Source organism: Lactuca sativa, chromosome 5 (genome assembly GCF_002870075.4).
Source record: "Lactuca sativa cultivar Salinas chromosome 5, Lsat_Salinas_v11, whole genome shotgun sequence".
In the NCBI taxonomy this organism is placed as follows: Eukaryota; Viridiplantae; Streptophyta; class Magnoliopsida; order Asterales; family Asteraceae; genus Lactuca; species Lactuca sativa.
In genome coordinates, this window is record NC_056627.2 from 26,700,186 (window position 1) to 26,768,444 (window position 68,259).

The window sequence follows — 68,259 nt, forward strand, 5'->3', positions numbered from 1 at the left end:
TGATTATGGTTATATGAGATTGGTATTTTGTGGGTAGCTCACTAAGCTTTCGGGCTTATAGTTTCAGTTTATTGTTTCAGGTTCAACAGATGGTCATGGGAAGGAGAAAGTGTGACCGTACACTTCCTCGATTGATGATTATGATTTCTGGTAACTCTAATGTTTAATCTATTTTGAAAAAAATGGTAATAACTGAATGGTTTTAAATTATTTAAAAAGTTTTAAATTGGCTCGAATTTTATGGATGTTACAATAATATAGTCAAACTTATTTAAGACGCATTAAAATTTCAAAATATAATTCATTAATCCTCACTTATCAAGAGACGAACGAGCAATCAAATCACCAAAGGCTGTTCACACACCTTTGATCTCCCAGATGCACACAATCTTCCAATCATGCATTGAGTTAGATTGTTGATTAATTTTGTAATTCCTAATAGGATAATTCTACAATTTGTAAACATTATTCACAATTAGTTTAATCTTCTCACTCATAATCCTAATCAGAGGCTTCTCACACCGTTAATCCTAATCAAATATTGTTTGACTTTAAAGTCCTATTCGATGGATTTTTTGACTTTATAATAAAGACTTCTAGGTAAGTTAAGTTTTTTGTTCTTCTTGACTTTGTGATATATTAAGAACTAGATTAAAACCCGCGTTAAACGCGGGAGCATATTTAAAAACATTGAATTGTAAACTTATATTACATCATAGGAAGCATGACAATTAAAAGTAGTTTACCATAGCTATTTTAAATTCATTAACATACATTATAATAGCTATTTTAATTTCATAACAATTAAAACAATAAATAAAAAAAAAGTAATAAATCATAGAATAATATAAAATCTTAAAATAGTTCATTACAATAAAAACAACTATGTTCAAATGCAAATTAAAATATATATAATCAGTAATATCGACCTGGCATAGTCACTGTATCAAAATCAGAACGGATTGAAAAAACTTGTTGAGAATGATGTGCCGGAACCTCATACTCAATTGTATTTCCTCTAAAGAAATATAGGGTATTGTTTCTATAATTCCACCATTCATGTGCACTTTCATTGTAAGTACTATCATCTACTTTAACCCACCAATTGTGAATGAAAATCCAAATAGCCCACGAAGTATCTCCACTTATAGAGAGATATCCTAATTTTCCTTGAAAGTTGATTAGTCTCGATGCATACGGTTTTAATTCATTAATAGTAGAAGGTGAAAATATGAGTATATGTTCTTCTGAATAAATATCAAATCGCAGTATGCTATCATTAGATAATAAGAAGTATAAGGCACCGCCACTTGTAACAGCCTCATCAGAGACAGGATAAACAGATGATGGTAACTAGATATTTTGAAACTCCCTCCATTGCCACGTAGTAGATGAAAACAATTCTATGTTGTAGTAATCATAGTCCACTTTTTCCGTAAGCATATCACTACAAATAAAATAGCATATAAGTAAATCATAAAGTAAATTAGTAACATAAAATGTACTACATATAAACTCTTACGATGGCTTTGTGTATGACAATCGAATGACCTTGAAATGTAACGGGTTCGAACTGATAACTACCAAAGCAAAGTTTGTTGCAGTGTATTCAGAGGTCGGAAACGGTATCCATTTGGCATCTGAAGTCGTTGGTTTGATAACAAATAAAATCTTCGAAACGTATTCATCTGGATCATAGCATTCATAAAGAAGGAGTCCACACAATGATGATGCTAAAATAGTACAAGTATGTGGTAGCCAATCAATGTCATGATTGTTGCTACCAAAAGACGGAAGAAACTGACGCTCTATATTTCTCCATGGTTTTTTTTGTTGAACGATAATTCCACAAACCACATTATTTCTACGGTTGTAGTTATGAAGAACATAGTTGTTGTATGTTAGATTTCCATAATATGTATTTGTACAACGTATGGTAGCAAATGTTTGTAATGATGTTCGTGAAAGAATTTCAATAATTAGTTCAGAGGTCAATAACGATAACTGCAAAAGAAAGAAATTATAATATAATAATATTAGAAAAACTTAAAATTTGTTATTTGATGACATATGATTTTAATTGATAATAAGTATACTGTTTGTAGCATTGAGGGTAAAGAATTTTACCCGATCCATTTTCATTTTTTTTTCCAATACATCAATGATTGTATTGTTAGACGTGATCCTTGAGATAGCATAACCTTCTGTTTTGTTATTCAAATTGTCATATGTAATTTGAATTTTGAACGCCATCTTTTTTTTCCAGTAGTATATTTAGTGCAGATGGATAAATTTAATTATTACCAACCTAAAAAAAAAGAATGTTTATAAAAATACATATACAAAATAATAATTTTGTTTTAAGTAAATGAAGTTAATATGTATAACCTTATGGAACTCATGAACCAACTCTTGTGCGTTTTTTCTGATAAGCTTCTTTACGTCAGAATCATATAAAGTAAGTGACGCTGAACCGGTAATATCTTCAACTTTAATGGTGATTTTAAAACTGAAAGCATTGATGTAAACATATTTAGTAATATAAATTTATATAATTTAACAGAACAATATAATAATATTTATAAAATAAGTTTCAAAACCTGGGAACAACAGAAATGACTTTGTTTATGCAGCTTGAAGTGTTACAATAAAAAACTTCTTTATCTTGAGACTGATCTTGATGTATTAAAATTTGTCTCACGACTTTCTGTTGACATCTAATACAAGTAAAACAGTACCATTCCCCTTCAACACATAGTTGTTTAATCGTACCGACAACAATTAAAGTTTTTTCCTAAAAAATGTTAATGAAAGTTTAAATTTTAGTTTAAAATAATAATAATCAAGGAATAAGATATAAATAATAGAAAAACAATTTCTAAAAAATTATATATTGTAAATGAAAGTGATTTATATATACCTGATGTACTTGTTTGAGATCAGCAATACTTTTAAAATCAAAATTATGAAGGAAATCTTCATTTTCGGAGTAGATGCTCGATGACGAAGAGTTGCTACAATTAGCAATTGTGGTTTGAACCATTTATCTGGACAAAAAACAAATATTGTTTGAAATTATATATATATATATATATATATATATATATATATATATATATATATATATATATATATATATATATATATATATATATATATATATATATATATATATATATAACCCGAATCTAAGATTGCAAAATTACAAAGTTTAATAACACTTTGAAAGACGTCAATTTAAAAAAAATAGAATTCAAAAGACATTGATTAAAAATTTAAAAACAAACTACATATATAAATATTTATATTTAATATGATATTAATGAATTAAACTTAAAAACGAAAATAAGTTGTTTTTCATATTAATACATTATGAACCGTAGATATTTTAGGAACGTTGTTATTTATCACTTAAAAGTTACAATCTGATTGAAAATCAATAATACAGAGAGTATAAATCGAAGACGATGAAGACAGAGTATTGAAAAGAATAAACGTACCTGATCTTGAAGATCTAATTTTGAAGAGAAAAGAAGACGTCGAGAATAACAGAAGAAATTGGCGAAGATGACGGCAACAATAGAAGACGAAGGTTCGGATAGTAGTATGAACGGATGAACGGGTGCCAGTGAGGAACTCAAAGAGTCAACATCAACAACAGGTGCAAGGTTAAGAAGATGGTGAAATCGGATACTTGGGAATATCAACCGAGAGGGATTACTGAGGTATGTTGTAAACAATAAAAATGATGAGTTTTTGTCCCTAATTTCGTAGATATTTTTAACGGATTCGTGATATATTGTTTCCTGATTTTCATAGTTTTTGTGAGATTTCTTTCCAAATTAAAAAAAAATATCGTCCCTAATTTTGTGCCTGATATCAGCATCGTATCTTCATGTCTATGAAGAAAAAATGCCGATTCATACTATTTTCATTTATTTATCTCTATTACATCATTTTAATTTCAGTTTTTTTCTTGTTAAAAAAAAAAACTTAGGTTGAATTTACATTATGTCATGAGGCGTTATGCTGAATTTACAGCTTCACTTATTCAAATTAATGTTGACTATGGTGATGGCCAGGTCATCAGTCAAACAACTGATTATTATTATTATTATTATTAATATATTATATTTAACACTTTGCAAATTGATTTATAGCTTGATCTGAATATGGAAAGACTGAACATGGCTATAGATGACTTGCTTATTAAGCTTGCAAAAACCTTCAGAAAGCCAAAACTGCAGACTGTGTTTCTCTTCAACAACTATGACATGACAATTGCAGTTTTGAAGGTATAATACATTTTATTTTAATAATCACATGATTATTTATAAAAAAACAAATTATTATCGATGTATTTGAATTTGGTTTCCAGGAAGCGGGTCCGAAGGTGTGAAAATTCAGCTCCATTTTGAAGAACTTTTGAAAAATAATACAGCTGTTTATGTGGTAAGTTAAGTTATTTGAGTTTGAGTTTAAGGGGTTGAAGGGCATTTATTTATCTCTATTACATCATTTTAATTTCAGTTTTTTTCTTGTTTAAAAAAAAACTTATGTTGAATTTACATTATGTCATGAGGCGTTATGTTGAATTTACAGCTTCACTTATTCAAATTAATGTTGACTATGGTGATGGCCAGGTCATCAGTCAAACAACTGATTATTATTATTATTAATATATTATATTTAACACTTTGCAAATTGATTTATAGCTTGATCTGAATATGGAAAGACTGAACATGGCTATAGATGACTTGCTTATTAAGCTTGCAAAAACCTTCAGAAAGCCAAAACTGCAGACTGTGTTTCTCTTCAACAACTATGACATGACAATTGTTGTTTTGAAGGTATAATACATTTTATTTTAATAATCACATGATTATTTATAAAAAAAACAAATCAAGAATCGATGTATTTGATTTTGGTTTCCAGGAAGCGGGTCCGAAGGTGTGAAAATTCAGCTCCATTTTGAAGAACTTTTGAAAAATAATATAGCTGTTTATGTGGTAAGTTAAGTTATTTGAGTTTGAGTTTAAGGGGTTGAAGGACATTTTCGTCTTTATGGTATAAGTTGGTTCAGATAACGCTCGAAAGTTATGAATTAGCAGGCTATTTTAAAAATTTTTTGTATTGATTAATGGCAGTATGGAAAAGAACATCTATGGGAAAGTCCATCAGATTGAAGGGTATTTATGTCAACAATGTAAAAATAAGAAAAGTTTTTTATTTCTGGGAGTTGGTATCTCTTTGATTCGCTTTTCATTTGAAGTGGAGTTTTTTTTTTTTTTTTTTTTTTTTTTTTTTTTGTAGATTTCATGGGTTTTTTCTGGGAGTTGGTATCTACACTTACATAGTCAATTTGACATATTTGCCCCTCCGGTTGTATTTTCCATATCTGACCAGCACAGTAAAATTGACATATTTTCCACCTATTGGACATAATTGCCCCTATATAGTGAAATTGACATATTTTCCACCTATTGGAGGTTTTACCCTAAAATAAATTATTTTGTTACTTTTGGTTGTTCTAAGTCTTTGGAACAAATAACATTGTAATTTAGTGAGTCTAATATCTATTTTCTTTTTTTCATTAAAACATAAAAATAAATAGTATTTAATTTTGTAGGGAGGTGATTTTTCCAATTTATATTTCCTGCCACTGAATAATTAATGTATGGACCAATATACCCCTAAACTCATTTATGATATTGAAGAGGGAGAAAGATTAAAATCAAATACTTTTTTATGGGAAAAATCTCACGGTTAATTTATGCTTAAGATTTGAATAAGTTTAAATGAATAAATGATGGAGAGTTAATCAACACATTTTGAATCAAAATCAGTTCAAGTTTAAATTTTGAATCCGAATGAAAGTCAATTCAAGTTTATATTAAAGGTTAACATATAAAAATCAATTAAAGTTTTCATTAACAATCAAATAAACAGTTAAGATAATGAAATCAAATTCATTGTTTACAATTAATTTTACATTTAAGGTTAAAAGTTAACATTAACAATCAAATAAACAGTTAACATAATGAAATCAAATCCATTAATTGAACTTCTGACCAGTAAAACGATGATGTCAGCAAATAATCCAAGGGTTAGAAATTAAGGATTGAAATGTAATGAATGGCCTTGATTTATAACAGCATCGAATTTAAGGTTCTCTTTTAATAATATTTAGAGATTAGAGAAGATTGGAGATTAAGACATTTTATTTAACGGTGTAAAACATATAAAGAAAACACAATCAAGGACCCCGATTATTTAACATGATATCATAAAAAACGAACATAATAAATTTAAGTATGATAAAGTAACAGAAAGACACGTCGTTTTATTGATTATATTGATATGTCTAAATAAATAAAAAGAAATGTATGATTATCTATAATCGTTGAAGGACCTCCTTGTACACAACATTTTTTGTTTTATTGGTTTGACGACCTTCCTCATCACATATGAGTACCTTCAAGGCTTTTTTACTTGTCACGCGAGATACAACTACATATAACTGACCATGAGTAAAGACAGGTCTACGTAAATACAATCCAACAGTTGATAATGACTGCCCTTGACTCTTGTTAATGGTCATGGAAAAACAAACAGCTACGGGAAATTGTCTCCGCTAAAAACGGAAGGGGATTCTTTTATCAGACGGAGTTAACTTCATGCGAGGTATATAAGTAGTCTCATTGAAGAATCTACCAGCTATAATGCGTGCCTCAATGACATGCTTTCCAAGCCTAACTATTTGTAACCTTGTACCATTGCATAGACCTTTGGTTTGGTCAATATTACGAAGCAACATGACCGGAACACCTGTTTTTAATGTGAGTTTATGGTTGGGAATTCCAGATGCCTTAAAAGCATTCAGTACATCCGAAGAGTAAAATGATTCCTCAAAACAATCTGCTGACTCTGTCTCACATAAAGAATCCGAACTCAGATAAGTTTTGCCTTCGTCTTTCATCAATCCTAACATGTAGTCATTGATAGCATCAACTTCTTCATTAGTAGGAACCAAAATAGCCTTATCTTGAAAATATGATGGGTCATCAAGATGGTTTTCAAAAGAAGGATAAATGGTCGATATAATTGAATGAATATGGTCACATGTAGAGCGAATGATAACATCTTCTGGAAATTCAACTTCAGCTTCACCATCATTAGGACCACCAATATTACCTTCACCAATTTTAAGAATCCATTCTGCAATTGCTTTTGTCTCATCCAAATCATTAGTTGGACAACCAACCTGAAGCCTCATGTTTACCGTTAAACGTAACACTGTACATTCACTCCATAATCTTGATGAATGTAACGATGCCTGCACAATATCCGAATGATTACCTCTTTGTATTACTGGAAGAATTTGTCTAAAGTCACCTCCAAATACAATGGTCTTGCCGCCAAACGCTTTATTCCTGTCAAATGAACGGACAATGTCTCTAAGCGTCCTATCAAATGCTTCAAAACAATGACGGTGCATCATCGGAGCTTCATCCCAAATGATAAGTCTTGCTTTGTTAAGTAGTGCAGCAAGATCACTGTCTGGCGCGATAGAACAAAATGAATTCTCAGTTAAGTTAATTGGGATAATAAATCTTGAATGCGCTGTCCTACCACCAGGGAGAAATAGTGCTGCAATTCCACTTGAAGCAACGTTGATAACAATTTCACCTTTGGATCTAATAGCAGCAGACAAGGTTTTCCAAACAAATGTTTTTCTGGTTCCTCCGTAACCATAAAGGAAAAAGACACCACCTTGGTTGTTGTTAACCGCATTCATAACGGTGTGATAAACATTTTTTTGCTCGACATTTAATTTGGAATACAAATCTTGATGCTCAACTTCAATAACACCAGGATCATAGTTAAGCTCATCTTGAATTAACATATTGCATGATTCTTGAATGTATCTATGATCAGGAAACGACATATTTGGTATTTGCTTCAAACTTAATCCACAACTCAATAATGATTTCTCGATGTATGACAAGGTAAGGTTGAAAATTGCATCCTCTTTTAACTTCAAGCCTGAAAATGCAATATACAACGAAATTAAATATGGTTATAGCTATGTAAATGGCTTATGTTAAGACATTTATAACTACTATAAATGATGTAATCGCGAGTTGGTTTTTTGTCAGTTTTACATGCATAATGTATAAATGATGGAAAACGAACAATTTTTTTGTATAAATGGAAAAAAAAATTGTTGATTATGTTTTATGACAAATTTTTTAAAAAAGGTCATTTTTAAGCAATATAGTTCCGTCCAAGGACCATTTGTATATTAACAATAATTGGGTTGTTTTGGAATCAAATTAAAATGTAGGGAAAACGAAATTTTAGGGCAATTAATACAAATGCAATTCCTGACCCTTTAAATATGACCTATTGTTAAATAGTTTTTATCGGTTTTATTTAAAGTTGAAATTAATTGATTTTCTTTTCAAGAAGAAATTTATTAGTTTGAATAAAAAAACTATAAATTAGTTTATTTACCTCTGACGCCGATTTCTTGTTCATGAACGTGAATGACATCATCAGAAAGATATTGATACGTTTCTTCAAAAACATGAGCAGGACTTGACAAACTATCTGATGTAATCAACATAACAAAGAGAGACCGGCAGAAAGATGTTGTGGCCCAATGATGTGTTTCGTTTATTGACGAAATGTACTCTCTATTATCATCTAATAGACCAAGAGCATAGCAAGCATCTTTGTAAGAGTCATGTACAATTCCGTTAATTGTCTTGATATCTTCATAGCTTGTAGGACCCTTGATTTTGTTCAGCAGAATCCGTAGGTAATAAATGTCACCAGCCTTGGGAGAAACGTGGTTTAATCGACCGAGTGCCTTGGACTTGGTTTTTCTTTTTGTCCATATCTTATCTGATTTATTCCAAACATATTTAGTTGGGAATTCAACGTATGACAACTTTCGTGCATCTTCATCATGCTTGTTACATTCCATCCAAGCTAAAAATTGAGAAGCAGCGACAGTCGGTTTAGAAACAACCTGATTAAGATGTTGGTTTGGTTTAAATACAACAGGTTGTTTGTTTTCGAGGTGAAATGACAACCTTTCGACAGGCGGTGTTCGATAATGAATATCATACGCAAAAAGCCTCCAACATGCCTCACATGCGGAAATATAACGACAGTTATAGCACTCACCAATTTCTTCATCGTCGTTATTTTCTATTTGTTGTTTTTTCTTTTTTGTTGGATCAACAATAGATGTTGTTATCCTATCCGGTCCTTTGTTAATATACTTAAAAAGATACTTTATCGATCCAACTTGGCTACACCACTCTACATTCATGTGAGCTTGATATTGTTTCATAAGGATCTTATTATATGGAACAACATTCCTGAAAAATCAAGAAAATTTTCATAAACAACATTAAATGATAATTTGAAGTTAACATAGGAAGAACATAAGAAAACATATATAATGAGTAATATGTTCTTATATATTACATTATCCATTTAAAAATAAAATATTAGTACCATTTTAATTTAAGTTGTTTATTGATATTTATGTATTTAAACATATAATAATATATTTCATAAAAAGAAATTTTTTTTAAGGAATTAAAATTTATTAAATCATTCAAAAGGATTTGTGTATACCTGTTGTCTAAAGAAACACCTTTTTTAAGGACATTATTTCCATCGTTACGTCTCCGGTAAATAGGATAACCATCTTCATCAATATACGTATGATCGGTATATTCCCTTGGAAATCTTTTTGAACATTTGCCTTTTTTCATACACGGCATAAATGGTTGATCGTTGCCACAAGGTCCGTGTATCATGTTATCACAAACAATCTGATACAAATCGAGTTCACTATCCTTGTCTGGCAATTCAGCACATATAACACGCTCTATGTCTTCAGGATTTGGAATTTTAGAATTTTTTTCCAAAAACAGACATACATGACAATGTGGCAGGCCCCTCTTTTGAAACTCAATCGTATATACAACTGTGTGAGCAAAGAAAGCAAGCAGGGTTAAAAGATAAAATTATCAAAAAGTTATAATGTTAATGAGTAAAAAATATATAAGATTGATACCTCCAGCGACTTCACCCAAAGTTTTTTATCCTTCAATTGACTGATTAATGAATCAAGTTTAATTTTGAAAATTCGTGTCAGAATATCTGGCCTGTCTTCTAGTTTAAGATTCTCGGCTTCAACAAATCTAATGACTTCTGGCCATTTAGGATTACATGTAAGGGTTAAAAAAAGATCTGGATAACCAAACCACTTAACCAGAGTCATCGCATCTAAGTAGTTTTGTTGCATGTAACGGCTGCCGCCAGTAAAAGAAGATGGTATAATAATACGATTTTCAATCAAAGAAGCATCTTCAATGCCATCTTCAGCTGCCTGGGCCAAGTTGCGATAAGGTGCCACACGTAAGGTTGGCTGGTTAAAACTAATATAACTAAGTCGTTCATTTTCAACCATTGTATACGAATCAACCAAAAACTGTTGGAATAGTTTTCTTGAACGTAATATCAATGATATTTCATCGGTTCTCTGTTGTATACGATAAGCAAAAAACTCTCGCATGGTCCACCTTATTCGTCCATCAGATTCTGGATCTTCAACACCACGATGTAGTATATCGACTCGAAATCCATCTTCGGCATAAGGGAATAATAAAGGATATTGAAGTGCAAGATACTGAGGATGCAACTCATTAATACGTTGAAGTTGTCGACTTTGCGTTTCCAATACGATATCCCTTGAATCATACCCATCAATGTCACCTATAATGAGGGCAGCTACCTCATTTGTGGTAGGAAGATTATACTGCCTACCATCATTTTCTCTTGACCCAATCAATTTCAACCTAATACGCTCTGTTGGATTTGAACCAAAGCGATCACGTGCCATTCTAAATTGTTTAACCAGTGGATTAATGAAATCCAATAACCCCATCAACTCGTGAATAGTCCAGAACTCAAGAGAAAACGGATTTGCCATGGACTCATTAGATGTGGTCTTTTTCTTCTTATTAGACCTATAATAATATAATCAAAAAAAGAATGGATATAAATTTTTTGTAGTAATATATATATATATATATATATATATATATATATATATATATATATATATATATATATATAAAATGGAGTTATATAATATAGGGTATTCACACACTCGCATGATTTGAATCTGTTTTGAACCTTATGATCTGTATCATATATGTACAATTGACAAAATCTGGGTGATTCACCATCTTGGGGAAGTAAGCTGCCTGCAATATGATAATTTTGGCCATGCATTCGATAAACATAAGGACCACCTCCTGATTTAACGGTGTGATCAATCTTTCCAGCCATAGATGTGAATGCGAACATCATATTGTATCGACGTATATTCTGTATAAAGTTTTGACTTTTTTCCGAAAGACCGCTATATAAATCAATCAACAACTGAGGTGGGTGAATCAGACTGGGTAGTTCAACTTTTCCATTGTAACAACAAATGGAATAACATGTTTTTTTTTAAATCCTTATTTCCTCGAATTGCTTCTCCCTGCCACACCTTAGCTTTACATACTGAGCAAACATATACAACATCTCCAGAATCCAAATAATCTATAAATAAATAAACAAATTTACGAAATTATATCTGTGGTATGCTTTAAATGTAATAGGGGAACGACATTTTATTTGTCATGACAAATAATTTGTGGTGTGGATATAATACCTTTGCTTATTCCGATATATTTAGAATGATTGTTACCGGTTACATCATTCTGAGCATTTAAAGTAGAAGGAATACATATTTGTGTCTTCTTTTTTGTTGAAATCGGTCTGCCTCTTTTTTTCTTTTCTTTATAGTTAATGCTGGTACCAACTGAAAAATGTGTAACTGTATGTATGAATAAAATATATAATAAGACAACTGAATGATGAAGTTGATCATTATTAATAGATAAACGATCAAGTTGAACAATATGGGTACCTGAAGGTTCAACGAAATCTTCATTCAACTCAAATAATGGAATATCTTGTGTATTAAATCGTTTCGGTTTCGTTGTTGTTGAATGAGTTGTGTTGTGCTGAATTGTATCTTTGTTGTTAGAAAAGTTTGGAGGTAATTCGGTAAACTTTTGAGCAACTCGACAATTAGGGGGTACGAAGAAACTATTTTCTGAAAAATGAAAATTTGGATGATAATATAGCAAAATATATAAATAAAATATATTAATTTAATACACATAAACAAATAAAAAAAATACAATACAAAAGAGACATAACATATAAGAAAATGTACCTTTCTGAGAATTTCTTTGTATTGTCTGAGATGATGGTGTTTTCAAAGCATTCGATAAAGAGGGTGAATGAACTAAAGAGGAAAAGTATATATAAAACATAAAATTAAATAAGATAATAAAGGAAAAATGTAGTTACCGAAATTAGATATTATAGACCTATATTTATTAAAAAAGATCGTTATACAAATTAGATATTATAGACATATATGTATTAAAAATTAAATGTTAAAAGTTTATATATTGAGAAGTTAAAATTGATGTTATATGATTTAAGAAGTGTATGTAAATATAATATAAAAGAAATTAAGAATACTTTACCTTGATTTGTTAGGTGTGAAAGTGGCGTTCTTGGGGAAATAAATGTGGATTGAACATTCGGTCGTATGATGTTATGAGACGGGGTAGCCTTAGATAATTCGGAAACGTTTCGAGCAACTCGACAATTAGGTGGTATGAAAAAATTATTTTCTGAAATGAAGATTCGTATCATAAACGGAGGAGAAATATTAAAAAAATATTAATAGTACAATAGATAAACAAATATAAAAACAAAAGTGTAATATAAAAGATGCATAACATATAAAAAAATGTACCTTTGTGGGATATTGATTGTAATGTTGAATGTGATGATGGTTTTAGAGCATTGGATGAAGATGATGCATTCACTAAAGAAACAATGGTATGTATATCAAAAACTCAAATGAAATATAAAGAGAAATGAGTTATACAAATTGAACATTATAAACACTCAAGCACTTCAAATATAAACAGAATGCTTAAATATGAATCTTACCATTTGTGATGTCAGACAGTGGTGTTGTTGGGGAAGTGTTGTTGGGTGACACATTAGTAACAAACCTTGTAGGTTTTTTCTTTCCCGAAGCATTTGAAATGTTAGTCATTTCAATATGTTTGATAATTTTTACGTTCTTAGACATATCTTTGTATCACTATATATATATATATATATATATATATATATATATATATATATATATATATATATATATATATATATATATATATATATATATATATATATATATATATATATAGTGATGATGATGATTTCTAACACTTTAAATAAGGGAACTGGATATTTCAAAAGATTTAAATTTGGTAAAAAATAAATATTGCATATAGTTAAATAAAGTAATGAAATATTAGTTGGGTTTAACTTAGGTAAAAAATAAAGTCTTCATATAATTATGGAGGGAATAAATGCATTATAGAAAAATTGATTTTGTTTACATATTCCATGATTTTATTCTGTTACCATATGAAAACGATGAATATTTATGCAAATAAAGTTTAAATTTGACTTTAACAAATAAAAGTAGGTGAAATATCATATATAATAAAAATATAAATATATATATATATATATATATATATATATATATATATATATATATATATATATATATATATATATATATATTAGGTAACTGAATATCACAAGGATTTAAATTTGGTAAAAAATAAAGCATGAATATAATTATGGTAGGAATAAATAAAATATAGATGATATGTATTTTGAATACTTAGATTATGATTTTATTCTGTTACCATATGTAAACGATGTATATTTATGCAAATAAAATTTAAATTCCATTTAGAATATAAAGTAAGTGCATTAGCATATATAAAGAAATTCTTAATTTTCGTGTGTGTCTATATATATATATATATATATATATATATATATATATATATATATATATATATATATATATATATAATCAAATGATGAATGAAAGAAAAAAGAAAGAAAATACGCATTAAATCAAAAGAGTTCAATAACTTGAAATTGTCATGACCTCTAATTGTATCATTGTGTACACACCAAATAAAAACTCAATACAATTTTAAAACCAACCAAAAGATCAATAAACAGAGAATTAAAAATGCGACACACAAAAGATTAAAAAGAAAATGTGTATAAACATATCGAAGATGATATGTAAAATTTTGATGGGTGGCTTGATATTAGTCCAACTTTTCCAACTTTGGGATCTTCAAGGTATCCCGTACAACACAAGTTTTTGAAGAAGACCACTCCAAAGAGTCATTGTTGGCATCAATCTCAATAGGGCGCTTCCCCGTACTCGATGATGGTGTTACAGCTTCAAGGTCAACAACATCAAGATTGTCATCATGCACAGAATTGGTATTTTCCTGTAGATAACAGAAAATAATAAATATCGATAAAGAAAAATATAAAACAAAACATACCATATTTGCATAAAGTCATGAAAAATGAAAGAAAAAATATTGAAGAGAGGGCACAGGGTTTGACTTTGGAAATATATGAGACAGTTACCAACCTTATTTGGCTTGTTAACAGGAGTACCATTATCATTTATATGATCATGTTGATGATTTGATGACCTTTTTGTCACCTCAGCAAGAACCCTTTCATCATCGGTTGACTTATGCACAGTGTAAGCACGATAGTTGTTCTGCAGATTGAACATGGAAATCTGAACTTTGGAGACAAACTTCTTATTTAGAAGAATTTCGAACTCAGGCCTTGATTCTAATTTACATTATAAAATGATTGGAAAAGTTAAAGAAAAAAAATCATATATGTCAATCATTTAAATAACGGAGATATTTTATGAAACCTTAGCTATTTTGTCCATCAACCATTGGTTTCCACGATGAATAAGATCTTTTACATGACGCTCAAACAATACAAACGAAGAAGAGCCACTTTCATCTTGCACACGAACTACTATCCTAATCCTAAAAATTATAACATAGTACTTATATTTAGCTTGACATACACAATGAAATATATGAAAATTGTAAAATACATGCATAGTCTTCGAGATAATAATTACTTACTTTCCAAATACATCCGAGACAAATCCACAACCATCACAGTGAAAAGGGCCAGCATCAACATCATCATCATTTTTAGTAACTTTTTTAGAACAATCACGGCAATAAAATGAATACCAACCATCATCCATATCAAAACCAATAATAGTAGCGATAATGGTTAAACCAACTTCCTGTTTCATATATAGGAGAAAAAAGTAATCATATTAAAATATTATTTCATATAAATTGTAGATATAAAATCAAAACAATAATAGAATGCGGAAACTGTTATATAAAAATGTTAAGTAAACCTCATTAAAATCAGGAATTTCATCAATGTTTTTTATCTGAAAACGGAGGTAGTAATCCTCTGGATTAGCCACAACGGTATTTGAGTTGAGCTGGGATGTACAGCTAGAAGACTCAACATTTGTATCCAAAGCATTAATTCTACATAAACAAATAGTGAAGTTATTCAACAAAAGTAATGATTTAGTAAGATAAATGTGTTAAAAATGTTAAATAACATACTTTGATTTGAACTCCAAAATCTGAGGCATATCATCATTTATATGCAATCTAGACCCAAACAAACAATTACCAACTTGAGGCTGACCTGCAAGAAAAAAGAAAATTAATATTGTCAGTAATTACTTTGAAGTTGAAATGATAATTTGTTGTAAAAAACACTTACCACCCCAAATTTTGAGTTTGGCCAAATGTAGTAGGATAATAACAGGAGCAATGTCATTATTATGTTGTGAAATGTAAGTATTCAACTTCATTGCAAAACTGCCCCACAAAGCGACTGCAATTCTCGTACCACTAAATATGCATGGTGGTTATTAATGAAAGATAAATATAAACGGGGGAATGTGTAATAATAATACGAATGTGTACCTTAAATCCTGAGCAACCAGATTCATTAACCTTTTCTCTCTTCCATACTCAACAATGACTCGCATGGGATCACTTGACACAACTTCACCTAGAAAATCTATGTGAAAAAATTTAATAAATTAGTAATAATAACCCAAATGTGTATTACATTAAAAATTGAAGTATAGAAATAAGTTAAACTAACAACATAACATACCAAATGCAACACGAGTGTCAAAGTTTATGGCTAGCAAATCTGGGAAAGAGATAAAATGATAAGGATCTACTGTATCAACAAAATCATTGGATACACGAACTTTCGTGGTTTTGTAGAAATTGATTTTATGTTTATGAGGTACAAGCATGTATTCGCTTTCATTGCTAGCCATAGCGAAGTTAATGATCTCCCGGACAGCTCCTTCATCGAATAGGGATTCAAATACTGGAATAAGATTTTTTTTTATTGTAGCTGGAATTCTACTTCCCTGTAGGTGACAATGAAAGATAAAAAAGTGTAAAAAATGTATTAAAAAAAGGAACAATAACATATTTCATTACATAGACTAAACTTTATTATTAAAAATAATAAAGTTGTTTATTAAAATTGTATGAATAGAAGTAAAAAAGTATAACATCTCTCGAATTTCAACTTTTTTTGAATAGAGATAACATAAGAAATTGATAATTTAAAAAACAAATGGTGTAAAAACAGTACCTCCTGGTCGATTAAAATCATGTTCAGGCTTGTGACCATATTAGGATTGTTTACATAGGTCGGCTTCCAAAGCATGACGACTTTAACACGTATGTTCCATGACTCTTTAGATGCGTTGATTTCAGCAACCTTATCAAAGACGACCTGATCTGCATTGTTAGATGCCACGGAATACTATTATCTGCAATGGAAGGGGATAATTGTTTAGAGAGAATTTTGATTTGTAATGAAAAATCGTAGACAGTATATTTATAGGGAAAAAAATTGGTTAATGCTGATATCACATAAACATTTTAGAATGTAATATCACTTCCATACTTAAGATATGTTTTAATTATGGTATGATATCCAAAATGATATCAATATATCATGTCAAATATAAATATAAAAATAATAAAATCATACCATATTTAAGATAATATTTACCATATAAAAAACTGTAAATTTGAAAAGTTTGAAGAATAAGGAAATTATATAATAAATATACAATATTTTCATAAATATGGTATGATATCGAAAATAAACTCAATATAAGATGTTTAATATATTTACAAAATATAGGAAAATATATATTTGGTTAATGCTGATATGAAATAAAGATTATGGAATGTAATATCATTTCCATACTTAAAAGATGTTTTATATACGGTATGATATCCTAAATAATATCAGTATACCATCTCAAATATAAGTAGACAAATAGATAAAATCATAGTATCATTTAAAATAGAATAATTACTATATAAAAAACTGTAAATTTGAAAAGTTTGTAGAATAAGGAAAAAATATAATAAATATATACCATATTTAAGATAATATTTTTACCATATAAAAAACTGTAAATTTGAAAAGGTTGTAGTATAAGGAAATTATATAACAAAATCATACTATCATGTACTATATAATAATTACCATACGAACATCTCTTTGAAAACATTTTAGAAAGAGGCATAGTTAATTAATTACATCATACAAGTTGAGGTTGTAGCCTCCTGCCCTTCTTTATGGTAAGAATCTGTCATCACCTTATAAACATCTCTTTGAATTGCTTTCGACAAATAATTCAGAAAGAAAAACATATTTTATTTAAAGGAACACTCATACTATTATTGATCGGTGTTGCGACAACGAATAGTACTATCATGGTGACATTGAGACTTTGGTTAGGAAAGACCCTTCTTTCCAAAAAAAAAACAACAACACGATAAGATATATGTTTATTTATATAAAATTAATTCACTTGTTTGAGATTGGATGAAACGGGTTAAGTAAACTTAAAACCAAAACTACTATTATTTTGTTTAGCGTTCAAATGTATCATTTGGTAGGTTAAGTACTATTAAAAATTAGTTACATATAACAAACAAAATTTTAAAAAAAATGTAAGGTGACAAAACAACGTATGCCTATATTTCTTGGATAATTACATTTTATGGTTTGAATGTTGAATACAGATGATAGACAAAATCATTAATTTGAAACAAAGTCTTCAATACGCATGCTACAATAACAGATAAAAATATATGTTATGGTCGACTCTTGACAAACCAAATCCTTAGATAAGAAGTACACATGAGTAAGACATACATTAATCCAACAAAAGCAATGTACTATTAAACATGAAACCATAGACAATAGAGCAGTTCTTGATGGAGACTTTGGTCTAAGAAGGTTGATATTACAGAAAAGGTGTGTGTGTGTGTGTAATGTATGTTCTGATATCTTATTTTCTCTCATTGCCAGGTTGCGATCAAGCGCTTGTTCAGTATGCTTGGCCAAGTAGGTTCTGAAGAGGAGGATAAAGCTTCACAATAGATGCCAAGTTTGTCATTATTCCCATGGCTTCCGTTTCCTAAAGCTTCTTAACAGCAAGAAGAATTGCTCGAGCTTCTTCATCGAGGTGGGTCCCAGAACAGCTATCTTCTTCATTTGTTTACTCATACTCCTCCGCCATTGCTGCCGCTGAACTTCCACTTCCACCTCCACCTCCACTACCAACATCTTCTTCTCGATCTCAAGGTTCCTCTCTTCTCTCAAAATATCTGTCCGTTTGACTCTTAAATTTGGTACAGAAAGTGAAATAGCTTGTGTTATTTTATGCTTTAGTTTAAAGCTATTGAGAACATCTTTAAAGGGCCTTGATCTAAACATTTACCATGTATCAGAGAAGCAAAAAGGATGGACAAGATTCCTGCTTTTTGTTCCGGGAGCTATCACTTATGGGTTAGGCTCTTGGCAGAGTTTTAGAAGACAAGAAAAGGTTAAAATGCTGTTATTGTAACAAAAGCAATTTTAAATACACCAAAATATAATCACTTTTTCTGTATAAAATTTGACAACTTATAGAATTGTGAAGCTAACCAGCCAAAATTTTGATGTGCCACCTTCGGTTAATAAAGCTTCTAATTGTAAGGGTGTTAATTGTGCTGAAGAGCCTGAAATTATATAAATTTTGGAGAAATTTGTAAACACAAAACTTTAAATAATAAGAGAATAAGTGAATGTAAAATTAAGTGTTTACCTAGTCCTGTGTAGGGAGGTTGAATTCTGAAGATGTATATAACTATAAATAAATCAATTAAATGAGTTATGTGTCAAGAATTTATTAGAATGAAGGAGAAAAAAAATATTTTTTTTAGAAATGAAACGTACCTAAGAATGCTAACATGAACCAGAGTGTAAGGTGATAATCGAGAACTAATGAAATGCCAACAAGAAATATCTGGAAAATGTAGATAAGATCATATGAATAGCAAGAAAATCTATAATTGTTGATGTTAGTTGAGGGAGATATGAAGATCCATGGTGCATTTTGAAGGGTAAAATAGTTATTTTACCTTAGCAAATACCAGCATATCTGCAACAAAACCATCCCAAGTTTCTTCTTTCACCATCTGCAAAAAGCAGGAAAGTTGATGTAAACTATTTATTAACAAAATAATTCATCATTAATAAAAGTAGAGTAACATTTTCTTCATGAACATTGGTCATCATGTCAGATGCAACCTCACACTATGGATGGATTCGTATTATTTTTGCCTATATGATTGTGATCAGAAAGAAAAAGAACTTAATTTGTTAGTTGAACATTGTTCTCCTACTGTGGTATTAGTACTGTTCAGCTCACATGAAATACAATTATATAACACCTTATGTTAAACCTTTGGATTGTGGTTTGAAATCATTTGGAGGAAAAGACAATATCCAATAGGCAATGATTTTATCTACTGAACATCTTAATTAAAAAAAAAGGTGTTTAAATTGGAGTTTGATGTTTTAATTTAATGTTTTTGTTTTGACCTGCCACAGCATGGAAAGCAATTTTAAATACACCAAAATATAATCACTTTTTCTGTATAAAATTTGACAACTTATAGAATTGTGAAGCTAACCAGCCAAAATTTTGATGTGCCACCTTCGGTTAATAAAGCTTCTAATTGTAAGGGTGTTAATTGTGCTGAAGAGCCTGAAATTATATAAATTTTGGAGAAATTTGTAAACACAAAACTTTAAATAATAAGAGAATAAGTGAATGTAAAATTGAGTGTTTACCTAGTCCTGTGTAGGGAGGTTGAATTCTGAAGATGTATATAACTATAAATAAATCAATTAAATGAGTTATGTGTCAAGAATTTATTAGAATGAAGGAGAAAAAAAATATTTTTTTTAGAAATGAAACGTACCTAAGAATGCTAACATGAACCGGAGTGTAAGGTGATAATCGAGAACTAATGAAATGCCAACAGGAAATATCTGGAAAATGTAGATAAGATCATATGAATAGCAAGAAAATCTATAATTGTTGATGTTAGTTGAGGGAGATATGAAGATCCATGGTGCATTTTGAAGGGTAAAATAGTTATTTTACCTTAGCAAATACCAGCATATCTGCAACAAAACCATCCCAAGTTTCTTCTTTCACCATCTGCAAAAAGCAGGAAAGTTGATGTAAACTATTTATTAACAAAATAATTCATCATTAATAAAAGTAGAGTAACATTTTCTTCATGAACATTGTTCATCATGTCAGATGCAACCTCACACTATGGATGGATTCGTATTATTTTTGCCTATATGATTGTGATCAGAAAGAAAAAGAACTTAATTTGTTAGTTGAACATTGTTCTCCTACTGTGGTATTAGTACTGTTTAGCTCTCATGAAATACAATTCTATAACACCTTATGTTAAAACTTTGGATTTTGGTTTTAAATCATTTGTAGGAAAAGACAATATCCAATAGGCAATGATTTTATCTACTGAACATCTTAATTCAAAAAAAAGGTGTTTAAATTGGAGTTTGATGTTTTAATTCAATGTTTTTGTTTTGACCTGCCACAGCATGGAAAGCATATTGGAGCGATATGAGCTATATGATTGTGATCAGAAAGAAAAATAACTTAATTTGTTAGTTGAACTCTTTCTCCTTTAGCCTTCCCATGATTTCAGAATTCAAAATCTTAAGAAGATTAGGATGTTCCTATAAGAATGTGTCCCTCACTATTCCAATAGAAAGACCTACATTTTGATCTTTGATATCAAAGCTCAGGAATTTGTTGCAGAAGTAATAATAGCATTGGTCTATTCATAGTACACCTAATGGAGTTCAACGAAATTATAAATTGGAAACAAAATTAGGGGCGTATCAATTTAACAAGTTCACGGTAACATTAGATACCTTGACAGCGGTTAGTGTAACAAAAGCAAGAAGCGCTTGAAGTTCCTGTAATCAATGAAAGATATTTGCAGATCGATACATTAATAAACCTATGTAAGTGATAAAGAGAGGCCTGAGAAAAGTCGCTTACACGGCGGAGGAGGTGTCCGGCGAATTCAGGAGAAAATAATTGAGAAGTGGAGAATCTGATGGAGAAATAAGAGAAGAAGGTGAGGAAATGGAGGAGATAATAGGGCTCCGACACCATGGCGAACAGTATGTTCATTGTTATATCGTAATACTGAGTGCAATCAACATCGGATTCACCGTTATTGGTGTCCTTCCCTTTCTTCCCCATGATTCCTAGGGTTTTCAGATAGCCGGAAGTGGGGGTTTCTGCTAAATCCGCCGCTGTAAATCTCTGATTTGATTTGGAAGGTTAATAAGCAGCATCTTTTACCTTTATTTGGCCATGGCTGAGAGATAATTTATAACATAATCACAGATTCGATTGACGCAATCAAGCCTTCAAGAATCGACTATGTTGATGCCTGCACAGATATTCTTGTTGAGAAAATCGATTCCATGTATTAGGAATGAATCGTAAGAAAGTATTTTTATTTGTAGGCTTGTGAATTTATTTTTGGTTGATGATGATGTCAGCAAAATGATCCTAAGGTGGAGATTAAAGGAGGGAAATGCAATCAAGGGTTGATGTTTCTTCATTGAAGAATTTAAGGTTTTGTTTTAGTAATATTTAGAGATGTATTTTTTTTGAATTTTTTTGGCTTTTTTTTATTTACTGTTTTTGACTTGATCATATTGAATATATATGAGTGATTGACCTTTTTTTATCAAGATAACACATAATATGAATGTTTGACTATTTTATTTTATAGTTTTTGATTTAATCGCAGTAAAGGTGTATGAATGTTTGACTTTATTTTAATGTTAATATCAATTATCAATATATGAAATTATTAATGTTAATTATTTTAATGTGTTTTATATTTTTATTGAGTGTTTTTTATTTTGAATATGACTATGTGTTATCTCACTCTGAGTATCAAAGGTACACATTTTATTCAATTACTATAAGCTAGGTTACAAACATTGGCGCCAAGGACTTTTTTGTTTTCTCTTTTTATTTTTTATGCCAATATACTTTTGCCATTATATATATATATATATATATATATATATATATATATATATATATATATATATATATATATTAAACTTATGCGAGCTTAGGAATAGTAAACTGCCTAAGGGTTGGCATAACTGGTCCTCTGTTTATATGTGTATGTTCAAATTCATCTTTAGGTCATTTGATGTCAATATCCTTATTGTCTGTCACACATGTTTGCTTCTGCCTTTCCTTCCAATTTCTTCCTTATTTAAACCTTCTCTTCTCTTTCATCCTTCCATACCTTCTCATCCAAACATTGTCTTCTCTTTCTTTTGTAAGAAATCAACACGCAGACACAATAGGTCGACCCAGAGGGGTTTTTCTCTACACATACATGTGTCGTCTCTGCTAATCGGGTGCTCTACAGTTGATCGTTCACCAACACCGTCTTCTCTCTCTCTCTCTCTCTCTCTCTCTCTCTCTCTATATATATATATATATATATATATATATATATATATATATATATATATATATATATATATATATATATATTCATTATCTGATCCTCTATTTTTCGCTTTTTTCTTCTGGGATGATCTTCTTCCCATTCTCTCTTCTCTTTCTTTTGGAAGAAATCGAGACACAGAGGACACCGGCTACATGTTCGCATCTACTCCCGCAGTCTTCCATGGAAGCATCTCCAAACCTGATCACACTTCCAGGAATTAAAAAAAGATAAAAAAGAACGTGTTCAATGAATGCTACAGCCAGTAGATGTTGGTGATGCATTAATGGATTTTGCAATTCTGCTTTCTTATGTTCTGTAATTGTGTTTCAGGTTGATTTTGGAATTCACCCCCAGTTGGGCACTGTTTCTCACCAGTGGAGAAGAACCTGTCGACAAACCTCCGACGTTGATGGCTGTAAGTTTCTATGTTAATCTCATTTCATTGTGGATTTTACTTACAATTACATGTTAATTTCGTTTCTATGCGTGTCTTCGTATCTACGCCCACTACCTGTTTGAAGAAATGTCTAAACCAAACAACAAAAAAAAACATGTTTTTAATTTTTTTTCTTTTTATAACGTTGCTAACATTAAAAATAGTTACAGTCAATTTCTCGGTTCTGGTGGAGGTAGCTATCGGCCTTTTGCTTAATCTTCTTCATCTGGGATCTATCAAGTTACAACTTGGATTTTTTTAGATTGATTTCGACTTGCTTTATTTGTCTTTGTTTTGTCACTTCATTTGTGCAGGGCTTTCATGTACGAGGGCTTTCTTATGTGATTAGATGATTTCCCTTGTCAGTGACACTTGATTTGTTTTCTACATTCTTATGCAACTTTGATGTGAACATCAACATATGTCAGATTGAAACTAATAAAGCAGATAAAACATGTAAAGTTTGTTACTAATTATTTGTTTTTTTATTTAGTTGATATATGAAAGGATATAGATTTTTGGAATTGTTATTACTCATTACAAGAAGAGATGAGGGAGTAATTGAACTGAATTTGTGTTTTTGGGGGTTGTTATGTGACAGACCAAAACTGAGTTGAAGAAGCCGACAACAACTTTAGGTGCTTACTGTAATACTTCCATTGTAATTTTCCTAAAATATTTACTTATTTTGTTGTTTTGTGTTGGATTTTGTTAGGATCTGTTTACTTTGATAGAGGAATGGAATTATTCTTACTCATTACATTCCATGATATATGGTAAGTTTTCCTTCTTATAGCATCTTACACGCCAAATCACAAAATTTTCTTTTATCGACATAAAGTCATAGTTATGTTCTTCAATTTTAAAATATGTTCGAGAGAAGGAATGTTATTTTTGTAAGCAGTTTGGCTTTGAATTTTACTAGAACTTTCAGTGCTACCATGGTTAGCCATCTGTTGACCGATCAAAATGGGTCTTGGGTTAACCGGAAGATTGTGAATTGATTGGTCAACGGTTTGACAATGGGTGTGCATTTTGCACAAAAAACTTTGATCAGGTTGGTGCCCAATTAAGTGACAACCACTTTTCCTTAGTTTTTTTTTTTTATAAAATATATTATAAAAATCATAATATTGCAGTAATAATATTAGTTATTTTTACTTGGGGTTGTGTAAAGAACCGAAACTAAATCAAAAACAGTAACTAAAAAATAATTGTTTTTTTAATAAAAATCAAATTTTGGTGTTCCACTAGAGAAACTAAGTAATAAAATCTTCTCATGCTAATTGTTATATCACTCAGTGGATTTATAGTGTTGTAGTAATAGGTTTCATCTTGAAAATGTTGTCACGTACCAGAAGAAGCATCAAATTAACACTTTCATCATGTAGATAATGATAACACTTGAATAATCATCTCTTATGCTGACTATTACATGGTAAATCAAATCACTACTTTCATAAACTTCATTCATGTAATACTTCAACATTATTAATCTGCTTTTTCATACAGTTGGCTGCCATTCTTGCCTTTGAGATCATGAAAGGACCAAATATCCTTTCACTTTTGTGCAACAATGATTCATCTGTTGATTTCTAGGTAACTTTGGTAGGTACTGATGACCACGATGGAGGTATTTAATATCGAAGCATAACTCTTCAGCATCAATTCCTATCACAAATTTATTTGACAATTTTGGAAAGAACATACGTGATCATATAACTTGTGATAGGCATAACTCTTCAGCATCAATGCCTATCATTAGTGGGCCATTTATGGTATGTAATTTAAATATAGTATTTTCCTTCGTTAAGAGAAACTCGATGAGTCAGTAGCCCGACTCGTCGAGTAGAGACGGGTTTTGCACGCGTCTTTAGTAGGCAACTCGACGAGTCTGTATCCCGAACTCGGCGAGTCTGCTAGTCTCGATGAAACCCTAAATCCCAGGGTTTGTACTATATTTAAACTTCATTATGGCCTCCCACCCCAACCTCCAGCACCTTTAGAGAATTTTTCTGTAAAACCCTAGTCCCCATTGTTGAGCTTGAGTGTTTTGTGATAGCTTGGGAGTTGTAGCAGGAAAGGAAGGAAAGAAGATCCATAGAAGAGAAAGGGGATCCAAGAGCTAGCTTCCATCTGCTTCATATTCAGGTAATAAAGTTAGTACCTTGCTTATTCTTCCATTAAACCCTCTTTTATGCTTGTTTATGTCTCTTTTGGAGCTTTATATGATTCAAACTTGAGATTTGATCTCTCCTTTGGATGGAGACCATAGATCTGAATGTTATTGAGCTCTAGAAACTCAAGATAACTACCTTTATGCAAATATAGCATTGTTCCAAACCCTAAGTGCTCATAGTTGGATGATTTTGGTGTTTTAGCCCCATTCTCGTGTGCATGCACGTATAGTTGGAAACTTTACGTACAAAACCATCCCTAGAAGCTTAGATCTATGAATTGGATGCACTGAAATCGACTAGAATTGAATGTATAATAATGGCATGCAGGAGACTCGGCGCGTTGGCGACCCAACTCGGCGAGTCCAAGGCAATCTTGATGCCTCAAGAACAGACTCGATGAGTTGTTCATACAACTCGGCGAGTCACAGTCTGGACGAGTTCTTATGATGAAGAACTCTACAAGTTGTTCATACAACTCGGCGAGTCGAATGAAGTTAGATTCGATGTTAGTACGGAAGAAGAACTCATCGAGTTGTTGCCAAACTCGACGAGTTGAAGCGAGTAGAGGATTAGAAAAGGTGTTAGGGACTCGGCGAGTTGGCGGCCCAACTCGGCGAGTCCAATCAACTGAAAGTTGACTTTAATTAGGAGGTTGACTTTGACCAGGTGTAAATTAGTCATTTTACCCTAAGAACAGTTACCAGTATCTGATTTAGTGTTTATGGGATTTGTAGCCGGGGAGTTCCGGAGCAGCAGACAGTCAGTTTCAGATTTAGCATCTCAGCAGCCAACGTTACGAGGTGAGTTTCCTTCCAGTAGGAACGGGTCTACGGCCACAATGCCAGCCCGTTTAGTTACCAGTAGTTCCGGACTTTGGTCTGATGTAGTAGTTCAGTGTGAATGATGTCTTTGTGATTCAAGCCTGTCTCTGTGTTATGTGTTCCAGACTTCGGTCTGATGCAATATGCAGTATATGCGTTTATGCTAGTAGTTATGATTATGCTATGCTATGTTCAGTTAGTTATGGATTTCGGTCTGATGCAGTTTCCAAACTTCGGTTCGATGCAGAGGGCAAGGCCCTGGTTAGTTCCGGACTTCGGTCTGATGCAGTGGGCAAGGCCTGATAGTTGCTTTATATGTTATTGTGTAGTATGTGGTAGTTTTGGGGAGCTCACTAAGTTTCGTGCTTACGGTTTCAGTTTTGGTTTCAGGTACTTCCGCTAGCAAGGGGTAGAGCTCGCGATGATGGCATGGCACACACCCAGTTGCAGTTTTATCCTGAGAGATTGATTTAGATATTTTGATATGATATTGACTTCAGTTTTGATTTGATACATTTACTATGGAATTTTGAGACATCTAATGCATGGTTTTATTTTGACGTTGTGATTTTTAGTAATGTTAAAACAAAAATTTTTGGGTTGTATTTTTGGGACCTTTCAAGTTGGTATCAGAGCCTTGGTTTGAGGGATTCAGGCACACTGTCGGGTGTGACTGGACTCAAACTAAGGAAATGGTTAAAAGAATTTTCCAAAGAAAAATGTTTTCGAAAGAATTTTTGAAAAAGAAAGCTTAAAAAGAAAAGAGTTTTTGAAAAAGAGAAAAAGGGGTGTGGTGCATGCGATCAGCCGAGCTCGAGTAAGTACTCCCAAATTACCCATACAAGTTTATTTTATGATTATCAGTTTTAGTTTCAGTAGAACAACATGCTAGAATAGGACTAAGGATCTAGGAGGATGCCTTATGTGCCTGCTATATAAGTTTCAGATTTATAAGAATTGCATGCTAGTATAGAGTAGACAGTAGTAGGATAGCCTATTTAGGTTATGCCTGATAGTATGAGCTTAGCATTGTATGCTAGTACAATTTCTTGTTATGAGGGTAGAATTGCTTGAGTATTTTCCTGTGTCTGAATGTTGTTTGCTTTGTGCTTTGTGGGACTCTGAGTGATGGGAGTTATCGATTAGGTGAATATGTCAAGTCACATGTGATCAGGGTTGAATAATCTTAGAATGCTGGATTTGGCCCTATTGCGCAGCTCTTGTTTGAGTCTAACCGTTGTACGGACAAGTCTTTTACTCGAAGTATTATCTGAGCCCCGTCACATGTGATGGTATTCAGGTGATGGCTAAGTGGTATTACAAGGAGGCCTTCAGCAACTAAGGACTGGGTTGGGTGGAGTCAGAGATTTCCCTAGGGAAAGGCTAGGATGAGAGAAGCAGAGATCAGTAGTAGTAGAAGTGACTTGGTAGAGTCAAGACAGTTCTTGAGGAAAGTACGGATATATGTGGAAGGTAATAATGGCCCATACTACTGAAAGTAGAGGATCCGTACTTGAACCAAGGAAGGCTGAGATGAGACCAGGGAACTTGTAGGTAGTATCGATCCCTCGAGATATATCAATGTTTCTGACACTTATCATGATGTGATTTCAGAATGGTGGTTTTACGCCCTAGGCCAACAGTCGGTAGTTCAGGAGCCGGCGAGGGAGCAAGATCAGGCTCGGGGGTCGAGCATGTAGATGAGCAGACCAGGGAGTTCCTCTCTTCAGAGGTTACTCGCATCATACTTGAGCAGACTCCTGTGATCTTTGGTTCGATCAAGGAGGGTATTTTAGAGCTGATGGACGAGAGGTTGAGCACATTCCGTGCTGAGGTGGCGGCCATGATGGGGTAGCGCACACTCACCTTCAGGGAGTTCCAGGCTTGTGGAGATCCAGACTACCATGGGGCACGAGATCCTATTGCGAGTACCAGGTGGTTGGCGGATGTCGCCAATGCGTTCCACACCAGCAGATGTCCCGAGGGGGACAAGATCAGACTAGCATCCTGTCTTCTGAAGGACAGCGCATGAAATTAGTGGGAGGAGATCGGGCATGTTATCGGAGATGACGCAACTCTTGATGCGATGAACTGGGCTGATTTCACTACCAGGTTCAGAGCCAAGTTTGCACGGGTTATTGAGGTGCAACAGTTAGCTAGGGAGCTTTAGGATCTCACCCAGACTACAAATACAGTGGCGGAGATTACCACCAAGTTCCGGGAAAGGGCTCTTCTTGTTCCTCAATACGCAGCAGATGAGGAAATGAAGAAGGGCCGTTATCATGAGATGTTGCGGAGCGATATCCGCCAGTTTGTGAGCCGGTCTAGCTGTAAAACGCTGGATGATATGATTGCGAGGGCGAGAGAGAGAGAGAGAGAGAGAGAGAGAGATTTGGAGATGGAGAAGAAGAGGAAGCCAGAGGCGGCATCTGGTACAGGTAGTTCGGGCAAAAAGCCCAAGGTATCGGATCACAGATCTAGAGGACAGCAGAGCCACAGTCGGTGTGGCAAGTGTGGGAGATTACACGATGGGGGCGTGTAAGGTAGGGAGTCCCAGTTGCTACTAGTGCGACCGGACCGGGCATATGAGTAGAGATTGTACAGCTACTCCCACTACTACCGCAACATCTGATCTTATTTGCTTCCATTGCAATTAGAGGGGACATAAAAAGTCCTAGTGTCCGAGTTTGGCAGCAGCAGGGAAGGTGGCAGCACCTGCCCTTGCTACTTTGAGCATTACAGATGGCTGTCAGGGCCGGGGTGAGGCGCTAGTGGCGAATATTAGAGCTTTCCAGATGACAACAGAGGAGGCGCGAGTGATTCCTGATGTGGTGACGGGTATGTATTTTTCCTCTTGTCTCTTATTTGATATTGTTTGTTTCTCATAGTTATATGTTTTCGTATAGGGTCGTTCTTAGTGAATGGCATTTCAACTACAGTATTGTTTGATTCGGGCGCCACCTGATCATTTGTTTCACTTGCGCTTAGCGAGATGTTTAGTAGAGCTCCGGGAGAGCTGGATTGTCCACTCGAGGTTGAGATAGCTGATGACAGGACCATCAGGGTTGCAAGAGTGCATAGGGGTGTTCGCTGCAGTTATTTGATGAGTAGTTTTCAATGGACATGGTTCCTATTCCCCTGAGAGGGAAAAAGGTTATAGTGGGTATGGATTGGCTAAGCCGCAATGGGGCAGTGATTGTTTGTGAGCTGCAGTTAGTGTGGGTTTGCACTCCCAGGGGGGAGAGTTAGTGATTCAGGGCGAGAGGCCACAACGCGTACCAATTCTTTGTTCAGCAGCGAGAGTGAGGCACTATGTTCAACAGGGTTGCATGGGGGTACATCGCCTATGTTATAGATTCCTGGGAGAAGGGTAAGGCGACAGTTGACGATGTACAAGTAGTGCGAGAGTATCCGGATGTATTCCTAGAGGACTTACCTGGGATACCTCCGGAAAGACAGGTTGAGTTTTGGATTGACCTGGTTCCGGGTGCGGCTCCGATAGCCAAAGCACCGTATCGGTTGGCTCCTCCAGAAATGTAGGACTTGTCTATGCTGCTGCAGGAGCTCCTAGACAAGGGTTTCATCAGGTCGAGTAGTTCACCATGGGGAGCCCCGATCCCGTTCGTGAGGAAGAAGGATGGGTCGTACCATATGTATATATATTACCGGGAGCTGAACAAGGTAACGGTGAAGAACCGTTACCCACTCCCGAGGATAGACGATTTGTTTGACCACCTTCAGGGAGCATCTTGGTTCTCCAAGATTGATCTTCGATCAGGATATCACCAGATGCGGGTCAGGGATGAGGATGTGCAGATGACCGCTCTTAGGACCCACTATGGTCATTATGAGTTTGTGGTGATGTCATTCGGGCTCACCAATGCTCCAGACGCATTCATGGATCTCATGAATCGTGTATGCAGACCGATGCTGGATCGGTCAGTGATAGTGTTCATTGATGACATCTTGGTTTATTCCAAGACTCAAGAGCAGCATGAGGAGCACCTGAGAGAGGTGCTAGATACGTTGAGGAGGGAGTGACTTTTCGTGAAGTTCTCCAAGTGCGAGTTTTGGTTGCGCGAGGTGCAGTTCCTTGGACACCTCGTCAACCAGAAGGGTATACTAGTAGATTCGGCCAAGATACAGGCCGTGATGCAATGGGAGGTCCTGAGGTCTCCATCTGAGATTCAGAGCTTCCTAGGATTGGCAGGGTACTATAGAAGATTCATCCAAGATTTATCCAAGATAGCAGTTCCACTCACCCGACTGACCAAGAAGTCGGTGCTGTTTCGTTGGGGGCCTGAGCAGCAGGTAGCTTTTGAGAACCTCAGACAGAGATTGTGCGAGGTGCCTATTCTTACCCTGCCAGAGGGAGTAGAGGATTTTGTAGTTTACTGTGATCCTTCGATCACATGTATGGGAGCAGTGTTGATCCTTCAAGGGCATGTGATAGCTTATGCCTATAGACAGTTGAAGCCTCACGAGGCTAACTATTCGACTCAAGATTTACAGCTGGGGGCAGTGGTGTTCGCCCTCAAGATTTGGAGACATTACCTCTATGGGGTCCGCTGTATCATTTACACGGATCACAAGAGTTTGAGGTACCTCATGGATCAGTCGAATCAGAACATGAGGCAACGCTGATGGTTAGACGTGGTAAAGCATTATGTCTGTGAGATCCTTTATCATCCGGGCAAGGCCAATGTAGCATTATGACTGTGCGGTAGCTGCCCCGATCAGGGATATTTGTCTGAGAATGACAGTGATTACTCTATTTTTGGAGCAGATTAGAGAGGCACAGGTTGAGGGCATGAAGGAGGAGAGGCAGAAGTGTGAGAGGATTGTTGGCCGAGTAGCTTCCTTTGACTATGACAGACGAGGATTGTTGACCCTTGATGGGAGAGTTTACGTACCATACTGGGGATGAGTACGGTAGGTGTTGATGGATGAGGCCCACAAGTCTCGATTCTCCATCCACCCAGGGGCGACGAAGATGTACATAGATCTTCGACCCGATTATTGGTGGCCCTGCATGAAGCGGGATGTAGCTTGGTATGTGGAGAGATACCTGACCTGCAGGAAGGTCAAGGCGAAACATCTAAGGCCCCATGGCAAGTTGCAGCTGTTAGACTTTCCCGTGTGGAAATGGAAGGATATCACTATGGATTTAATCACTAAGCTTCCCAGGACATCACGTGGAGTTGATTCGATTTGGGTCATAGTGGATAGGCTGACCAAGAGTGTAACATCCCGAAATCTCAGGTATTGTTAAATTATGTTTTTGGGGTGATTTAAGAGGGGACTCGGCGAGTTGGAGCCTAGACTCGCCGAGTAGGATCGCAGACTTGGTCGCGGGTTCGCGACTGGACTCGACGAGTCCAGATATGGACTCGGCGAGTCTACGCTGTTTAGCGAAAACCCTAACCGTTCAGGTTTGGGACGTATAAAGGAGACTTATTGGCCGTCATTGTTCATTTTAGCCTTCTGAGAAGAACCCTAAATCGATTGTGTGCATCTGGAGCAAGGATTATAGGCCATTGTTGATTATAGAAGAGTGGTTGTGCAAAGAAGAGAAGGGATTGGCTAAAGGAGCAGCAAGGGAGTCACATTCTGAGGATTGGGGACACAGAGGATACATCATCCAGGTAAGAATTCGAGTATACTCTGCTATGTTGATGTGATTATGGAATTAGGGTTTATGGAACCCTTTTGTGAATAGATTGAATGTTACCCTAGTCCCCATGTCGATTGTAACCCTGTATTGGGACCTTTGGAGGTCCAGAATGTCCCATGTCTGTGCATTTCGGGAATTGATGAAGGTTTTGGATTGGAATCCTTATGCCTTAGGTCAAAATGTAAATTATGAATCATATGGTGTATCATGAGCACTGAAATGAGGACTTTACGTGATGGATCAGCCTAGGAAGGCCAGACCTAGGAATGGTCGAAGCAGTTCTGACCTTAGGATGATGTTTGAGCGGTTGCATGGCATGGACTCGCCGAGTTCGATGAACAGACTCGGCGAGTATCTTGAAGATTAACTGGGACTCGTCGAGTTGTTCTTCAGACTCGGCGAGTTGAGTCGGGGTGGCCCCGCGATTCTTCCAGGAGTAACTCGTCGAGTCAAGGAGGATACTCGACGAGTAGATAGGGAATCTCAGAGAGTTGGAGGACGTCTAGACTCGCCGAGTCGACATGGTACTCGCCGAGTCCGGACGAGTTGACCATTGACCGTTGACCATAGTTGACCTAAGTCTGACTTCTTAGGGATAGTCACACTTAGAAGATATAAGTGTTAATGAGAGATTTGTGATGTTATAGGGAGGTTGTAGCTCGTCGGATTATGCACGAGTGATTTCAGGATTTGCTAGCTTTCAGCATTCACGAGGTGAGTCTTCTCACTATACTGTACCCGGAAGGGTTTGACTGTGTGACCGGAAGGTCAGATATGAAATGTGATATGTATGCTATATGTGGTAATCTGTTTGTTATGTATGTTATGGGCCGGAAGGCGATTATGTTATGGGCCGGAAGGCAATATGTTGTGTGATGGACCGGAAGGTCGACGTGGGTAGGACCGGAAGGTTTACCCAGCAAGGACAGAAGTCCCCTGAGACACATGGACCGATAGGTCAGGGCCTGGAAAGGCGTATGTGCGTAAGTTGTATATTGGGGAACTCACTAAGCATTTATGCTTACAGTTGTTATGTATGTGTTCCAGGTACTAGCGAGGACCGTGGGAAGGCGCTGGCGTGATCGATACACACTGAAGGATGTTTTTATGATCTTGGGATTTAGACTATTTCTATTTGACATAATACTTAAATTATTTATGCCTTGTTTTGAATGGAAATACTTTATTTTTAAAATGAAAAATTTGTTTGAAAATTTGCGTTGTTACAATTGGTATCAGAGCCTTGGTTTGAGGGATTCGGGTGCACCTTCGGGAGTAACTGAACTCAAACCGAGGATTTGAGGAAAACTTTTTAAATAAAGGCATAAACTTTTGTAAATGGTTTTGTGGTAAGCAAGAAAGAAGCAGTGTGTACGATCAGTCAGCGCCCGAACGGTAAAGATCCCCAAAATACCTTACAATATTATGTGATATGAATTGTTATGCATGTTAGAAGACTAGGTATTCATGATAGGACTAGAGTGGCCTAATTTGTGATGCCTTAGTCTAGGGAAGTTTGCCGATATGGGATGCTTTGCTAGTGTGCGGGTAGATAGTGCATAACAGAAGTAGAATACTCACTATCCGGGGTTTGGGGAGGAAGACTTGGGATGAATGCTGATGCGGTGTGGTCGGTAGTATTGGGCCCGTACTACCGAAGACACCGGGTCAGTGGGAGACCCAAGTAAGAATCCCTGGATATCGGAGACTGAGTAGGGTTGCGTTATCGAGTGCGATTAGTCTCGATGGAGTCTCTGATAGTTCTATGTTGTATTTCAGAGACATCATGGTTAGACCACGCCACGGAGCGAGTTCGAGCGGTGTGAGTGACGAGGAGATTCGTCAGATGATTCACGAGGAGGTAGCTGCGGCGATCCGGGCCGAGATCCCGGAGATGTTTGGGTCTATTAAGACCACCCTGATGGAGACGTTTGATGAGCGGTACGCCGCATTGACTGAGGCTGCAACCGCTGCAGCTACCGCAGCTGTGGCCGCTGCTAGGCCACAGGGGGGTGACTCGTTGCTGTTCCGAGAGTTCAGCAACACGAAGCCACCAGAGTTCGATGGGACGCAGGATTCGATTGCTGCGATGAGGTGGATCGCGGATATAGAGGGGTGCTTCTACACTTGTTCATGACCGGAGCACCTGAGGGTATGGTTCGCTTTGAACCAGCTCCGTCTGGGAGCGAAGGACTGGTGGAAGTTCGTGACGGCGAACTTCACTTTGGCAGAGATTACAACAGTGACTTGGGAGGGGTTTACTGCTATGTTCAGGGACGAGTACGTTCCCCCGGTGGAGAGGGAACGATTGGTTCAGGAGTTCTTAACCCTCAAGCAGGGTACTGATTCTGTTGCGGTGATCACGCGGAAGTTTCATGAGAGGGCGATGTTCTGCCCCGAGCTGGTGTCCACTGATCAGGCTCGGATGAGCCGGTACTTGGGAGTGTTGAGGAGGGATATCCGGGAGTTTGTGTCAAACTCCACTTACCATACTTTTGCTGAGCTTCAGGCGAATGCCAGGAAGCGCGAGATCGAGTTGGAGACCCAGGCCAGGGAGGAGGCCGAGTCTCAGCGGGTGGACCGGCGACAGGCTCAGTCCCAGCCGGCAGCCAAGCGGATAAAGTCCGCCGATGCAAGCAAAGGAGGTTCGAAGGGCCGCACTTGCGGGAAGTGCGGCAAGGGTCATGATGGGGCATGTCGATCTGGTGCTTGCTACAAGTGTGGCAAGGAGGGACACATTGCTAGGGAGTGCCCCAAGGGGTTTACGGTTTGCTTTCATTGCAACCAGACAGGCCATCGGAAGGCCGAGTGCACTCAGCTTCTTCAGGGATCTACACCTGCTACCAGAGCTACTGCGACTCGACCGGTGAAGGCCGAGGTCCCGAGGGCTCGGGGGAGAGCCTTTAAGCTGACTGCAGAGGAGGTCCGCGCTGCGCCCGATGTTGTGGTAGGTATGCGGTAATTCATGTATTTATTTTAATGTCGAGACGTTATGCTTATGTTATTATATGCGTAGGTACTTTCCTTGTGAACTCTGTGCCTGCCTTAGTGTTATTTGACTCGGGTGCGAGTAGATCCTTTGTATCTTTAGCCTTTAGTCAACATATCAGCGTTAGTCGTGAGTCGTTGAGTCGGCCTCTGAGAGTTTCTATAGCTGACGAGAGAGTGATTTGTGCCACGGAGGTTCTCCGGGGATGCGTGTTAGAGATTTTCGGGGTCGAATTCCCGATTGACCTGATTCCTATTGCGATGGGTGATGTCTGTGTCATCGTGGGCATGGACTGGTTGAGCCAATTCGGCGCTGTCATCGACTGTGAGCGTCAGCTGGTGACTATATGAGACCATAGTGGGGGAGTTCTTTCGGTGTACGGCGAGGGTACCCGTTTGGGATCAGCTTTTTGTTCGGCCGCTAGGGCGAGGCAGTGTCTACAGCAGGGCTGTAAGGGTTTTGTGGCGTATGTGATGGATACGCGGGAGGGTTCTGAGAGACCGAAGTCAGTTGAGGAGGTCCCTGTGGTACGTGAGTTTCCAGATGTTTTCCCCGAGGAGCTGCCGGGAGTACCTCCTGTGAGGCAAGTAGAGTTTGGTATCGATCTGGTTCCGGGGGCCGCGCCTATTGCTAAGGTGCCTTATCGTCTTGCACCTCCAGAGATGCAAGAGTTGTCCTCGCAGCTCCAGGAGTTGCTGGGGAAGGGATTCATTCGGCCGAGCAGCTCGCCGTGGGGAGCACCTATTCTGTTCGTCAAGAAGAAGGATGGTTCACACCGGATGTGCATTGATTACCGGGAGTTGAACAAAGTGACGGTCAAGAACCGTTACCCGTTATCGAGGATCGATGATTTATTCGATCAGTTGCAGGGAGCATCTTGGTTTTCCAAGATCGATCTGAGGTCAGGGTACCATCAGGTGAGAGTGCGGGATGAGGATGTCCAGAAGACAACGTTTAGGACGCGATATGGGCATTATGAGTTTGTGGTGATGCCTTTCGGGCTCACCAATGCCCCGGCTATGTTCATGGATCTCATGAACAGGGTATGCAGGCCGATGTTGGATCGGTCAGTGATTGTATTTATCGACGACATTCTGGTGTATTCGAGATCTAGAAAGCAGCATGAGGAGCATTTGAGGGAGGTCCTTGAGGTATTGAGGTCGGAGAAGCTTTATGCAAAGTTCTCCAAATGTGACTTCTGGTTAAGGGAGGTCCAATTTCTAGGACATGTTGTTAATCAGAACGGGATATTGGTCGATCCGGCCAAGGTTGAGGCAGTGATGAGTTGGGAGGTGCCGAAGTCACCCTCTGAGATCAGGAGCTTCCTTGGGTTGGCAGGGTATTATCGGAGATTCATTAAGGATTTCTCCAAGATCGCAGTGCCGCTCACCAGATTGACCCGCAAGGGTGTTGCATTCTCATGGGGGCCCGAGCAGCAGACCTCCTTTGAGACACTTCGTCAGAGGTTGTGCGAAGCCCCGGTATTAGCTCTCCCGGAAGGGATGGAAGATTTTGTAGTATATTGCGACGCATCGATTTCGGGATTGGGTGCAGTGTTGATGCAGAGGGGTCATGTGATAGCGTATGCGTCGAGGCAGCTGAAGCCTCATGAGGCGAGATATCCCACGCATGATTTAGAGTTGGGGGCAGTAGTGTTCGCTCTCAAGATTTGGCGTCACTACCTGTATGGGGTTCGATGTACGATATACACGGACCATAAGAGCTTGAAGTATTTGATGGATCAGCCCAACCTAAATATGCGTCAGAGGAGGTGGTTGGATGTGGTCAAGGATTATGACTGTGAGATCCTGTACCACCCAGGCAAGGCTAATGTGGTATCCGATGCATTGAGCCGCAGGGCGGAGAGCACTCCATTGCGAGATGTATGCTTGAGACTGACTGTGATGACTCCAGTATTGGATGCTATTCGTGGGGCACAGGCCGAGGCTGTGCGACCAGAGATGCAGAAGAAAGAGCGGGTTGTGGGGTTAATTTCAGATTTCATTAAGGATGGACGAGGGCTTATGACGTTTCAGGGTCGGATTTGGGTACCGTTCGTGGGCGGTACGCGTATTACTTTGATGGAAGAGGCGCATAGATCGAAATTCTCGATCCATCCCGGTGCTACGAAGATGTATTTGGACTTGAGGAAAGAGTATTGGTGGCCCTGTATGAAAAGGGACGTCGCATGGTTCATTGAGAGGTGCTTGACCTGCCGTAGGGTTAAGGCCGAGCACCAGAGACCGCATGGCAATTTACAGCCATTGGAGATCCCCGAGTGGAAATGGGAACAAATCACTATGGATTTCATCACCAAATTGCCAAAGACTGCCAGGGGAGTCAATGCAATTTGGGTGATTGTGGATAGGTTGACGAAGAGTGCACACTTCCTTGCCATCAGCGAGAGTTCTTCAGCGGAGAACTTGGCGGAGATATATGTGAGAGAAGTGGTATCTCGGCATGGGGTGCCGATCTCGATTGTTTCAGACCGTGATGTACGCTTCACTTCCAGATTCTGGAAGAAATTCCATGAGGAACTGGGTACTAAATTGCATTTTAGTACCGCATATCATCCCCAGACAGACGGCCAGAGCGAGCGGACGATTCAGACGCTGGAGGACATGCTTCGAGTGTGTGTGTTGGACTTCGGGGGTAGTTGGGATGCATATTTACCCTTAGCAGAGTTTTCCTACAACAACAACCATCATTCGAGCATTGGTATGCCACCTTTTGAGCTGTTGTATGGTAGGAGGTGTCGGACCCCCATTTGCTGGGGAGAGGTGGGACAGAGAGTGATGGGCAGCACAGAGATCGTGCTTCAGACGACAGAGCAGATTCAGCAAGTTAGACAGAGGTTATTGACCGCCCAGAGCCGACAGAAGAGTTATGCAGACAAGCGCCGATCCGAGCTTGAGTTTCAAGTCGGCGACTTCGTTCTCCTGAAGGTCTCTCCTTGGAAAGGAGTGATTCGATTCAAGAAGAGGGGCAAGTTGGGGCCCCGGTATATTGGGCCATTTCGTGTGATTGCAAGGATAGGCCGGGTAGCCTATCGGTTGGAGTTGCCAGCGGAGTTGGGGCAGATCCACAACACTTTTCATGTGTCGCAATTGAGGAAGTGCATAGCCAATGAGTCGGCAGTGGTTCCATTGGAGGATATTCAGGTGGATGCGAGCCTGAATTATGCTGAGAGACCAGTGGCCATCAGGGATCGGAAGATCAAGGTTCTGAGGAACAAGGAGGTACCTCTGGTGTTGGTTCAGTGGCAACACCGTAAGGGATAGGAAATGACTTGGGAGCCGGAACGTGAGATGCGGGAGCAGCACCCAGAACTATTTGCAGAGTGAGACTTCGAGGGCGAAGTCTAATCCTAGTGGGGGAGAGTTGTAACAGCCCGAAATATCAGGTATTATTAAATTATGTTTTTGGGGTGATTTAAGAGGGGACTCGGCGAGTTGGAGCCTAGACTCGCCGAGTAGGATCGCAGACTTGGTCGCGGGTTCGCGACTGGACTCGACGAGTCCAGATATGGACTCGGCGAGTCTACGCTGTTTAGCGAAAACCCTAACCGTTCAGGTTTGGGACGTATAAAGGAGACTTATTGGCCATCATTGTTCAATTTAGCCTTCTGAGAAGAACCCTAAATCGATTGTGTGCATCTGGAGCAAGGATTATAGGCCATTGTTGATTATAGAAGAGTGGTTGTGCAAAGAAGAGAAGGGATTGGCTAAAGGAGCAGCAAGGGAGTCACATTCTGAGGATTGGGGACACAGAGGATACATCATCCAGGTAAGAATTCGAGTATACTCTGCTATGTTGATGTGATTATGGAATTAGGGTTTATGGAACCCTTTTGTGAATAGATTGAATGTTACCCTAGTCCCCATGTCGATTGTAACCCTGTATTGGGACCTTTGGAGGTCCAGAATGTCCCATGTCTGTGCATTTCAGGAATTGATGAAGGTTTTGGATTGGAATCCTTATGCCTTAGGTCAAAATGTAAATTATGAATCATATGGTGTATCATGAGCACTGAAATGAGGACTTTACGTGATGGATCAGCCTAGGAAGGCCAGACCTAGGAATGGTCGAAGCAGTTCTGACCTTAGGATGCAGTTTGAGCGGTTGCATGGCATGGACTCGCCGAGTTCGATGAACAGACTCGGCGAGTATCTTGAAGATTAACTGGGACTCGTCGAGTTGTTCTTCAGACTCGGCGAGTTGAGTCGGGGTGGCCCCGCAATTCTTCCAGGAGTAACTCGTCGAGTCAAAGAGGATACTCGACGAGTAGATAGGGAATCTCAGAGAGTTGGAGGACGTCTAGACTCGCCAAGTCGACATGGTACTCGCCGAGTCCGGACGAGTTGACCGTTGACCGTTGACCGTTGACCAGAGTTGACCTAAGTCTGACTTCTTAGGGATAGTCACACTTAGAAGATATAAGTGTTAATGAGAGATTTGTGATGTTATAGGGAGGTGATAATTATTAAATATTTCTTAATTAAATTGCTAGGCTAAGTGTAAATAGAAGGACTAGTTGAGTGGACTCTTAACGAGTGGCCCGAGAAAATTGGGTTGCCTATAATACGTATGCTAGGCATTGCCTTGGTGTACACGGGGTGTAGAGAAGCATTGGATGTGGGGGACGCATGCACGTATGCGCAACGTACCAAGGAGTACGTGCAGCGTACGTGAGTAGATTCCAAACCCTAATTTTTAGGGTTTAAGCCATATGAACACCACATTATGATAGAAACCCTAGCATCCTTACCAGCCCCTCATCTTCAGAAACCCTAGCTAGCCTCCCTTTCTTATTTTTATGTGTGTTTTGGCCTTGTGAAGCTTGTTTAGAGATTTGAAGCTTCATAGAAAGAAGGAGAAGACAGGGAAGAGGAACTTGAGTATCTTGAGCTCATAGATCCAGGATAACATCAACCTTTGGGACTCATTGGAGGTATAAAGCTTTCAACTTTCTCTTTGAATACTTAGATCTAGTGTAGTGTTGTTTTTGGGTCTTTTTAGTTCCAAGAATGGGTCTTTATGAGTCTAGTTCGTTTCTAGGCCAAGAGGTGCCACTCAAAGTGATATTCATGTCCCATAAGCAGTAAAGTCTCGACCTTTAAGGTCCTTTTATGTCCATGCATGAGTTTGAAGTCATTCCATGGAAGTTAGTTGCTATATTCCAAGTTTGGTCTTACTTTGTGGGTTTCAAGCCATCAAATAATTGGCTTTATGGGTTAGGATGGGTTATTGGACTCAGATCCATAATTTGGACTTAGTGTCTTAAGGGATTAAACAATTTTGAAGAAAATGGCTTAACAGAGTAGTACGCTGGGTGTACATGCCAATACGCGCGTCGTATAAGCCATGCAAGCTGTACGCGTAGCGTACAGAGGAGTACGCTCAGCGTACTCTCAAATTTTGGGCTTTGCGACATTTGGGCCTCGGTTTGGGTCAATCTTTGGGCTGAGTAGATGTTGGGCTGAAAATGGGCCATCAAAAGTCAGATAATAGACCAAGGACATGTTTTGGCTTAGGGGAAGGCCCATTTGAGGAGTTGGGCCCAATTTAGAAAAATGGGCCATTAGTGGGCTATTAATGAGTTTGGAACGGTTAGAAGGAATTGGGCTTAGGTCATGGTCCAAATTAGACCAGGGGGTAAAATGGTCATTTTACCTTTAGAAGGATTTTCTGTTTTTGAGTAAGTGTTCCTTGTGAATTTATAGCCAGGGAGTCATTGGAGCAGCCATCAGAGATTCCTCACTTGAGATATAAACAACCAGCTTGAGAGGTGAGTCCTCTTCCATTAAGAACGGGTTTAAGGCACAAAGGTTGGCCCGTTTATGTATGTTAGTGTATACCGGACTTATGTTCGATGCCGGGGTTAGCCCGATGTAGTTTGTATGTTATGTGTGCCGGTCTTCGGTCCAATGTCGGGCGGGGCCTGATGAATGTCTCTATGCTTAATGTCTTTCTGATTCTTGCATGTATTTTTTGATGGGTTTTGAGCATTCTAACACTCCTATGGTCTACATGCAACCCTAAATACCTTGGATCTATGTTTTCTCTATTATACATGCAAACTTTCATTTACAATGTACTACCCTAGATAGTATACAAAACTATGATACTTGGGTAATAAAACAAGTTACATAACATACCTTTTGTTGTAGCTTGTTGCTTGGAGCTTTAAGAGCCTATCACTAATAGTGTGAATGCCTCAAGTGGAATCACAAATCACCACTAACACTTGGAAACTTGGAAGAGGACTATTTAGCTCACAAAATCGGCCACAGTCTTGCAAAGACTCTAGGTGCCAATTTCTTGAACCAAAGGGCTTCTTATATTGTGTGGTTACATTAGAGTTACACCATGTAGACCCTAATGTGCATGACATTCCACATTCCTCATGATCCATGGGTTTTAACCTCCATGGATTATCCAAGGGTCACCACATGGGTTAAGCCCAACATAAGGAATCATAAATCATTAGCCCACATTATAAGAATGAATGATTTTCACAATTAATCCTTGTATATTTAATTAGTCTCTTTTGATCACAAAACTAATTGCAAATTAATTCTTGATCAATACTAATTAAATAATATGATTTCATATAAATATATTATAACTTATAATATATTAATAAATCATAATTATCCTCTTCTTAAAAGTCTAAATTGTTCCGGTGAAGTGCAACCCAAATGGACCATGCTAAACCGGGTTAAGTACATACCAAATATAGTTATGGACTTAGACACCTTATCCAACAGTCTCCGACTTGGATAAGTCTAATAATTATCATTGCAAGTATGACTTCAGGAACCAAACAACAATCGTAGCTCTTAAAACCTTGTTGAACTAAGACACACCATTTTAGACAAGTGATCAAATAATCCTCTGTTCTCAAGATATCATCCAGACAAATACATGGTATAACGTCATATTTATTGTCCAAAAGATTTTTTCCCGATTTCCAATTCGTTTGACATAGAACTTAATTAAACACATCAATTGAGTTCTGACCGGGCCCGACACATAAGTAAAAAAAAAATCATCGAGGGACCCAAGATATCGCTTTTAATCCTCCAGGGAGTAAAAGGAACATATAAACTCCAACTCATATGCTTGTACTAGCTATTCACCAAATTATACATAACAAAATCTTTTATGACATCAAGTTACTGATGCATTTTTGTACTGTTAATGCACAGCCAACTCTTACTCAATAACTCATATCTCTTGGTTTGAAGACTTGTATGATATTATTTTCCCATGATCACTTGAGATGAATTCCATGAAGTGATACAAGTGAGCGTGGGTTTAATCCAATATTCAGCACTTATGAGCACTCATGAATGTCATAGCAATGTCTAACCATTTCAGACAATCTACAAGCTAAATTCATAACAGTCTTGATTCAATACCCACTTCCAAAGTATGATCGATTGTGCACAGTTCGAATAATCTTATTATTCAGGACGTCAAAACATGCAAAATTGAAACAATTGTAAATAATTGACACAAGATAGTAACTTTACTCATAAATAAACAACAACTTTTATTTAATCATCAAATGTCAATTACATTTTATCTATTACAAGATTCAGAAATAATTATCTAATCATTAAAACTAATATCGTCTTTCAGCCCGATGCGCCTCACATGTTGTAAATGCTTAACCCTATTCAGTCCCTTTATGAGGGGATCTGCTGGGTTCTCTTCTGACGATAGCGTCTTTGCTACGAGGAGTCCTTCTTCCATCTTGTGTCTTATGAAGTGATATTTTCTATCAATATGCCAGGATCTACCATGATCCCTTGGTTCCTTGGCTAAGGCAACCATATTGTCGTTGTCACAGAAAATCTCCATAGGCTCCTTTATAGCTGGTACAACTCCAACGTCTCCAATGAAGTTCTTCAGCCATATCACCTCCTTCGCCGCTTCGCTTGCTGCTATGTACTCTTATTCGCACATTGAATCAACTATTGTCTCCTGCTTGGAACTTTTCAAAGTAATTGCTCCTCCATTCAAGGTAAATACCCAGCCCGAATGAGAGCGGAAATTATATATGTCGGTCTGAAAGCTGGCATCACTATACCATGTCACTCTCAAGTCATCACTCCCACCGAGGATAAGAAACCAATCCTTAATCCTTCTCATGTACTTGCGAATATTCTTTACCGCAGTCTAATGAACCTTACCAGGGTTCCCCTGATATCTATTGACCATGCTCAAAGCAAAGGCCACATATGGGCGAGTAAAATTCATTGCATACACGATCGAGCGAACTGCGGAAGCATATGGTAATCGACTCATCTCAGCTATCTCAGCCTCTGTACTCGGAATTTGAGTTTTACCCGATTTGGCATTGCTCTGGATTGGTAAATCACCTTTCATGGAATTCTACATGTTGAACCTCTTCAACACCTTGTCCAAGTAGGTACTGTTACTAAGTCCAATTAGTCTCTTTCTCATGTCTCTTAACATCCCTATCCTTAGGATATAGGCAGCTTCTCCAAGGTCCTTTATAGAGAAACACTTCCTAAGCCAGGATTTTACCTCCAACAAGGTTGGGATATCATTTCCTATGAGTAGTATGCCATCCACATATAGTACCAAAATGATAACTATACTCCCACTAGCTCTAACATATACACATGACTCATCCTTGGTTTTTGAAAAACGAAACTCTTTGACTTTCTCATCGAAACAAAGATTCCATCTATGAGACTCTTGTTTCAATCCATAAATGAATTTCTCAAGCTTAGACACTCTATTAGAGTACTCTGCATTGAGAAAACCCTCTGGCTAACTCATGTAAACATCCTCATCCAACTTTCCATTAAAGAAAGCGTTTTTTGTTGGATTAGGTGTCTAAGTTCATAACTATTCCTAGAATGTACTTAACCCAATTAGCATGGTCCATTTGGGTTGCATGGCATTGCAACATTTGGATAGACTAAATGAGAGAAAGGACACTTAAGGATTATTAATATATTATAAGTTCTAATATATTAATAATATTATTTAATTAGTATTGACCAAAGAATTAATTTGGAATTAATTAAGTGATCAAAAAGAGACTAATTAAATATATGGGGTTGATTGTGTAAATCAACTATTCTTGTATAGTGGGCTAATAATCCATGGTTTGTATGGATTGGTTTAAAACCCATAAGGTGTTCCATGGATAATCCAAGGAGGTTACAAACCCATGGATCATGGAATATGGAAAGCCATGGCAATTATGGTTTACATGGTGTAACCCTACTTGTGCCACAACTATATAAAGACCCATAGACTAGTAAAAATCGGACTTGTACAAGCCAGAAAGAGGTCTAGCCGATTTTAAGGAGTTAGTGAACTTCTTTAAAAGTAATTCCAAGTGTTGTGGTGTTGTGTGAGACATTTGAGGCATCACACTTAAGGTGTTAGGCTCACAAGGTTCTCAAGGAATCCAAACAACAAAATGATATGTTCTTCTTCTAGCATTTATGTTTAAAAGTTCCCCATGGTATGCTAGATAGGTTAAGAACCTTGGAAAAATAATTTTGCATGTATCTTAGTAAAACGTAGATCCAAAGTTTCTAGGGTTGCATGTACACCTTAGGAGTCTTAGAATGCTCAAAACCCTTCAGTTTTGACATCCATTTGCCATATTTCATAATCATGAAATGCAACTATGGCTAGCATAACCCTAATAGACTTAATCTTAGCTACTGGTGAGAAGGACTCATCAAAGTCAACTCCTGGAGTTTGAGTAAAGCCCTTCGCAACCCATCGCGCTTTATAGGTGTGTACTTTCCCATCCATGTCGGTCTTCTTCTTGAAGATCCGTTTACACCCGACTGGCTTACGAGCCGGTACATTGTCAACCAAGTTCCAAACTTGATTGACATACATGGACTACATCTCGTTGTCTATAGCCTCTTTCCACTTTGCAGACTTGGGGCCCGCCATGGCTTCCTTGTAACTACATTGTTCATCCAAATTTACCGGTGTACTATCATTGGTAAATGTATCACCTTCTGTGGTAATATGGAAAGCATAAACTCAGGTGTATTCCTAACTCTTGTGGAGCGCCTTAGAGGTACAAACTTGTTAATCGGCTCAACAAGAGTTTCCTCCTTAGGTTGATTGCTAGTGTTTGAGGTTCCCTTACCACTTGACTCTTGAAGCTCTGCAAGATCAATTTTCTCCCACTGTTTCCTTTGCTAATGAATTTTATCACGTAAAAGACTCATCTCCTTGCAACGAAGACAACATTGTCACTCGGTATGTAGAAGAGATAACCAAGGGATTTCTGTGGGTAACTAATGAAAATACATTGCTCAATCCAAGGTTCGAGCTTGTCATGAGTCTCGCGTCCCACGAAAGCCTCGCATCCCAAAATCTTGATTTGTGCTAACGAGGGAACCTTGTCTGTCCACGTCTCATGAGGTGTATTGTTAACCTTATTGTTAGGGAGTAGATTAAGGATATGGGTGGCTTTCTCTAAGGCATACCCCCAAAATAAGATAGGCAATGAAACTCGACTCATCATGGAATGAACGATGTCCAACAAGGTTTGATTGCACCTCTCAGCCACACCATTAAGCTATGGTGTCCTAGGAGGTTTCAATTGTGAAACAATTCCACATTCCTTAAGATAGTCTTGGAAATCGATACTAAGATACTCTCCACCTCGATCGGATCAGAGCATCTTTATCTTCCTGCCTAGCTGATTCTCCCCATCCTGCTTAAACTCTTTGAATCTTTCAAAGGTTTCTGACTTATGCTTGATTGTGTAGACATAGCCATATCTACTAAAATCATCAATACAAGTCACATAAAAATGGTTAGCACCCCTTGTGGCGGTTCTCAAGGGTCCACCTACATCTGTGTGTATGAGGTCCAACAAACCTTCACCCCTCTCACAAGTACCAGTGAAGGGTGATTTAGTCGTCTTTCCAAAAAAACAAGATTCACAACTATCATCTGTATTTAAGTAAAATGATTCCAAGACTCCAACCTTTTGGAGTTGGCCAATGCGCTTCTTGTTGACATGTCCAAGACGACAATGCCACAAGGATGCTTTATCCAAACTAGTAGAAGAATCAATATGTAATACATTATTTCCTAAGTTGTCTACAACCATCACAGTTTCATATACACCATGTCAAGGTAATGCTCTAAAATAAAATACAACATTATAATAAGCATTTATTGCACCAATTTCATTATCAAATGAAAATGTGAAACCTTGTTTGTACAAACCATGAAAAGAAATAATATTTCTCGACATTTCAGACGAGCAACAACAATTATTCAAATCTAATTTTAACCCATTACAAAGAAATAAAGAATAAACTCCATTCTTGGTAAAAGGTAAAGCTTTCATATTCCCCATGATTAAGTTTATCTTCCTATGCTCCACATCCTCACTTCTTTTTAGTCCCTGAAAATCAGAACAAATGTGAATACCACAATCTATATCAAGGACCCAAAAATTAGTATGCAGTGAGTTATTAGAAAAATATATAGTATAAATACGTGGGTGGGTGGGTTTTACTTTCCTATCCTTAACATCCTACAAGTACTTTGGGCAGCTTCACTTCCAGTGCCCCTTATCGTGTCAATAGAAGCACTCTGCTTCTTTTGGGTTAGAGGAGGGAGTAGCAGGACCGACTTTAGTCTTGCTAGAAGAGCACCCATCAAGATACTTTCCCTTGTGACCCTTGGAAGGAGTCTTCCACTTCTTTCCCTTGCCTTGCCTGATTGCTAAAACTGGGACAGTAGCACAAGTGGTAACAACATTCTTACCTTTGAGACTACTTTCAGCAGCCCTCAAATGTCCCTGAAGTTTTCTAAGTGTGACCTCCACCTTGTTCATATGATAGGTCATGCGGAATTGATCGTAACATGGAGGTAAGGAGTGTAGAATGATATATATAGCCAACTCCTCATCAAAGTTCACATTTAACTTAAGCAAACGGTCCTGAAATCTTTGCATTTTCTGCAAGTGGGTCATAAGAACTTTCCTATGTGCACATGCAAACCCTAATGCTTGGATCTAGGTTTCTCTAACTGAACATGCAATGTATCCAAGGCTTACAATTCTAGATCTAGTATAAACAATTGAATCATATCATATGAAATCAGATCTAGAAGAATACCTTATGTTGCTTGCTTGAAACTTCTTGTTCTTGGAGCTTAGAGTCACAATTGTCACTCCTCTAATAGCTTACAAATACCAACTAGCAAGAGGATGATCTTGAGAGAAATAGAGGAGATGAGGAAATCAGCCCTAGGGTTTCTTGCCTTGCATGTCGATTTCCCTCACCCAAGGGATCTATTTACACTATGAGCTACTAGGGTTTCACCCTTAACCCTAATTGAGTAACTTAGGCCCTAAGCAATCCAAAGATCCTCCAAGTATTAGGCTTGGACGATTTTAAGGTCTCCTAACCCTAAAATCTGTCCACACTTATATCCATAAGGATACATAGCCCAAAACACAACTATCACACATTTGACAGTTTATGCACCTTTATTTAATTAATCTCTTTAAGTCATCAAATTGATTCTCAATTAATTTATGACTTATATTAATCAAATAATATTATTATTCCTTTAATATATAACTCTAATAATATATTAAGAATTACTCTTTTAACAAATCATCCTGTCAAGTTGCTATAGTGAAGGCAACCCAAACGGACCATGCACAACCGGGTCAAATACTTACCAAATATAGTTACAGCCTTAGACACTAATCTAATAGTGTCCCACTTGGCTAAGTCTAGTGAATATATATGCAAACTCAATCCGATTAGCAATCGTAGCTCTCAAAGATGCTGTCAAACTCTGATCTTATCAGTATCCTGTCCTTTAGATAAGAGATCATACAGTCCTCTGCTTAGATATTATGCGGACAATCTTATGGAACTTATTGTCCAGCAGTTGGCTTCTCTATCTCATATTCATTTAACATAGAACGTAATTGAACACATCAATTCAGTCCTGACCGGGCCTGACACATAAGTCAAATCAAAATCATCGAGGGGCCCTGATATCGCTTTTACCCTCTTAGGATAAAAGTAACATATAAACTTCGACTTATATGCATTTACTATTTACTAATCAACTATACACAACATTCGTTTTATGACATCAATTTACTGATGCGGTTTCGCATTGTCAATGCACAACCAATTAATAAACAATAAACCATATATCTTGGTTTTAAGACCATATAATATTATCGTCTTGCGATCACTTGCGTCACATTCCATAAAGTGATTCCAACAAGCAAGGGTTTATTCCAATGCTCAAAACTTGTTCACAAGCACTCATGAACGTTGCAACAAACCTTTGCTATTTCTAATACCTTTTAGACACTCTACACACCGATTCATGACAATCTTCATTCATACCTACTTCCAACATATGAACGATTGTGGACCATTCGAATAATTCGATTATTCTTAATAACTCAATTATTCAGGAAGTCAAAACATGCAAAGTGAAACAATAGTTAAACAATTAACATAAGACAGTAGCTTTACTTATAAATAATACTCATTTATTTAATCATCAAATGTCAGTTACATTTATCTAATACATGTTTCCAAACTATCTAATCTAAACTAATATCGTCTTTCAGCCCAATGCTCCTAGCGTGCTGCAAATGCTTAACCCTACTCAGTCCCTTCTTAAGCGGATCTGCTGGGTTATCCTCTGACGATACCCTCTTTACTACGAGGTGTCCTTCTTCTACTCGATGTCTAATAAAATAATATTTTCTATCGATATGCCGAGATCTACCATGATCCCTCAGTTCCTTGGTCAAGGCAACCACTCCTTCATTATCACAGAAAATTTCCATAGGCTCCTTTATGGCAGACACAACTCCATGGTCACCAATGAAGTTCTTCAACCACATCGCCTCCTTTGATGCTTCGCTCACTGCAATGTACTCTGATTCGCACGTTGAATCATCTACGGTTTCTTGTTTGGAACTTTTCCAAGTTACTGCTCCTCCATTAAGGGTAAAGACCCAGCTCGACTGTGAACGGTAATTGTCCCTGTCGGTCTGGAAGCTAGCGTCACTATACCCTCGCACCTGTAAGTCATCACTCCCTACGAGGACTAAAAACCATTCCTTGGTCCTCTGAAGGTACTTAAGTATATTCTTGACCGCAATCCAATGAGCTCTGCCAGGGTTCCCTTGATATCTACTGACCATGCTCAAAGCAAAGGCCACATCAGGGCGAGTACAAGTCATAACATACATGATTGAGCCAACTACGGAAGTGTAAGGTACTCGGCTCATCTCAGCTATCTCGACTTCTGTACTCGGACTTTGAGTCTTACTCAATTTGGCATTACTTTTTATCGGTAGTTCTCCCTTCTTCGAGTTTTCCATACTAAAACGTTTTAGTACCTTATCCAAGTAAGTATTCTAACTAAGTCCTATTAGTCTCATACTACGTTTTCTCACTATCCTTATTCCTATCCTTATTCCCAAAATATAGGAAGCCTCTCTGAGGTCCTTCATAGCGAAGCACTTCCCGATCCAGGACTTAACCTCCTGCAGAGTCGAGATGTCATTTTCTATGAGCAGTATGTCATCGAAAAACAAAATGAGAAAGCTAACTATACTCCCACTGGCCTTGACATATACACATAATTCATCTTCACTTCATACAAATCCAAACTATTTGACTTTCTCATCGAAGCAAAGATTTCATTTGCGAGATGCTTGCTTAAGTCCATAAATGAACTTTTCAAGCTTGCACACTCTATTGGGATGCTTCGGATTGACAGAACCCTCTGGCTGAGCCATGTAAACATCCTCAGCCAACTTTCCATTAATGAAAGCGGTCTTGACATCTATCTGCCATATCTCATAATCATGAAATGCAGCAATGGCTAGCATCACCCTAATAGACTTTATTTTAGCAACTAGTGAGAAGGTCTCATCATAGTCAACTCCGGGAGTTTGAGTAAAGCCCTACGCAACCAATTGTGCCTTATATGTGTGCACATTCCCATCTACGTCAGTCTTCTTCAGGAAGATCCCTTTGCACCCAACCGTCTTACATCCGGGTACATTGTCAATCAAATTCCAAACTTGGTTGTCATACATGGACTGAATCTCGCTGTCCATCGCCTCTTTCCATTTTGCAGACTCTGGGCCTGCCATGGCCTCCTTATAGCTATTAGGTTCATCTAGATTTATTAGTGTACCATCACTAATATACGTGTCCCCTTCGGTAGTAATATGAAAGCCATATAACTGGGGTTGAACTCTAACTCTTTCTGAATGTCTAAGAGGTAAAGACTCGTCAATCGGTTCAACTGAAGTTTCCTCCTCAGGTTGAGCGCCAGCGATAGAGGTTCCTTCATCGCTCGACTCTTGAATCTCTTCAAGATCGATTTGCCTCCCACTGTCCTCTTGGCTTATGAGTTCTTGCTCTCAGAAAACCCTCTCCTCGCAACGAAGACAACATTGTCACTTGGTCTATAGAAGAGATATCCAAAGGATTTCTGCGGGTAGCCGATGAAAATACATTGCTCTCTACGAGGTTCAAGTTTGTCGTGAGTTTCTCGTGTTACGAAAACTTCACTGCCCCAAACCTTGATATGTGCCTATGAGGGAGCTTTCCCTGTCCATATCTCGTGAGGTGTTTTGGCAACCTTCTTTGTTGGGACTCGGTTAAGGATATGGGCGGTAGTCTCTAAGGCATACCCCCAGAATGAGATAGGTAGTGAAGCACGACTCATCATAGAATGAACCATGTCTAACAGGGTTCGATTACGTCTTTCTGCCATACCATTCAACTGTGGTGTCCTAGGAGGCGTCAATTGCGAAACTATTCCGCATTCCTTGAGATAGTCGTGGAATTCAAGACTTATGTACTCTCTTCCTCGATCAGATCGAAGCATCTTGATTTTCCTGCCCAATTGATTCTCTACTTCATGTTTGAACTCTTTGAGCTTTTCAAATATTTATAACATGTGCTTAATTAACTAAATATACCCATATATACTATAATCATCGGTGAAAGTCACGTAGAAGCGGTTCCCATCTGTTATGGTGGATCTAAAGGGCCCACACACGTCAGTGTGTATGAGATCTAATAAACCCTCACCCCTTTCACAAGTGTCAGTGAAGGGTGACTTGGTCATCTTTCCAAGTAAACAAGATTTGCACGTGTCATCTTCCCTAAGGTCGAATGACTCCAACACTCCTTCATTTTGGAGTTGGGCTATGCGCTTCTTGTTGACATGTCCAAGACGACAATGCCACAAGGATGCTCTATCCATACTATTGGAAGAATCCATACATAACACATCATTTCCTAGGTTATCTAAAACCATAACAGTTTCATAAATTCCATTACAAGGCATTGCTTCAAAATATAAAACACCAGTTAGATAAGCATAAATCGAACCATTCTCATTATTAAACGAATATCAAAATCCCTGTCTAAATAAACCATGAAATGAAATGATGTTTCTTGCCATATCTGGCGAGTAGCAACAATTATTTAAATCTAAATTCAATCCATTACTAATCACTAAAGAATACACTCCAATCTTAATCACATGCGATGATCTTCTATTCCCCATGATTAGATTTATTCTTCCGTGCTCCACATCTCTATTTCTTCCTAGTCCCAGCAAATCAGAACATATGTGATAACCACATCCTGTATCAAGAACCCAATAAATAACATGAGATGAATCATTAGATTTAATTGTGTAAATACCTGCGAAAGATGGCTTGATCTTCCCATCCTTGATGGCTTGCAGGTATTCTAAGCAGCTTCTCTTCCAATGCCCTATTTTGTGGCAATGATGGCACTCTGCCTCCTTTGGGTTTGGGTTGGGCTTAGCAGGGTCAACCTTGGTCCCACTAGAAGAGGAACCATCTTGGGACTTTCCCTTGCGGTGGTTCTTCGAAGAAGCCTTCCTCTTCTTGCCCCTTCCCTGCCCAGTTGCCAAAACAAGAGCAGCGGGTGGATTAGGAGTTAGTGCAACAGACTTGTCCTTGATGTTGCTCTCAGCAGTCCTTAGGAGCCCTTGGAGTTTGCTTAGAGTGACCTCTTCCTTGTTCATGTGGTAGGTCATCCTAAATTGGTTGTAGAAAGAGGGCAAGGAGTGAAGAACAATGTCGATAGCCAAATCTTCCCCAAATTTGACATTCAACTTGCAAAGACGATCAACATACCTTTGCATCTTTTACAAGTGCACGGTTAGAGACTCTCCACTTCCTATTTTAGCAGTGATCATATTCGTTATGATCTCATAGCGCTCTTGCCTCGCGCTTTGTTGGTATCTCTCCATCAAGTCTAGATGCATCTCATAAGGATACATGTCCTCATAGGACTTTTGGAATTCGGAGTTCATCGTGGCTAGCATGATGCAACGGACTTTCGTTGCATCACGCTCATGGGTCTCAAAGACATCCATTTCTTCGAGAGTAGCAATTTCTGGATTGATCTTCTCGAGCTTATCATCGAGAACATACTGTTTGTCCTCGTAACGCACAATCATTCGAATGTATCTTATCCATTCGCTAAAGTTCGATCCATCAAAGGTCACTTTTTGACAAAGGCTCATTAGCGTGAATGAGCTAGCAGCAGCGTTGTTTGCGTTAGACATCTACAAATAGAAATGAACAAATTTTGATTAGAGTTAAGTCCCTAATTAACACCCAAAATAAAAATTAGGGCTAGGACCCAACAACATTATTTACACATTAGAAAAGGGATGTCGTAATCCAACATGCAAGTAATTTGGAGGTAAGTGAATGACGATTCACTAATTCTTCACCATGAAAAACATAAGCTTAAGTTTTAAATGTATTAAGAATTCCTAGATTTCATTGAGATTCATTGATCTTTTCAATGGCATGTTTAAATCTCGATATGCCCCTCTAGTTTGTGACTTGGATACCGAGGATCACAAAGCGGGTGTGAATAACCATGCAAATCTACATGGTGCCTTCATTGTTACAATCACCTATTCGATGTGCCGGTAAACCACACACGCTCCATCGAACTATGACAAACAATGAATCACCCTTTGCCACCTTTGCTTAGAACTAATTAGTGTGCCGGTTAGCCACACACGCTCCACTAACTTCTTAGCAAGGGTGGAAAGTGTAATTTGATGGGATTGCATCAATTCACTTTTCCTAAAGTAACTAAGATTGGGAATTTTATAAAATACGTTTAGTTACTTCATATCGATTCATTATACTTATTAATGAGGAAAGGTTTGCCCTATCCTATCCGTTCGGCTAACGACCCTCCACCAGTCAAGCAAGCGGTGGGTGTGGGTGTACACCCATTAAGCGCCATTTTATAGGCAACAACCTTATACCAACCTTATAGACTAGCTTCGTGAATGAGGCCTACTAACGGTAAGACTAGAATTTTAACTCGTACACACACACACATATATATATATATATATATATATATATATATATATATATATATATATATATATAAAGCTTGTAATCATATAATAGTATACTGTTGAATTTTAAACTTGTAAAATTCTAGGATTTGAAATTTAAATTATTCAAATTAAACTTTTAATCACGAAACTTAAATTTCAAAACATGAGGACAAGTTTTAAACTTTTCAAAACATAAGGATCAAATAACAAATAATATAAATCAACTAATTAGATTATCTTAATTTCATCTATTCAATGTTACTTGCAAGAAAATTCATCAATTCAATTCAAATAATCAATTATTATCATATAAGGAAATTATTATTCAACTAATTGGTAATTATCTTTTGGTTGGTCAAGAATATACTCATATATATCATAAAACTCAGATTTTAATTACCCAAAAAAGTTAAGGCAAGTATCCTCAAGCAAAACAGCAAGAAATCCCGAAACTAGCTCCAACTGACAATCGAACTCGTTGAGTTCCACTATGGACTCGTCGAGTTGGAGCTACTCACCGAGTCCATATTGGAACTCGCCGAGTTTACAAGTCAGATTCACAAAAATCGAATTTTTAAGCAACAAGCAATCAACCAATGCATCAATTCAATAGAAATCAATCAAATCTCTGATACCACTAATGGGTTTGAGCCATAAGAACTTTCCTATGTGCACATGAAAACCCTAATGCTTGGATCTAGGTTTCTCTAATTGAACATGCAATGTATCCAAGGCTTACAATTCTAGATCTAGTATAAACAATTGAATCATATCATATGAAATCAGATCTAGAAGAATACCTTATGTTGCTTGCTTTAAACTTCTTGTTCTTGGAGCTTAGAGTCATAATTGTCACTCCTCTAATGGCTTACAAACACCAACTAGCAAGAGGATGATCTGGAGAGGGAGAGAGAGAGGAGATGGGGAAATCGGCCCTAGGGTTTCTTGCCTTGCATGAATGCCGATTTCCCTCACCCAAGGGATCTATTTATATTATGGGCTACTAGGGTTTCACCCTTAACCCTAATTGAATAACTTAGGCCCTAAGCAATCCAAAGATCCTCCTAGATATTAGGCTTGGACGATTTTAAGGTTTCCTAACCCTAAAATCCGTCCACCCTTATATCCATAAGGATACATAGCCCAAAACACGACTATCACACATTTGACAGTTTATGCCCCTTTATTCAATTAATCACTTTAAGTCACCAAATTAATTATCAATTAATTTATGACTTATATCAATCAAATAATATTATTACTCCTTTAATATATTACTCTCATAATATATTAACAATAATATCTCTACTCTCTTAACAAATCATCATGTCAAGTTGTTATGGTGAAGGCAACCCAAAAGGACCACGCACAACCGAGTCAAATACTTACCAAATATAGTTACAGCCTTAGACACTAATCCAACAGTGATGGACTCTCCATCCTTCATTTTAGTTGTTATCATGGAGTTGAGCATTTCATATCTCTATTGATGTGCACTCTGATGGTATCTTACCATCAGGTCTTGGTGCATCTCAAAAGGGTATAAGTCCTCATAGGACTTTTGGAGTTTTACTGTCATAGTCACCAGCATGATACAAGATACCTTAGTGGTATCCTTCTCATGGGTAGTGTACTTAGCAATCTCCTCGGGAGTAGCAGAAGGCTCATCGAGGACCTTAAGCTCACTGTAAACGACATATTCCTTCTCCTCATAGCACGTGACCATCCTGATATTCCTAATCCAATCATTGAAATTAGTTCCATCAAAGATGACTCTCGCATAAAGGTTCATGAGAGAGAAGGAGTCGGTAGGGTTTGAGCCAGAAGCATTGTTGGAAGACATCTGAAAAAGAAGAAAGACAAAGTTTGGATTAGATATAGAGTCCTTAATATAACACCCAAAATGAAATATTAAGGATAGGAACCAACACAATATTTTACAATTTGGAAGAGGGATACCGTAATCCAAGTTGCAAAATAATTGAAGGTAGGTAAATGACGATTTACCAATTTCCACCATGAAAAACAAAATTGATTATTAGGTTTAGATGAATTGAAATTCCTAGATTCTTTTGAGATTCATTGAACTTTTCAATGGCATATTTAAATCTCGATTATTCCCTTCAAGTTTGTGACTGCGATACCGAGGATCACAAATAGGGTGTGAATAACAATGCAAATACAGTTGGTACTCTTAATGTCATTTATCACCTATTCGATGTGTTGGTTAACCACACATGCTCCATCGATCTATGAAAAACATTAAGCTACCCTTTTCCACCCTTACAAGTCCATCTTAGTGTGTCGGTTAACCACACACGCTCCACTAAGGACTTGGTAAGGTGCAAAGTGTAATTTCATTGGTTAGCATCAATTTCACATTTTCCTAAAGTAACTAAGATTAGGAATTTATAAAAGTTGTACTTACTTTATAATTATCATCATACTTAATGAGAATTAGTGTCCTATCCTACCCGTTCGGCTAACGACCCTCCACCAGTCAAGGAAGCGGTGGGTGAGAGTGGACACCCATTAAATCACCATTTTATAGGCAGTAACCTTATACCCCCCTTATAGACGGCTTCGTGAATGAGGCCTACTAACGGTAAGACTGACTTGTTCTTATATATATATATATATATATATATATATATATATATATATATATATATATATATATATATATATATATATATATATATTAATTTAAACTTATAATATTATAATAGTATAAGGGTTGAACTTTAAAATTTTAAAATTCTAGGGTTTGGAATTAATGTTTTAATATGTGACTTTACAAATTCCAAAATTCGAGAGCAAGTTTTGAGTCTCTTCAAAACTTTTCAACTTCATAACATATGAGTTTAATGGTCTTTTAAAATGAGACTCTTCATATTTTAATAACCTATGACTTTTAATGATTCATTTAAATGAAAAATAATTGGAATCCTATAACTTGAGGACAAGTTATGGAGTCCATTAAAATCATCAAGATCATCAATTAAACTAACAAGCATGTTCAAGTTCTTGATTAAACTCACATGAACAAGATAATTAAAATTAAACTCGTATGAACAAGCTAGGGCTCGAGAGAGGGAGTTGGATTTGGAGATGGAGAGGAAGTGGAAATCTGAGGGGGTTTAGACAGGGAGTGCGGGCAAGAAGCCCAAGGTGTGAGATCACAGACCTAGGAGCCAACAGGCTCGCGGCCGTTGTGGCAAAAACGACAGGATACACGATAAGGCGTGCAAGGCAGGGAGTTCAGGCTGCTTTAATTGCGACCGAACTGGGCATATGAGCAGAGATCGTACAGCTACTACCACCACGACGACAACATCAGATCTGATTTTCTTTCAGTTCAATCATAGGGTACACAAGCGGTTATAGTGCCCGAGTTTAGCAGCAGCAGGGCAAATGTCAACTATTGGATTAGGTGTCGAAGCCCATAACTAAAATTGGTATGTACTTGATCCTAGTGTAGCATGGTCCATTTCAGGTTGCCTTCATCAGAAAAATTTGATAGGATGGATATTTGAGTAAGAGGTTATTTGTGATTTATTTATATATTATAAGTATAATATATTAATTGAGCATATTATTTAATTAGTATTGATCAAGAATTCATTTGGAATTAATTTAGTGATCAAAAGAGACTAATTAAATTAACGGGGACTGGTTAAGTCAATCAGTAATTTATAGTTTGGACCAATGATCCATATTGATTAGGGTGGACTAAATCTATGTGGGATTCCATGAAGAGTTAATCCATAAGGCCCATCATACGGAGTATTGGATTTCTTAAAGGCTTAACTAACTAGACTAGGGTTTACACGTTAAACCTTAGGAATTCCAAACTATATATGCGTAACCCCTTTAGCCAAAACCGGACCTAAGAGTGACATTACATGAGTATGAAGGATATAGGTGCCTAACATCTCTCTCATTTGTCTTCCAATTGTTCATGATGTTTGTTACTTGTTTGAGGCACAACACTTGGGGTGCTAAGCTCTTGAAAGACCAATTCCTACAAGCTACAACAAAGAGGTAATCTTCTAACTTACTTTTATGATTCAGATGTCAAATTGTATGATAGTTGTAGGTTTCTAGCTTTGGAAATTTTTGTTGCATGTATAACTAGAGAAAACTTTGATCCAAAGTTATTAGGGTTTTATGTGGACCATAGGAGTGCTATAGTACACAAAACCTAATAGCAGCACCCGCCCCTACTACATTGAGGATTATAGACGACCGTCAGGGTCAAGGTGAGGCGCCTATGGCGAAGATCAAGGATTTTCAGTTGACAGCTGAGGAGGCACGACCAGCTCCCGACATAGTGACGGGTATTTATCTTTCCCTTATCTCTTTATTGATATTGATTATTGCTTATGATTATGTGTTTTGTTATAGGATCATTCTTGGTGAACTGTATATCAGCTTTGGTACTGTTTGATCGGGGTGCCACCCATTCTTTTGTCTTACTTGCGTTGAACAAGCGATTCTTAGGGGATCCAAGGGAGCTAGATTGCCCAATTGATGTAGAGATAGCAGATGATAGGACTGCCAGGGTTGCGAGGGTTCACCGAGGATGTACACTATAGTCTGTGATGAGCAGTTTTCTATAGATCTAGTCGCTACTCCACTGCGAGGAAATAAGGTTATAGTCGGTTTGGATTGGTTGAGCCCCAATGGGGAAATGATTGACTCGAGCAGTAGCTAGTGAGGGTTTACACTACTAGAGGGGGAGGGTTAGTGATTCAGGGAAAGAGGCTATAGGGTGGATCGACTCTGTGTTCAACAGCGAGAGCGAGGTGTTACCTTCAGCAGGGTTGCACGGGTTACGTCGCATATGTTATGGATACCGGGGTGTAACGACGTAAATTTTCAAACAAAATTTTCATTTTAAAATAATATAAATTACATAACATATTTCACAAAATCTCATTTGTTTAGTTTACAAAACCAATCTCCATAATTGTTTGATTAATAATCCATGATCCTCAAAACATAACTCCTTCTCTGGTGTGTACAATCGAACCGGTTCCCTCCCACGATCCTAAGAAAATTTGAAACATAAAACACATAAAACGGTAAGCGTGAAGCTTAGTGAGTTCCTTAAAATAACACACACACACAACTCATTAGCCACTCAAGGCTATATCACTGTAAGCCCCTCCTGTCAACGTGTCTCAGTGGGACCCTCCAGTTCCACGGTTTGTTGGACCCTCTGGTCAGGTCTATAAAACTCTGCGTATCATAAATCATAAAGACATAATGCACATCATACATCATAAGGAAGGATAGCATAATACTCAATGTAAGCACATAAGACCCTCCGGTCATACATAAGGACCACTCTAGGTAAAGTATAGTGAGAAGACTCACCTCGGATGAAGAACAACCCCTAAAACGCTGCTGTTGCGCACTGGCCTCTAACTCTGAGCCAAAACGCACAATTAACCCAATTAGGAACTATGTCTAGAATCTCACTCATTAGGTCTAAAGGTTGAGCACTAACCAACACATCAATAACCTAAAAACCCATTGGACCCATCAAGGACCAATAATGAATGGTCTCTCCCGAGGCCCAACTCTCAAGTCCAAGCAACAAGCCCAACTCAAGGGTCCAAGGCATAATTATAATATTTCTATGCTCATAGTCTCTAATTCACAAGCCCAAAGATTCAGGTGCAACCCTCAAGGCCCATAACAAGATCTAGCCCAAAAGCTCATAGTGAAGTTATGTGGGGCGTACCTCTCTTGGTATGCTCAACATACTCATGCATGAATGAAACAGATCGAGGACACCAACCCAGTACGCGGGGCGTACTAGAACTTATGTTGGGCGTACACTCAATTTGCTTTAGACCATTCCCCTGGTCTTAACCCGTTAAAGTCAGTGACTTTAAGCCTTTGCATGGCTGATTAGGTCACAAACACTCAAAACACCCATCATCCTTCCTCATGAAGCTCATAACTCATGCATGGCCTACTCTTAACGTCCAAGATTGGATTTTTATGACTCTACTCCACAAAATACACTAAAAAGGGGTAGATCAAGGTCTCTGGAGCTCCTTATCTCATAAAGTCTCCATCTTTTAGGACAAAACCCTAAAATACTCCATATAAATGCACAAATCAAAAGGGAGAGAAAGCTTGAAGCTTTATACCTCAATATAAAGCTTTCCGCATAGATATGCTCAGATCCAAGGGCCTGGACTCCCAGTCCTTCTTCTCCAAAGCTTCTTCTTCACTTGAAGAACACAGGAATTCACTCACACGCTCTCAAATGCACTCACAAGCTATATTGAAGAAGATTTAGGGCTAGTGGGTTTGGTGTCTGGGAATGGAGGCTAGGAATGAGGCCATCTCATTCTTTATATAGGGACATTCCTCAAGTAGGGTTTTTCCTTTTGTGCCTAGTACGCCCAGCGTACCCTCTGGTACACCCAGCGTACTAGGTGGCTCCACTTAAAAGTCACGCGCATGAGTACGCTAAGTGTACGCACACGTACGCCCAACGTATTCCGTTGCTACCATTTTCAATTAAAGGACTTATGTTGCCCAAACTTCAAACGGTCATCGCTTCCTCTATATAACCTCGATTCCCACGAACCTCAAACCCACAGATAGGTGACGAGATTCCCTAAGCTCCTAGCAAGTCGTCGCAACCCCGAGAGCTCCTCATGCCTGGTTTGTAGCCCACGAACCCTGATCACAGATGATCCGAAACAATATGTTACACGGGGACAAGGGTAAGAGGACAGTGGATGATGTACTGGTAGTGAGAGAGTACCCGAATGTATTTCTACAGGATTTTACTGGGATACCTCCGGAGAGAAAGGTCGAGTTTAGGATTGACCTAGTCCCTGGTGCGACACCGATAACTAAGGCACCATATCAGATGTCTCCTCCTGAGACGCGGGCGTTTTCTACGCATCTGCAAGAGCTGCTAGACAAGGGATTTATTAGGACGAGTAGTTCGCCATGGGTAGCCCCGATCGTGTTTGTGAAGAAGAAGGACAGGTCACATCGCATGTGTATAGACTACCGAGAGTTGAATAAGGTAATGGCAAAGAACCATTACCCCCTCCTGAGGATTGATGATTTGTTTTATTAACTACATGGTGCATCTTGTTGGGTTTTGAGCATTCCAACACTCCTATGGTGTACATGCAAGCCTAGAAACCTTGGATCTATGTTTTCTCTAAATACATGGAAATTTGATTTTCTAAGGTTTACTTCCTATCTAGCATGTTATGGGGAACTTGTAATACAAAACTCAAGTAGAATAACATACCTTTTAGCAGTCTGGAATCCTTGATGACTTTGTGAGCCTAGAACCCCAAATGTGATGCCTCAAATGCTTCACACAACACCACAATTCTTGGAATAACCTTAAGAAAAGTTCACTATACTCTAAAATCGGTTAGCCCTCTTACTTGCTTGTAGTAGTACCGATTTTGCTTGCATGAGACTCTTTATATAGTTTTGACACAAGTAGGGTTACACCATGTTAACCCTACTTGTCATGTCTTTCCATATTCCATGATCCATGGGTTTGCAACCTCCGTGGACTATCCATGGAGCACCTTATAGGTTTTAACCCAATCCATATAAACCATGGATCATTAGCCCACTATACAAAAATAGATTATTTACACAATCAACACCATATATTTAATTAGTCTCTTTTTGATCACTAATTAATTCTAGATTAATTCTTTGATCAATACTAATTAAATTATATTGTTAATATATTAGTACTTATAATATATTAATAACCATAAGTGTCCTTTCTCTCATTTTGGTCTATCAAAGTATTGCAATGCCATGCAACCCAAATGGACCATGCCGGGTCGAGTCAACTACATACCAAGTATAGTTATGGACATAGACACTATATCCAACAGTCTCCCACTTGGATAAGTCTAATAACTATAGTTGCTTATATGACTTCAAAATCCGACTAGCAATCGTAGCTCTTTCAAAGTCCCTCAGAACTGAGATGATGATGATACGCCATTTAAGATAAGTGATCATATAATCCTCTACTCTCAAGATATCAGCCGGACATATACATGGAACATGGTCTTACTTTTTGTCCAACATTTGTTTCTCGATCTCTGATTCGTTTGACATAGAACTAAATTGAACACATCAATTAGGTTCTTATTGGGCCCGATACCTAGGTCAAAACAAAATCATCGAGGGCCCAGATATCGCTTCTAATCCTAGAAGGAACAGATAAACTTCAACTCATAAGCTTGTACTGACTAATTATTGAATTATACACAAAAGCACGTTTTATAACATCGAGTTACCAATGCGTTTTCGTACAATCAATGTATAATCAACTCATAGTCAACAACTCATATCTCTAGGTTTTAAGATTTATATGATATTACCGTCTCAAGATCACTGGAGATAAATTCCATGAAGTGATACAAGTGAGTGTGGTTTGAGTCCAATACTCAGGACTGATGAGCACTCATGAATATTGCAGCAACCATTTCTATGTCTAGTATACCTTAGACAATCTACAAACCCAATTCATGACAGTCTTAATTCAATACCTACTTCCAAGGTATGACTGACTGTGGAGAATTTGAATAATATAATTATCCTGGAAGTCAAAACATGCAAAATTGAAACAATAGTAAACGATTAACATAAGATAGTAACACTTTACTCATAAATAAACAACAACTTTTATTTAATCATCAAATGTTAATTACATTTTACAAGTTTCAAAACTATCTAATTATTAAACACAAATATCATCCTTCAGCCCGATACGCCTCGCATGCTGTAAATGCTTAACCCTACTCAGTCCCTTCGTGAGGGGATCTGCTGGGTTCTCATCTGATGATACCCTCTTTGCCACGAGGAGTCCTTCTTCTGTTCGATGTATAATGAAATGGTATTTTCTGTCAATGTGTCTGGATCTACCGTGACCCCTTGGTTCCTTAGCTAAGGCAACCGCACTTTCGCTGTCACATAAAATTTCCATTGGCTCTTTTATAGCTAGTACAACTCCAAAGGTCTCCAATGAAGTTCTTTAGCCATATCGCCTCCTTTGCTGCCTCGCTTACTGCTATATACTCTGATTCGCAAGTTAAATCAGCTACTGTCTCCTGCTTGGAACTTTTCCAAGTAATTGAGCTCCTCCATTTAGGTTAAAGATCCAGCCTGACTGAGAGCAGAAATTATCCCTATCAGTCTGAAAGATAGCATCGCTATATCCTACCACTCTCAAGTCATCACTGCCACCAAAGGTAAGGACCCAATCCTTAGTCCTTCGCAGATACTTGATAATGGTCTTTACTGCAGTCCAGTGAGGCTCGCCAGGGTTCCCTTGATATCTACTAACGATGCCGAAAGCAAAGGCCACATCAGGGCGTGTACAAGTCATAGCATACATGATTGAGCCCACAGTGGAAGCATATGGTACATGACTCATCTCAGCTATCTCAGCCTCTATACTTGGACTCTGAGTCTTACTCAGTTTGGCGTTACTCTAAATCAATTATTCACCTTTCTTGGAATCCTGCATACTGAACCTATTAAGTACCTTATCCAGGTAAGTACTCTGACTAAGTCCAATTAGTCTCTTACTCCTGTCTCTTAATAATCTTATCCCTAGGATATAGGTAGCTTCCCCAAGGTCCTTCATAGCGAAACACTTCCCAAGCTAGGACTTTACCTCCTACAAGGTTGGGATGTCATTTCCTATGAGTAGTATGTCATCCACATACAACACCAAAAAGCTAACTATAGTCCCACTAGCTCTAACATATACACATGACTCATCCCCACTCCTTAAAAAGCTAAACTCTTTGACTTTCTCATCGAAGCAAAGATTCTATCTGCGAGGTGCTTTTTTCAACCCATAGATGGATTTCTCAAGCTTACACACCTTATTAGGGTTCTCTGTATTGAAAAAACCCTCTGGCTGATTCATGTAAACATCCTCAGCCAACTTTCCATTAAGGAAAGCGGTTTTGACATCCATTTTCCATATTTCATAGTCATGAAATGCAACAATGACTAATATAACCCTAATAGACTTAATCTTTGCTACTGGTGAAAAGGTCTCACCATAATCAATTCCCGGAGTTTGAGAATAGCCCTTTGTAACCATTCACGCCTTATGAGTGTGTACATTACCATCCATGTCGGTCTTGTTCTTGAAGATCCATTTGCACCCGACTGTCTTATGACCTGGTATATTGTCAACCAAGTTCCAATCTTGATTGTCATACATGGACTGTATCTCGCTGTCCATAGCCTCTTTCCATTTAGCAGCCTGAGGGCCTGCCATGACTTCCGTGTAGCTGTTACGTTCATCCAGACTTACCAGTGTACTATCACTAATAAGTGTATCACCTTCCACAATAATACGGAAACCATAGTAATGCTTAGGTGCATTCCTAACTCTTGTGGAACGCCTTAGAGGTATGGGCTCGTCAGTTGGATCAACAAAAGTTTCCACCCCAGGTTGATTACTAGTGTTTGAGGTTCCTTCGCCACTTGACTCTTGAATTTCTTCAAGGTCAATTTGCCTCCCACTGTCTCCTTGGCTTATGAACTCTCTCATGAAAGACTCCCGTCCTAGCTATAAAGACCACATTAGCATTGGGTCTGTAGAAGAGGTAACCAAAGGATCTCTGTGGGTAGGCGATGAAAATACACCTCTCACTTTGAGATTTGTGCTTATCATGAGACTCACGCCTCACGAATGCCTTGCAACCCCAAATCTTGATGTGGTCCAAATTGGGAACTTTGCTAGTTCACATATCATCAGGTGTTTTAGCAACCTTTTTAGTAGGGACAAGATTCAGGATATGGGCGGCAATATATAATGCATACCCCCAAAATTAGATTGGTAACGAAGCTCGACTCATCATGGAACGAACCAAGTTTAACTAGGTTCGCTTACGCCTCTCAGCCACACCATTCAACTGTGGTGTCCTAGGAGGTGTTAATTGTGAGACAATCCCACATTCCTTAAGATAGTCAAGGAACTCGATACTGAGATACTCTCCTCCCTGATTGGATCAAAGCATCTTGATGTTCCTGCTCAGTTGATTCTCCACTTCCTGCTTAAACTCTTTGAATTTCCCAAAGGTTTCTGACTTATGCTTGATTAAATAGATATATCCATATCTACTATAATCATCAATAAAAGTCACATAATACCGATTAGCATCCCTTGTGGCAGTTTTGAAGGGTCCACACACATTAGTGTGTATGAGGTCCAACAAACCCTCACCCCTCTAACAAGAACCAGTGAAATGTGACTTTATCATATTTGCAAGTAAACAAGACTCGCAACTATCATCCGACTTTAGGTCGAATAATTCCAAAACTCCAGCCCCTTGGAGTTGGCCCAAGAGCTTGTTGTTAACATGTCCAATACGAAAATGCCACAAGTATGCTTTGTCTAAGCTATTTGAAGAATCAATACACAACACATTATATCCTAGATTATCTACAACATTCACAGCATCATATACATCATCACAAGGTAACGCTTTAAAGTAAAATATATCAATGTAATAAACATTAATAGCACCATTATCATTATCAAATGAAAAGGAAAAACCTTGTTTGTACAAGCCATGAAAGGAAATAATATTTCTCTCCATTTCAGAAGAGTAACAACATTTATTCAAATCTAACATTAACCCATTATTAAGCAATAAACACTAAACTCCTATCTTGGTAACATGTGATGCTTTCCTATTCCCCATGATTGAGTTTATCTTCCCGTGCTTCACTTTCTCACTTCTTCTTAGGCCATGCAAATCATTACAAATGTGAATAGCACAACCTGTATCAAGCACCCAAGATTTAGTATGTAATGAGTTTTTAGGCAATATAGTGGAAATACCAGCATGGGTGGGTTTAACTTTCCCATCCTCTACATCCTACAAGTATTTGGGGCTGCTTCGCTTCCAGTGCCCCTTCCCTGGCAGTATAAGCATTGGGCTTCCTTTGGGTTTGAGAAGAGGAGCCATCAAGACACTTTCCCTTGGTACCCTTCGAAGGGGTCCTTCTCTTCTTCCCCTTTCCTTACCCAATTGCCAAGACAGGAGTAATAGTAGGAGTAGGAGTAACAACTGATTTACTTTAAAGGCCACTTTCAGTGGTCCTTAAAAGTTTGTGAAGCTTACTTAGTGTGACTTCCTCCTTGTTCATATGATAAGTCATACGAAACTGATCATAACTTGGAGGTAAGGAATGGAGAATGATGTCAATCACCATGTCCTCAGGAAATTCCACATTAAGCTTCAATAACCGGTCCATAAACCTTTGCACTTTTTGCGAGTGACCGGTGAGTGGTTCTCCCTCTTTCATCCTAGTTGTTATCATGGAGGAAATGATTTCATACCTCTCCCGACGAGCACTCTGATGGTACCTATCCATCAGGATCCTGGTGCATCTTAAAAGGGTAGAAATCTTCATAGGATTTCTGGAGCTCTGCTCTCACTGTGGCCAGCATGATGCAAGACACCTTAGTGGCATCTTTCTCATGGGTATTCTACTCAACAATCTCCTCAGGAGTAGCAATCGACTCATCGATAACCTTAAGCTCCGTATCGAGGACATACGTGTTGCCCTCATAGCGAGTAACCATTCTGATGTTCTTAATCCATTCATTGAAATTGGAACCATCAAAAGTGATTTTCCCACACAAGTTCATTATGGAAAAGATCCTGTAGGGTTTGAGCCAATAGCATTGTTGGAAGACATCTAAAAAGAAAGAAAGACAAGTTTTATTAGATAAAGAGTCCTTAATAAGTCACCCAAATGAAATATTAAGGCTACGACCCAACAAATTATTTATAGTTGGAAGAGGGATGCCATAATCCAAGCTATAAAATACTTGAAGGTAGGTAAATGACGATTTACCAATTTCCACCACCAAAACGAAATAGATTATTAACATTTATTGGATTTGAAATTCCTAGATCTTTTCAGATACATTGAACGTTCAATGGCATGTTTGAATCTCGTTTGTGCCCTCTTAAGTTTGTAACTGGGATATCGAGGATCACAAATAAGGTGTGAATAACCATGCAAATTGACTTGGACCCGCAACTTATATCACCTAATCGATGTGTCAGTTAACCACACGCACTCCACCGATCTATGATAAAATTAAGTTACCCTTTTCCATCCTTACTAGTCCGTGTTAGTGTGTCGGTTAACCACACACGCTCCACTAACGACTTGGTAAGGTACAAAGTGTAATTTCATGGGTTAACACCTATTTCACATTTTCCTAAAGTAACTAGGATTGGGAATTAGTAAAGTGTAGTTACTTTATAATCTTATTATACCTTTAATGAGGATTTAAAGTCCTTGTCCTACCCGTTCGGCTAATGACCCTCCACCAGTCAAGGAAGCGGTGGGTGAGAGTGGACACCCATTAAGCTACCATTTTATAGGCAACAACCTTATACCCCCTTATAGGCCGGCTTCGTGAATGAGGCCTACTAATGGTAAGACTGACTTATTCTTATACATATCTATATATTTAAACTTTTAATATAATAATAGTATAAGGGTTGAATTTTAAACTTTTAAAATTCAAAGGTTCAATTTGGAAATTAAAGTATTAGGGTGTAAGAGTTTACAAATTCCAAAACTTGAGGGAAACTATTGAAACTAGTTAAGACCTATCATTTCATAACTTATGAGCTTAATGGTTCATTAAAATGAAGACTCTTCAATTTATGTAACCTCTTTTTTTCTGTAATGACACTTTTAATGAAGTGACTTTTGATTATCCATAACTTAAGGACAAGTTATGGACTCCATCATTAGCCATTAAGATCATGAATCACCCATACAAGCAAGTTACACATAATTCCTATGATCTTCTAAAACTCATAAGAACATGAACATTCATATCAAAATTTCAAGAATCATATTAACACATATAAAACATGGAATTTTGATATTAGCCATTGTAAATGGATTAGCATAAGCATTAGACCAACTAAAACTAGTGTTAAAAATACCAAAACTGTTTAGGGTAATGTTTCTATTCCATTTCTAGCAGAAAAACTTGAAAATCTGCATTCAGAGGCTCCTACTTGTCGAGTGCATGAACCGACTCGACGAGTAGGATGAATTTTCACATGGACTCGTCGAGTCCGCTGCATGGACTCGGCGATTTCATGCTGCAGAGTCCAGATTTTTGAGTTTTTTCAACAAGTTTGCATCAAGTATCAAGAAAACAAACTTGACTCTGATTCCACTGTTGGGTTTTGAGCATTCTAACACCCTTATGGTGTACATGCAACCAAGAAGCCTTGGATCTATGTTTTCTCTAAATGCATGCAAATTTTATTTTCCAAGGTTTACTTCCTATCTAGCATGTTATGGGGAACTTGTAATACAAAACTCATGTAACATCCGGATTTCCAGGTATATTATTTTATTTTTATATATTGCAGTTTGGGGAAAGACTCGACGAGTTGGTGTCAAAAATCGTCGAGTAGGATTGCGCCTGATTATGTGTTTAATGAATAGACTCGACGAGTCTGTGGGCTGACTCGTCGAGTCAGCGCTGCTGAGGAAAACCCTAATTTACCGGGCCTGTGGCTTATTTAAAGGAGCTTATGGCCTTCATTTGCAGCCACACTCCCC

At 37.6% G+C, this 68,259-nt stretch overlaps 3 protein-coding genes and 1 long non-coding RNA gene across 4 annotated transcripts; 1 reads left to right on the forward strand and 3 right to left on the reverse strand.

Moving 5' to 3' along the window:
- Positions 1-6,634: 6,634 nt before the first annotated feature.
- LOC111889982 (uncharacterized) lies at positions 6,635-11,379 on the reverse strand. The gene is made up of 5 exons (XM_023886133.2): positions 11,249-11,379; positions 10,100-11,054; positions 9,655-9,983; positions 8,518-9,392; positions 6,635-8,046 (listed from the first exon to the last, which is right to left on the reverse strand). The coding sequence occupies exons 1-5, from the start codon at positions 11,377-11,379 to the stop codon at positions 6,635-6,637; spliced, it is 3,702 nt and encodes a 1,233-aa protein (XP_023741901.2).
- Positions 11,380-14,309: 2,930 nt separating this feature from the next.
- Positions 14,310-17,822, reverse strand: LOC111889981 (uncharacterized). The gene is made up of 11 exons (XM_023886132.2): positions 17,717-17,822; positions 16,744-16,892; positions 16,246-16,513; positions 16,050-16,146; positions 15,844-15,974; positions 15,681-15,765; positions 15,461-15,599; positions 15,171-15,340; positions 14,948-15,068; positions 14,648-14,782; positions 14,310-14,498 (listed from the first exon to the last, which is right to left on the reverse strand). The coding sequence occupies exons 1-11, from the start codon at positions 17,820-17,822 to the stop codon at positions 14,310-14,312; spliced, it is 1,590 nt and encodes a 529-aa protein (XP_023741900.2).
- Positions 17,823-18,573: 751 nt separating this feature from the next.
- Positions 18,574-21,780, reverse strand: LOC128134104 (uncharacterized). The gene is made up of 8 exons (XM_052771524.1): positions 21,551-21,780; positions 21,421-21,465; positions 20,612-20,668; positions 19,396-19,465; positions 19,265-19,306; positions 19,105-19,178; positions 18,996-19,012; positions 18,574-18,886 (listed from the first exon to the last, which is right to left on the reverse strand). The coding sequence occupies exons 1-8, from the start codon at positions 21,755-21,757 to the stop codon at positions 18,574-18,576; spliced, it is 825 nt and encodes a 274-aa protein (XP_052627484.1). The 5' UTR covers positions 21,758-21,780.
- Positions 21,781-22,803: 1,023 nt separating this feature from the next.
- Positions 22,804-27,043, forward strand: LOC122197978 (uncharacterized). The gene is made up of 8 exons (XR_008224222.1): positions 22,804-23,457; positions 23,793-23,934; positions 24,080-24,116; positions 24,194-24,254; positions 25,091-25,256; positions 25,541-25,629; positions 26,393-26,458; positions 26,870-27,043. It is a non-coding gene; the product is annotated as an uncharacterized LOC122197978 (long non-coding RNA).
- Positions 27,044-68,259: the final 41,216 nt, after the last annotated feature.

What these genes read in the sequence shown, in the direction of transcription:
- LOC111889982 (XM_023886133.2), bottom strand. Translation starts at nt 11,379, where the DNA reads ATGGCTGGAAAGATTGATCACACCGTTAAATCAGGAGGTGGTCCTTAT. An exon ending in TCACCCAGATTTTGTCAATT is followed by an intron (nt 11,055 to 11,248) that starts GTACATATATGA and finishes ATATTATTATAG; the next exon opens with GTCTAATAAGAAGAAAAAGA. An exon ending in ACAAGAAATCGGCGTCAGAG is followed by an intron (nt 8,047 to 8,517) that starts GTAAATAAACTA and finishes TTGCATTTTCAG; the next exon opens with GCTTGAAGTTAAAAGAGGAT.
- LOC111889981 (XM_023886132.2), bottom strand. Translation starts at nt 17,822, where the DNA reads ATGTTTTTCTTTCTGAATTATTTGTCGAAAGCAATTCAAAGAGATGTT. An exon ending in CAAACTCAAAATTTGGGGTG is followed by an intron (nt 15,766 to 15,843) that starts GTAAGTGTTTTT and finishes TTTTTCTTGCAG; the next exon opens with GTCAGCCTCAAGTTGGTAAT. An exon ending in CTGTTAACAAGCCAAATAAG is followed by an intron (nt 14,499 to 14,647) that starts GTTGGTAACTGT and finishes TGTTATCTACAG; the next exon opens with GAAAATACCAATTCTGTGCA.
- LOC128134104 (XM_052771524.1), bottom strand. Translation starts at nt 21,757, where the DNA reads ATGGGGAAGAAAGGGAAGGACACCAATAACGGTGAATCCGATGTTGAT. An exon ending in TTACACTAACCGCTGTCAAG is followed by an intron (nt 20,669 to 21,420) that starts GTATCTAATGTT and finishes TGCTTTTTGCAG; the next exon opens with ATGGTGAAAGAAGAAACTTG. An exon ending in ACCTCCCTACACAGGACTAG is followed by an intron (nt 19,179 to 19,264) that starts GTAAACACTTAA and finishes ATATAATTTCAG; the next exon opens with GCTCTTCAGCACAATTAACA.